Source organism: Hemiscyllium ocellatum, chromosome 24 (assembly GCF_020745735.1).
Source record: "Hemiscyllium ocellatum isolate sHemOce1 chromosome 24, sHemOce1.pat.X.cur, whole genome shotgun sequence".
In the NCBI taxonomy this organism is placed as follows: Eukaryota; Metazoa; Chordata; class Chondrichthyes; order Orectolobiformes; family Hemiscylliidae; genus Hemiscyllium; species Hemiscyllium ocellatum.
This window is the reverse complement of record NC_083424.1, coordinates 56,917,506-56,970,479: the sequence shown is the minus strand read 5'-3', so window position 1 is coordinate 56,970,479 and position 52,974 is coordinate 56,917,506. Positions and strand designations below refer to the sequence as shown.

The 52,974-nt window shown below is 41.9% G+C and overlaps 5 non-coding genes across 5 annotated transcripts; all 5 read right to left on the bottom strand.

The window, feature by feature from the left end:
- Nucleotides 1–28,134: 28,134 nt before the first annotated feature.
- Nucleotides 28,135–28,254, bottom strand: trnal-caa (transfer RNA leucine (anticodon CAA)). Its single transcript has 2 exons — nt 28,217–28,254; nt 28,135–28,169 (listed from the first exon to the last, which is right to left on the bottom strand). It is a non-coding gene; the product is annotated as a tRNA-Leu (tRNA).
- Nucleotides 28,255–30,109: 1,855 nt separating this feature from the next.
- On the bottom strand, nt 30,110–30,229 carry trnal-uaa (transfer RNA leucine (anticodon UAA)). Its single transcript has 2 exons — nt 30,192–30,229; nt 30,110–30,155 (listed from the first exon to the last, which is right to left on the bottom strand). It is a non-coding gene; the product is annotated as a tRNA-Leu (tRNA).
- A 1,847-nt stretch (nt 30,230–32,076) lies between these two features.
- Nucleotides 32,077–32,196, bottom strand: trnal-caa (transfer RNA leucine (anticodon CAA)). Its single transcript has 2 exons — nt 32,159–32,196; nt 32,077–32,122 (listed from the first exon to the last, which is right to left on the bottom strand). It is a non-coding gene; the product is annotated as a tRNA-Leu (tRNA).
- Nucleotides 32,197–33,704: 1,508 nt separating this feature from the next.
- trnal-uaa (transfer RNA leucine (anticodon UAA)) lies at nt 33,705–33,824 on the bottom strand. Its single transcript has 2 exons — nt 33,787–33,824; nt 33,705–33,750 (listed from the first exon to the last, which is right to left on the bottom strand). It is a non-coding gene; the product is annotated as a tRNA-Leu (tRNA).
- Nucleotides 33,825–35,671: 1,847 nt separating this feature from the next.
- On the bottom strand, nt 35,672–35,791 carry trnal-uaa (transfer RNA leucine (anticodon UAA)). The gene is made up of 2 exons: nt 35,754–35,791; nt 35,672–35,717 (listed from the first exon to the last, which is right to left on the bottom strand). It is a non-coding gene; the product is annotated as a tRNA-Leu (tRNA).
- Nucleotides 35,792–52,974: the final 17,183 nt, after the last annotated feature.

The following is a 52,974-nucleotide window of genomic DNA, read 5'->3' as shown; positions in this document are numbered from 1 at the left end:
TGTTAAAGGTTTAGATGGATAGGAATTTCTTAAGTGCATACAAGACAATTTTCGGATTCAGTATGTGGATGTACCTACTAGAGAAGGTGCAAAACTTGATCTACTCTTGGGAAATAAGGCAGGGCAGGTGACCGAGGTGTCAGTGGGGGAGCACTTTGGGGCCAGTAACCATAATTCTATTTGTTTCAAAATAGTGATGGAAGAGGATACACCAGATCTAAAAGTTGAAGTTCTAAATTGGAGAAAGGCCAATTTTGATGGTATTAGGCAAAACTTTCAAAAGCTGATTGGAGGCAAATGTTCACAGGTAAAGGGACGGCTGGAAGATGGGAAGCCTTCAGAAATGAGATAACAAGAATCCAGAGAAGGTATATTCCTGTCAGGGTGAAAGGAAAGGCTGGTAGGTATAGGGAATGCTGGATAACTAAAGTAATTGAGGGTTTAGTTAAGAAAAAGAAGGAAGCATATGTCAGGTATAGACAGGATAGATTGAGTGAATCCTTAGAAGATTACAAAAGGAAATAGGAGTATACTTAAGAGGGAAATCAGGAGGGCAAAATGGGTACATGAGATAGGATTGGCAAATAGAATTAAGGAGAATCCAAAGGGTTTTTACAAATATATTAAGAACAAAAGGGTAACTAGGGAGAGAATAAGGCCCCTCAAAGATCAGCAAGGTGGCCTTTGTGTGGAGTCACAGAAAATGGGAGAGATACTAAATGAATATTTTGCATCAATATTTACTGTGGAAAAGGATATAGAAGATATAGACAGTAGGGAAATAGATGGTGACATCTTGCAAAATGTCCAGATTACAGAGGAGGAAGTGCTAGATGTCTTGAAATGGTTAGAGGTGGATAAATCCCCAGGACCTGATCAGGTGTACCTGTGGGACTCTGTGGGAAGCTAAAGAAATGATTGCTCGGCCTCTTGCTGAAATATTTGTATCATTGATAGTCACAGGTGAGGTGCCGGAAGACTGGAGGTTGGCTAACCCGGTGCCACTGTTTAAGAAGGGCGGTAAAGACAAGCCAGGAAACTATAGACAGGTGTTCCTGACCTCAGTGGTGGGCAAGTTGTTGGAGGGAATCCTGAGGGCCAGGATTTACATGTATTTAGAAAGGCAAGGACTGATTAGGGATAGGCTTTGTGCATGGGAAATCATGTCTCACAAACTTGACTGAGTTTTTTGAAGAAGTAACAAAGAAGATTGATGAGAGCAGAGCAGTAGATGTGATGTATATGGACTTCAGTAAGGTGTTCGACAAGGTTCCCCATGGGAGATTGATTAGCAAGGTTAGGTCTCTTGGAATACAGGGAGAACTAGCCATTTGGATACAGAACTGGCTCAAAGGTAGAAGACAGAGGGTGGTGGTGGAGGGTTGTTTTTCAAACTGGTGACCTGTGACTAGTGGAGTGCCACAAGGATCGGTGCTGGGTCCTCTACTTTTTGTCATTTACATAAATGATTTGGACGCGAGCATAAGAGGTCCAGTTAGTAAGTTTGCAGACAGCACCAAAATTGGTGCTGTAGTGGACAACGAAGAGGATTACCTCAGATTGCAACAGGATCTTGATCAGATGGGCCAATGGGCTGCAAAGTGACAGATGAAGTTTAATTCAGATAAACGTGAGCTGCTACATTTTGAGAAAGCAAATCTTAGCAGGATGTATACACTTAATCATAAGGTCCTAGAGAGCGTTGCTGAACAAAGAGATCTTGGAGTGCAGGTTCATAGCTCCTTGAAAGTGGAGTCACAGGTAGATAGGATAGTGAAGAAGGCATTTGGTATGAGTATTGAGTACAGGAGTTGGGAGGTCATGTTGCAGCTGTACAGGACATTGGTTAGGCCACTGTTGGAATATTACATGTAATTCTGGTCTTCTTCCTATCGGAAAGATGTTGTAAAACCTGAAAGGGTTCAGAAACGATTTACAAGGATGTTGCCAGGGTTGGAGGATTTAAGTTATAGGGAGAGGCTGAACAGGCTGAGGCTGTTTTCCCTGGAGCATCAGAAGCTGAGAGGTGAACTTATAGAGGTTTACAAAATTATGAGGGGCATGGATAGGATAAATAGACAAAGTCTTTTCCCTGGGGTCGGGGAGTCCAGAACTAGACGGCATAGGTTTAGGGTGAGAGGGGAAAGATATAAAAGAAACCTAAGGGGCAACCTTCTCACGCAGAGGGTGGTACATGTATGGAATGACCAGAGAGGGCTGGAGACGTGGAGCAGCTGAGAGTCAGAGCACAACGGGCTGATGGTGTGGAGCAGCTGAGTGCAGGAGTGGTTGACAGCTGGAGTGCTGCAAGCTGGAGGCCAGGATTAGTGTGAAGTAGCTGAGCATTAGAGTGGATTAGATGGAGGCCTGGAGTGTGTAGAGTGGCTGAGAGCAAAAGCAGACCAGCTGGAGACTTGGAGCAGCATGGAGAAACTGAGAGCTGGAGCTGAGCATGTTGGAGTCTGGAGTGGCTTAGAGCTGGAGAGGAGTGGTGTGGAATGGTTGAAAATGGAGCAACTAGAGACCTGGAGTGGCATGAAGCAGCTGAGAGCTAGAGCAGAGAGGGCTGGGAGCCTAGACTGTGTGGAGCAGCTAAGGGCTGTAACAGACTGGGCTGGAATAATTGGGCAGCTGAGATCTGGAGCAGAATGGGACAGTTATTAGATAGAGGGTGGCGAGGCCAGTCAGACCACATGTGTAAACCCCTGCACTGAGCTACTGGCGTGTAGCTCAGATTGATCTGTAATTTGTTTATTTGACTGTAGTGTTTATCTTTTTAACTCTGCTTTATTCCTAATTTATATTGTGAACCACTGTAAAGTAATGCAACTTCTTTTCATTTTACAAAACACCCTCAGTTATCCAAACATCGATTATCTGAATTTCAGATTATCCAAAGAAGATCTCAAGGTCCTGATGCTTGGGTAAACTGTGTTATCCGAGCATTCAATGATCCAAACATTTGACTATCCAAACAAAATACTCCCTGGCCATGTTGTTCGGATAGGGTAAAAAATGAGGTCTGCAAATGCTGGAGATCACAGTTGAAAATGTGTTGCTGGTTAAAGCACAGCAGGTTAGGCAGCATCCAAGGAATAGGAAATTCGACGTTTCGGGCATTATCCCTTCATCAGGAATCCTGATGAAAGGCTTATGCCTGAAACATCGAATTTCCTATTCCTTGGATGCTGCCTAACCTGCTGTGCTTTAACCAGCAACACATTTTCAACCATGTTGTTCGGATAACTGAGGTTGCTCTCTATTTCTCTTTTTGTTTCTTAGATTTGTATCTAGGTACTTAGTACCTTAGTTGGTTCCATGAGAGATTAATTCATAGATTTTTCACCCTACTGGTGTAGTTCTGTACTTGAGAATATGTAAGAATAAAGGATACTCTATTTTATTCTATGCATTTGCCTTGAATGGAGCACAACATAAATTTATAAGAATTTATAAGACCTGGATAGATCATACAAATTAGGTCTGTTTTCTGTTTTCTCTAGAATTTAGAAGTTTAAGTGGTGATCTGACTAAAGTCCTCAAGTTATTAAGAGGAAAACAACGGAAGATAAAGATGAATCATTTCCACTGGATGGAAATTCTTAAACAAAAGTTTTTACTGAGAATTAGTCAAGGCAGTTCAGAAGAGATATTAGGAATCACTTTTATACATCAAGCATTTTAGATATTTAGAACTTGTTTTTACAAGTGGCACCAGATACAAGATCAGTTGTCAACTTTAAATCTGAGATTTTTAAAAAAGCAATGGTGTTATGAGGGATATGGTGCAAAGGGGGTAAATGTAGTTTAGTCATAGATCTCATGGAATGGTGGAACAGCTTTAATGGGTTGAATAGCCGATTCCTGTTCCTTTCCTCCTAACTCATTCTTTGAAAGTAATTTCATGTCCTTCTCCTTATATGAAATTTGAAAGTGACTGGTTGTGAAACTAGTTGAAATGTGAATTGTGATTTTTCTCATAAAATGACCAACCCCCAACTCGCCAGTTATAAGTGTGTAAAGCATTCCACATGTGCTTAAATATAAATGCAAAGAATGCTATTCCCCAATTTATGGTCTCTTTTACTTTTCTATCTTACAGTTAATTTAGTGGCAGTTGCGATCCTATCCCGAGGAAAGTGTGGCCTCTCCACATGCACCTCTCGATATCTGGTGGCCATGGCAACAGCAGATCTACTAGTCATTATTACTGATGTCATACTGTATCAGATTCACTATTATTACTTCCCACGCTCCTTTCTGGATGTCACACCTGTATGTAGTGCCGTATTTGTCCTGATTAGTGCATCAACAGATTGTTCTGTTTGGTTCACTGTTATTTTCTCACTTGATCGATTTGTTGCCATCTGTTGTCAGAAGTTAAAATTTAAATATTGCACAGAGAAAACTGCACTTCTTATCATATTAACAACTTGCATTCTGTTCTCTTTAAGAAACATTCCCTTCTACTTTGTATATGAACCTGGAGAGATAATTGACAATGTACCCTGGTTCTGTTATGACATACCAAACTATTTCACTAATCCTGCATGGGTGGGATTTGACTGGTTTCATAAGGTTTTCAACCCATTGTTCCCATTCATTTTAATCATTATGTTTAATAGCTTGACAGTCAGATATATTTTAGTTACCAGTCAGACCCGTAAGAGATTGAAAGGTCAGAACAAGGTAGATATTTGCAAAGACCCAGAAATAGAAAGCCGAAGGAAGTCAATGATTTTATTATTCTCTGTCTCTGGCAGCTTCATACTCCTTTGGTTGACAAACGTGTTAGACTTCTTATATTATAACATCACAGATACAGATCCCAATAATTACAATGATTCGTTATACATATTTCGGCAAATAGGATTCATACTGCGAGATTTAAGTTGCTGCACAAATGCATTTATTTATGGAGTGACACAGTCAAAGTTCAGAAGGCAATTCAAGAGCGCTGTGAAATATGCAGTTATGTCTTTTCTTCCAATAATTGATAAAACCAACAGGGCAGTGTTTTCAATACATAGGACTTAAAGTTTCAGTTCAGGTAGAATTTAATTTCTGTGAACTTAAGACTACTTTACAATCTTAAAATTAAGTAATGATGCAGGAATCATGCCACTTATGAAACAATATTTGCTTTGATTGAAACATCGGATAAGCTATTAGACAGATTTCAGTGCATGTGTCTCAAATTTGTGACACACATTTTACAGACTCTACCAAAAATTCATACACTTGCTTACCCCTCCAAGACATTCTGTTTTTCTTGAAACCAGCATCACTAGATGTAATTATCTTTTTAGCTGACATTATTCCTCTTAGGCTGTCTCCTGGATTGGTCTATTTGTGTAGTTTTGGTGGATGTTGGAGTTGTGGGTTTGTATTGCCATATACCATAAAGAAGACAGAGACCTCAAGGAAGAGAAGGCAAGATGAACAAATTGAAGGTGATAGATTGATGGAAATTTGAAGCAAAATGATTTCATTTTTTAATAATTTGAGTTGCTTGCAGAAAGGGACAATTCTCCAGCCACCATTATAATAAAATCTGGTGGGAATGGGCTCAAGGGCTAGAGTTGTGTTCAATTTAACACATAGAAATCGAAAATGAGCCTGCCAAGAACTGATGAAAATGGAGCAACATGCATGAATGGAGAAGAGGATAAACAAATGAGATGGAAGAAATACAATGAAGTAATAGATCATATGATACGACTGGGAATATGGATGTGGCTTCAAAGGGAGGTGATGTGTGAGTAGAAGACAAGAAAAGAAGGGCCAGAATGTGATGAGAAAAGAGGATAACAGAGAAAGTGAGTAGGGATGATGTCCACTCCCTCCCCTCACTCCTTTTTCCTGTTCTGGAGCAGAATGCCCCAGTTACACAAGTGGATTTCTATCCCAACCTCTGTTTGCTGTTACAAACGAAGTTTGTGTCCAACTTGTCAAGTTCCAAGGGCTCCCATGAGGTTTTACTTTTTTTGCAAAAATCTCCTAGGGAACCATTTAAACTACACAAACTGCCCTATCCTCATCCAAATACTTGGTCACCTCCTAGAATAATTCAATCAATTCATTGGTGGCATGGTGATGCAGTGGTTAGCACTGCTGCCACACAGTGCCAGGGTCCTGGGTTCGATTCCAGCCTGGGGCAAATATCTGTATGGTGTTTGCACATTCTTCCCATGTCTACATGGGTTTCATCCCACCATCCAAAGTTAGGTGATTTGACCATGCTAAATTGTTCATGGATGTGTAAGTTAGGAGCATTAGTTAGGGAAATGGGTCAGATGGAGAGTCTTTAGAGAGTCGGTGTAGATTTCTTGGGCCAAAAAGCCTCTTTCCACATTTTAGGGATTCTATGATTAAGTGTGACCCCCTTTGCCAATGTTTTGTTGCTGATTGTATTCTAATCTTGACTCTCAAATGGACCTCTTTCTCCAATAGAATTCTACCAGATGTAAGCTCACTAGTTTATAGTTCCCTGGTCTACTTCTGTCAGCTTTCTTGTAAAGTGGAACCTCATTAACTGTTCTTCAATCCTCTGGCATCTCCTCTGTGGCCACAGACAACATGAAAATTTGAACCAGGTGGAGTAACTTCCACCCTGCCGCGCCCCCTCCCCCCCCCCCCCAAACCCCTCATCTCTCAGCATTTCCTGGGATATACATTGTCTGGTTCTGGGGAATTGGCTGCTTCTGGATTCACCAGTCTCTCTTCCTCCATCAATCTGCTTATGAACTTCAAAGTCGATCTCCTAGAATTTAATACTTGCATCTTCCTTCTCCTGAGTGAAGTCAGATGTTAAGTACTTATTTAAAACTCTACCCATGTCCTCTGGCTTCATCTCACAGGTTTCCAAATAAGCCCATTTTTAAACCTGGTTACTCTTTTTTCCTTAAGAAAGAATCATAGAACCATGCAGCATACAAACAGGTCCTTCAGCCTACTCTGTCCACACCGACCAGTAAACACCAAACTATCAAAATACTATAATTCTATTCTCTGACCTTGATTCACATGTGACTGTGCCCAGACATTTTAAGTGCTCAGGTAGATACTTCTTAAATGTTGTGAGAATACATACCTGCAGCACGTTACATATTTCTGTGATCCTCTGGGTGAAAGAAAAAACTGCTGAAATCACCTCTGTCAGAATTTTTAGTGAGAGTCTGAGTCCGGTGGTAGGTTCAGGCAACCCCATTATTTTAGTTCACAGCTTCAGATCTTCACAGAAAAAGAGTGGACAAAATGTTTCTAAGGAGGTTATTTTATGCAGCTCAACCGCAAAAAGCACTCCCATGTATGAAGAGCTGAGTTGTCCCTTCGGATCTTTGGTACAGCATTTTGTAGCTGGAAGGAAGTACTGCTGTATTCAGCATTTTCAATGTATACATCGTATTCAAGTAGATTCCTTCCCAGGCATTTTCCAGCTTTACCATATTAATTGTCATTGAATTGGATACTTGCCAATCACTTAAGGATCTTTTAAATTCATTATTTAACCTCATTGCAGAAAAACAGTGCAATATTGATTTTTATTAGTTGTTATATTATCAGTTCCAACAAAGCCATGTGGTTACACTTAATGTTAAAATTCTTTAGTTAACAAATTGTGAACAGATTGATTAAATAATTTGTGTGAAATGTTCTTATTTGTGTCTTGTACGTCAATAACTACAGCTGATTTTGAGTCTATAGAGCTGCTATTAGTCTACTTGTGAAGACAATATTAAGCAAATATCCTCTGAAGCTGACTAACTACTATCAACCATGTTCTGCAGCATTAGCCATCAGCTGTCATCAGCTATTTTGTGCTGTTCACTCATAAGTAGCCCTAACAGCCTCTAAATTGCATTCTCCTTAGATTACTCTTACACCTCTGGCCTTTCTCTCTGTCATGGGGGGAAAAATTCTTATGGCTTACCTCTCAAACTTTTGTGTACTTCAATCAGATCCCCCCCTCATCCTCATCTTTTCCAAGGAAAGCAAACTCAGTCAATCCAGGTTCTCCTCATAACATAGAACATAAAACATATAACAATACAGCGCAGAACAGGCCTTTCGGCCCTCAATGTTGCGCCGACCTGTGGACTATTCTCAGCTCATCCCCCTACACTATCCCAAAATCATCCATGAGCTTATGTAAGGATTGTTTAAATCTTCCAAATGTGGCGGAGTTGACTACCTTAGCAGGTAGGTTATTCCACTTCCTTACCACTCCCTGCGTAAAGAACTTGCCTCTGACATCAGTCTTAAATCTATCACCCCTCAATTTATAGTTATGCCCTCTCATACAAACTGACGTCATCATCCTAGGAAAAAGTCTTTCTCTGTCTACCCAATCTAATCCTCTGATCATCTTGTATGTTTCTATCAAACTCCCCCCTTAGCCTTCTTCTTTCCAATGAGAAAAGACCCAAGTCTCTCAGCCTTACCTCATAAGACCTTCCCTCCAGACCAGGCAACATCATGCTAAATCTCCTCTGCATCTTTTCCAATGCTTCCACATCCTTCCTGTAATGGGGCGATCAAATGTGGCCGCACCAGCATTTTGTATAGTTGCAGCATGGTATTGCGGTTCCAGAACTCAATCCCTCAACCAATGAAACCTAACACACCGTATGCCTTCTTAACAGCACTATCCACTGTGTCCTTTCATCACAGATGACATCCTGGTGAATTTCCACTGCATCCTTTCAAGCGTAATGGGTGCCTTTCCAATAGTCTGGCACCCAGAATTGCACTGGACTTACTAGTAGTTTAAAGTTGTAACAAGACTTCCTTGCTTCTATATTCTACATGCTGACTAATAAGAGCAAGCATCTCATACGCCTTCTTCATCAGCTTGTCAACTTGTGCTCACATCTTATGTACACTAAGGTCCCTTTATTCCTCATTACTCCCGAGCGATATGCCAATCGATTTGTAAATCCTTCCAACATGCACCATCTTGCACTTACAGGATTAAATTCCATCTGCCATTGCTATGACCAATTTACCAGCAGATCAACATCAGACTGCAAGCTCCTCACTATCAACAAGGCCACTAATTTTCATGTCATCCACATTCTGACTGGAGTAAATTAGACAAGTCAAGTCTTCAACCTGAGTGGGCATAAACAAGGTGAACTTTATTCAAGCTTGTACCATCACACCGTAGGAGAATTCTCAGAGTCAAGCTCCAAGACGCTGCCATTTGTAGCTCCAAACAACATGTGTCATTTTGCAATATTGGCATAAAATAAACTACATGTCAACCCTTTACGACAGAAACAGGATGCAGCTAATTTTCTTGTGAGGTGCTGTGTCCTTTAAATCCAACAGAGTTTTCACATCTTTAATACAAATTCATAGAACTAAGATGTTCCCTTAGCTTAATACTTGTGTGACTCTCTTAAGGTATACTACAGTCTCTCGACTTTAAATCACTGCTGATTGTATACTGCGATGCTAATGCTCTGTGATCTAGGATCATAGAATGCCTACAGTGTGGAAGTAGGTCATTTAGCCCACTGAGTCTGCACCAGCGCGCTGAAGAACATCCCACCAAGGTCTACCCGACTACCCTACCCATGTATTTCCCATTGCTAATCCACACGACTAGACACAGTGGGCAATTTAGCATGGCTAATCCACCTTGCTTGCTCATCTTTAGGCTGTGTGGGGAAAACCAGGCCACCTGGAGGAAACTCATGTAGACACAGGGAGAATGTGTAAACTTCACACGGATTGTTATCTGAGGCTGGAATTGAAGCCAGGTCCCTGGCAATGGGACAATGCGCTAACCACTGACAGTCACTGTGCCACCCACTAGGAGCCATATAGGGACCTTCTTTGACACAAATAACCGCTTCAGTTAATTGTTTATTATTCCTTCTTATAGACATGCAATTAACCAATTGATCTATACTAACTATTTTGATTAACAATCTGCTTGCCTAAACTGCTTGCTGACTCCCAAGCACCATGCTCCAGAATATTCTCTCATTTTCTACCCATCCACCCTTCTTCACCTCTACATTTGCATCCAAATTGTTAAAACACATAATAAATGTCAAGGGGCTCAGCATCGATCTCTATGGTACTGTTTGGTTACAGGCTTCCAATCATGGAAAAAAAATCCCTCCATCTTCACCTTTTGACCCCTGTTTGCATTGAAATTTTGTATCCAGCTTGTCAACTTGCCTTGGATCCTTTGGCAGCTTATCTTTTGGGACAAGCCTTCTAAATGTGACCCCGTCCTAAGCCTTCCTGATCTCAATGTAAACTACATCAACTGCACTACCTTCATAAATATATTTTGTCATGTCTGAAAAAGAAATTCAATAAAACTAATAAGACAGGATGTCACTTTAATACATCCATGCTGACAAGCCCTGATTAATCCCTATGTTATCCCTCAGATTATTTTCCAATTCTTTCCCTACCACTGATGTGAGATTAACTGGTTAGAATTTACTAGCCTATCCCTGCCTCCCTTCTTAGAACAAAGAACAAAGAACAAGGAACAATACAGTACAGGAACAGGTTATTTTTGCCTTCTAAATCTGTGGTGCCACATTTTGCCTTTGCAGACTAAAAATGTCTCCACTTTCAGGATTTATATTCCTTTATTCCTTTCCTATTCCTGTATTTGTCCAGGTACTTCTTTAATGCTGATGTTGTGTATGCTTCTACTACCTTCTCTGGCTACATGTTCCTAGCCCCATCATCCTTTCTGTGAAAAATTTCCTTCACATGTCTCTTTTAAACATCCCTCCTTGCACCATGAACCTGTGTCCCCCAGTAATTAACTCCTCCACCCTGGGAATAAAATCTCATACTTTCTATTCTATCCATGTCATTCAAAATCTTGGAAATTTCTATTAGGTCACCCTCTCAACTTACTGCATTCAAGTGAAAACTAACCCAGTCTTCTTCATCGCTAGAATCACCCACACCAGGCAACATCCTGTTAAACCTTTTTTGAACCCTCTCCAAAGCATCCATATCCTTCTGACAGTGTGGTGACCAGGACTGTATGCAATATTCCAAGTTTGGCCTAACTAAAGTTCTATGAAACTGCGGCATAACCTGTCTATCCTTCTTCTCAATGCCTCTTCCGATGAAGGTAAGCATGCCATAGGCCTTTTTTACTCCCTTAGCTACCTGCGCTACTATTTTCAGTGATCTGTGGACCTGCATACCTAGGACCCTCTGCACATCAGTACTCCTAAAGTTTCTGACATTAACTGTGGAATATCCACCTGTACTTGACCTTCCAAAAATCACCTCACATTCTTGAACAAAGGAAACGCATTATGTATCCCCCAGCCATCTGGCACAACACTGGCAGCCAGCGAAGTATTAATTATCTATCATAGAGCACCAACAACCTCCTACCTTGTCTCACATAACAGCTTGGGATACATCATGTCAGACCCTGGTGACTTATGCACCTTAATGCATGCCAAAACATCTAGTACCTCCTAATTAATCTAAAATCTTGACTTTCTAGCTGAAATCCCAAGTACAATGTGCTTCTCCTCTGAGTACAGATGAGAGGCATTCATTTAGATCCTCACCCATGTCTATGCACAGGTTGTCCCTCCACCTGTAATTAGTTCTATTCTTTCCCTGATAATCCTCTTAATCTTCATATACTTTTAAAATACATGCTTCAGGAATATCAGGGCTTTCCATCTACTCTTGCTCCCATAGTTTTCTCAGACTTTCCAGAATTCTTCCCCTATACTTTCTATAGTCCTCTAAGGTCTCCATTGTTTTATTCTTTTTATACATATCTTGTACCTGTTACATCTTATGCCATATTGGAATTTGATTAATATATGGTGCTTCTCACTGTATAAATATTCGATGATTTCTGAGCTGAGCACATCGATGGTGAAATGTTCTCATGCAGCACAAAATGTTTATTAGATCATTACAGTATGGAATGTATTTCCTGACAAGAATTTGGATCAAATTCAATTATTTCACTCACTTCCTCATACAAGGAAGTAACCAAAGCTACGGGTTATCATATAATCATCGCTCGTGCATCCTGAATCAGAGAAACTGTGTAATCTTCTGTAATGACACAACTGAAATGTGGACCTAAATCAGTATAGGTAGTGAGATGCTGAATGTCCAATGGAGTATTGCAATCAGCCAGTGTTTGCTATCAATGTAAGGGTTTGTGAAATGCTGAATTTAAGCCCTATCTAGCACAACAGCAACAGGCTTTCAAGAAAATGATTTTTGATGAAATGAAATTAAATTGAAAAGAGAAAATTCTATTTTGCCAGTATTCAAAAGGTGAAAGGCAATGTTCAGGGAGAGAAATAAAAGTGGTGTTTTAATGTGATCACGCTTCCCACATGCCTGATACTACACTGAACTATATATAGGGCTTGCCTCTTTAGCTCTTTGTTGTTATTCAATTTACTACAACCTTGCACAGGTCATTCCAAAAATCTAAATTCCTATGATACTTAACAGTAATAAAAGTTGTCAATTGTTTAGTGTGAAATTTCAAGTACCAAGGTTAAAACCATGGGGGTGCTCGACAATTTAAAAGTTAAACTGGGATAACGTGACAACTTATTGATTGTCTATGAGATACGTAAATAAAGTAAAACGATAACCTAACACTATATTTCAGTGCATGAGCAATGTGTGTGTGGGTTGATTATTGATGGGGATATGGGAAGTTGGACTCAGGCAGATTCCATAACAGTGGTTTCCAAACTTATTCCATTGTCCTGTGTATTTTGATGCAGAGGTATTGAGCAGTCTACCAGAGACACCAGAGTAAACAGCTTGTGAGGCCTTGAGGTATTTTTTAAGTTGAAAAAATAGAAAAAGCATAAATGGTGTGATCCATCTCCAACAGAACCAGGATTTTTAAAAAAAAATTATCTTTAAGCAATTACTATTTTGGTATTGAAGAAGTGGACTTTTTTACTGTCTCTCAGTTACAGCCAAAAGCTCAGGATTCTCTTCCTGCTATAGGAGTTGCATGTGATGCAATCTGCTTTCTGAATTTGCCTTTCTATCAAGGGGTGCTAATGGGGTGTTAATATATGAAACAAGGAATTAAGAGAGCTAGAAGGTGTCATGAAGTATCGTTAGCAAACCAGGTTAAGGAAAATCCTAAAACCTTTTATTCGTATATAAGGAGCAAGAGGGTAACGAGAGAAAGGGTTGGCCAATTTAAAGACAAAAGAAGAAAGTTATGCGTGGAAACAGAGGAAATGCGTGACATTTTTAATGAGTACTTTGCCTCAGTATTGACTGAGGAGAGGGACATGATGGATGTTGATGTTAGGGATGGATGTTTGATTACTGAATGTCAAGTTGGCATAAAGAGGGAGGAAATGTTGGGTATTCTAAAAAACATTAAGATGGACAAGTCCCTAGGTCTGGATGTGATCTATCCCAAGTTGTTGAGGGAAGCAAAGGAGGAAATAGCTAGGGCCTTAACAGATATCTTTGCAGCATCCTTGAACATGGGTTGCATCCCAATGGACTCGAGAATTGCTAATGTTATCCCCTTGTTTAAGTAGGGTAGCAGGGATAATTCAGGTAATTATAAACTGGTGAGCCTGATGTCAATGGTAGGGAAGCTGCTAGAAAAGATATTGAGGAATAAGACCTATTTACATTTACAGTGATGGGCAACATGGTTTTGTGCAGGGAAGTCATGTCTTACCAACTTAACAGAATTATTTGAATAAGTGACAAAGTTGATTGATGAGGGAAGGACTGTACATGTCATATACATGGAGAAAGTGAAGTTGCATGGGGTCCAGGGTGTACCACCTAGTTGTTTAGAGAACTGGCTGGGCAGCAGGAAACAGAGAGCATTAGTAGAAGGAAGCTTCCCAACATGGAGGATTGTGACCAGTGGTATCCTGCAGGGATCCATGTTGGGACCACTGTTGTTTGCGATATACATAAATGATCTGGAGGAAGGTAAAGGTGGTCTGATTAGAAAATTTGCAGATGACACAAAGACTGTAGAGTAGCAGATAGTGAAGGAAACTGTCAGAGAAAACACCAGAATATAGATAGATTGGAGAGTTGGGCAGAGAAATGGCAGATGGAGTTCAATCCGGGCAAATGCAAGGCGATGCATTTTGCAAGATTCAATTTAAGTGCAAACCATATGGTAAATGGAAAAAGCCCTGGAGAAAGTTGATATACAGAGGGGTCTGGGCATTCAAGCCCTGAAGGTGGCACCATAGGTAAATAGAGTGTCAAGAAAGCACACCGTATGCTTTCCTTCATCAAACAAGGTATTGAGTAGAAAAATTGGCAGGTTATGCTACAGTTGTATAAGATTTGATTTGGTTCCTTTTGGAATACTGCATACTCCAAAGCATCCTCATCCTTTTGGTAGTGAGGGAAGCAAAGGAGGAGGCAGCTAGCGCCTTAACAGATATCTATGCAGCATCCTTGAACATGGGTTACATCCCTGAGGACTGGAGAAGTGCTAATGTTGTCCCCTTGTTTAAAAAGGGTATCAGGAATAATCCAGATAATTGTCAATGGTCACCAATTACCAATAGGATGCAGATGCTTTGGAGAGGGTGCACAGCAGGTTCATCAGGATGTTGCCTGATGCTATGAAGAGAGGTTGAGTAGATTAAGATAATTTTCATTAGAAAGTCAGAGGTTGAGGGGGTCCTGATTGAAGTCTACAAAATTATGAGAGATAGCAAGAAGCTTTTTTCCCAGAGTGAGGAACACAATTACTTGGGGTCATGAGTTCATGGTGAGAGGGGAAATGTTTAAGGGAGGTATGCATGGGAAGTTCTTTATGCAAGGGTGGTGGGTGCCTGGAAAGTGTTGCCAATGGAGGTGGTGGAGATGGGCATGATAGCATAATTTAAGATGCATCTAAACAGATACATGAATGGGCAAACAGAAAGGGATACAGATCCTTAGAAAATAGGTGACATGTTTAGATAGAGGATCTGAATCAGCGCAGGCTTGGAGGGCCGAAGGGCCTGTTCCTGTGCAGTAATTTTCTTTGTTCTTGTTCTATGCTGGAACAATTAATAAGTTATAGTTATTGTATCTATTATTCTGTAAGTTTATCATTCCAATTCTTTCTTTCTTTAGTTGCATTTTAATAAGAGTGGACAAATAAAGTATGTTTTGCTTTAAAACAGGTAGCTTGACCAATTGAATTGCATGTGGAATGCAACATCTTACATATTCCTTTAAAATAGGGTATCTTCTGAATATTTTGGGTGGTTTCAACTTTCCCAATATCGACTGGAACCTCCTAAGTGCAGGTGGTTTTAATGGAGCCGTTTTTGTCAGGTGTGTTCAGGAAGGTTTCCGTATGTAGACAGACCGACGAGGAGAGAGGCCATTTTGAATTTGGTGCTTGGCAACAAGCCAGAATAGGTTTCAGATCTCGTGGTGGGAGAGCACTTTGGTGAAAGTGATCACAACTGACTTACATTTAGCATAGCCTTGGAGAGTGAAAGGAGCAGTTACTGAGGGAAGATATTGAATTGTGGAATAGGAAATTATGACACTATCAGACAGGAGTTGGAAAGTACAGGCTGGGAGCAATTGTTCCATAGAAAGGGTACAACAGACATGTGGAGACTACTTAAGGAGTAGTTGTTGCGAGTGATGCACAAATGTGTTCCTCTGAGACAGGGGTAAGATTAAGGAACCTTGGATGACAAGAACAGAGGAATTTCTCATCAAAAGGAAGCAGGCAACTTATGTAAGGTGGAGGAAGCAAAGATCCAGCACAGCTTTAGAAGATTGCAGGCTTGCTAGAAAGGAGCTCAGAAATGGACTGAGGAGACCCAGCAGGGGGCACAAAAAAGGCTTGGCAAGAAGAATTAGGGAGAACCCAAAGGCATTTTACTCATACGTGAAGAACAAGAAAATGATCAAGGAGAAGGTAGTGTCGATCAGGGATAGCGGAGGGAACTTGTGCATGGAGTCTGAGCAGATAGGGGAAGCCCTAAATGGGTCTTTTGCTTCGGTTTTCACCAAGGAAAGGGAACTTGTTGTAAATGAAAACTTAGAGGAGCTGGGATACAGTCTTGATCAGATCATGATTGATGAAGTTGATGTGTTAGAACTTTTGGAAAACATTAAAATTGATTAGTACCCAGGGCCAGACCAGATTTATCCTAGGCTGCTCCAGGAAGTGAGAAAGGAGGTTGCTAAGCCGCTGGCGAGGACCTTTGCCTCCTCACTCTCCACAGGAATGATTAAAGGCAGTCAGCATGGCTTTGTGAGGGGCATGTCATGCCTCACAAATCTTATTGAGTTCTTCGAGGAGGTGTCAAGACAGGTCGACGATGGTCGAGCAGTGGATGTGGTGTATCTGGACTTCAGCAAGGCATTTGATGAGATTCCCCATGATAGGCTCATTCATAAAGTCAGGAAGTATGAGATACAGGGAGATTTGGCTATCTGGATTCAGAATTGGCTGGCTGACAGAAGGCAGAGAGTGGTTGTAGATGGAAAGTATTCTGCCTGGAGGACAGTGTTGAGTCTGCAGGGCTCTGTTCTTGGGTCTCTGCTCTTTGAAGTTTTTATAAATGACTTGGATGAGGAGGCTGAGGGGTGTGTTAGTAAATTTGCAGATGACAAAAAGGTTGAAGGTGTCGTCAGTAGTATAGAGGGCTACTGCAGGCTGCAGCGCGACATAGACAGGATGCAGAGCCAGGCTGAGAAATGGCAGATGGAGTTCAACCTGGATAAATGCGAAGTGATGCATTTTGGAAGGTTGAACTCGAATACTGAATATAGGATTAAAGATAGGGTTCTTGGCAGTGTGGAAGAACAGTCAGATCTGGGTGTGCAAGTACATAGATCCCTCAAAGTTGCCACCCAAGTGCATAGGGTTGTTAAGAAAGCATATGGTGTTTTGGCTTTCACTAACAGGGGGATCGGATTTAAGAGCTGCGAGGTTTTGCTGCAACTCTACAAGTCCCTGCTGAGACTACACTTGGAATTTTGTGTCCAGTTCTGGTCACCCTACTATAGAGAAAATATAGAGGCTTTAGAGAGGGTGCAAAGAAGGTTTACCAGGATGCTGCCTGGATTGGAGGGCTTGCCTTATGAAGAAAGATTGAATAAGCTTGGACTTTTCTCTCTGGAGAGAAGGGGGAAGAGAGGAGACCTGATCGAGGTGTAAAAGATAATGAAAGGAATAGATAGAGTCAATAGCCAGAGACTTTTCCCCAGGGCAGGATTGACTGGTACGAGAAATCATAGTTTGAAGATATTAGGAGGAAGTATAAAGGAGACATCAGAGGTAGGTTCTTTACGCAGAGAGTTGTGAATGCATTGAATGCGTTGCCGGCGGTGGTGGTGAAAGCGACTGCTGGACATGCACATGGATAGCAGTGAGTTGAGGGGTGCGTAGGTTAAGTTATTATATTTTATATTAGGATTAAACCTCGGCACAATATCGTGGGCCAAAAGGCCTGTTCTGTGCTGTACTCTTTTATGTTCTATGTTCTATTTTGAGGGGATTTGATCTAGCCCATAATAAACTGGGGGCTCCTCTCAGAACAAAAAAAAACTAATTCCAAATGTTAAACGTTAAAAACTAATGTTAAGTGTCAATGTCTTTTTTTCTGGTATTGGATTCAGGTGTAATAATGGCTCTTTCAGACAGGTCACTTCGGGAGTTTTACAAAAAATGAGATCCAAAAAAGCTTTTGGAATTGGCAAAAAACGTTGGAGTTGGGGTTGCCTGTGCCGCTGAGAAATGGGGAAATAATTGTGGCAATCACACAGCACTTCTAATTGCCATAGGAATCCTTGGCAATGACTAGCTTCATTTGTAAATGAAGCAGATTGAATTAGAGACAATGAAAAAGGGAAAAGAAAAAGAAAGAATAACCCAGGCTAAACTAAAAGAAAGAGAAAAGGAAATAAAATTGTTGAATTACTGTTGAAACAGAGGAAAAAAAGAAGGAACAGAAATCCTTCACAGAGTAAAAGCAGAAAGCGACAGAGTTTGATCTTCAGAAGTTGGCAATTAGTGAAGAAAAGCAACTTAAGAAGGCAAAAGTCAAAGGTAGGCTTTGTGAGGAGGAAAGTGATGATGAGAAAACTGATCATGGCCAAAGGCACGGTGAGGATTTATTTACATAAGTCTAAGCATTGCCTGTGTTCAACAAGAAATATGTAGAAACGTATTTCCATTCCATTTTAGAAAGTGGCTCAGTAAATAAATTGGCTGGCGACCTGGTGGGTATTGTTGGTAGGTAAAGTACTTTTATACTGTCAGAGGAAGTATCTGAGTTATATAATGAAGTGAAAACAATGCTACCTTAAATGCTTATGAACTAGTACCAGAAGTCTACAGAGCTGAAAATGTGTTGCTGGAAAAGCACAACAGGTCAGGCAGCATCCAAGGAACAGGAGATTCGACATTTCGGACATAAGCCCTTCTTCAGGAAAGGCTGACCTGCTGCGCTTTTCCAGCAACACATTTACAGCTCTGATCTCCAGCATCTGCAGACCTCACTTTCTCCTCCAGAAATCTACAGACAATGTTTCAGGAATCTAAGGCAGGAATCTGGTCAAACGTACATTGAGTTTGAAAAGATCAAACAAAGTAATTTTGATAGGTTGCTAAGGGCATTGAAACTAAATCAAACATATGATATTCTTAGAGATGATCACTTTGGAGGAGTTCAAAAAATGATTTCCTGAAGTAGTGAGAAACATATGGAAGAGCAGAGAGTTAAAACTGCAAAATTAGTAGCAGAAGTGACAGATTTTTATTACTTGATTCATAAATCAAAGTGTGTCTTCCAACATCAATTTCAATCTGTGAGGATACAAACTGGGGAAAAAAGAAATCCTCAAGTGATAATGGAAAAGGAGTAGAGATAGTTTACCTCAGTGTAAGAAGGAAACCACGGTGGGGGGGTGGGGGAAGAAAATTAAAAAAGCTCAAGTGTTTTCACTGTAATATAGTAGGCCACGTGAAGTCACTGTGTTGGTGGTTTAGAAAAACACTGGGAAGATGGGTGTGGAAAAACAGGAAAAGCCAGTAAGTTTTGTTGAAGTAGTAAGTTTTGTTGAAAGAACAGTGCAAGTTAAAAAGCTACACCAAAATGTACAACCTATCAGGGATTTGTTGAGAAGACAGTGTCAGATCTTGTATGTCAGGAAGAGCTGGTAAAGAAAGTAAAATTTGAGAGATACAGGAGCAAGCCAATCTTTGATGGTGAGAGATGAAATATGTAATTCAGAAGGAGAATTGTCAGAAAGAAATTCATGGTGAGAAGAGAGGTAATCTATTATATAAAGTAATTTTGTGGAGGCTAGTGAAAAGTGGTGAGATGGTGGTAGGAAAAATAGAGAAAATCTAGACTCCAGGAATACAATTTATCCTTGGTAATAATATAGCTGGGTGGCAAGTGAGAGTAATGCCTGTTGTGGTTGAAAAGCCAGGTGAAAATTGGGCAACTGAGGTGTTACAGGAAGTTTTCTTGACTGTGTGGTAACAAGGTCACAAATCCACATGTTGAAGTGAGAGGAGAAATCAAAGAATAAAGAAAGAGAACTTATAATTCATTTGTCAGAGACTCTGTTTAATAAAATGGTTGAGAGAAAAAAGAACAAATGGAGGACAAAGTGGATATTTTTAACTCAGAGAAATTAACCGAATTTCAACAGAACCATGAATAACTAAAGCAGTTGCATTAAAAAGCATATACAGAATAAGTATCTGAATGTATCCCAGAATATTACTCTCTTAAAGATTAAGTCTGGACGAGGAAATGCAGACCATCACATATTCAGGTGGATGAAAGTTGTATTATTTGATGAGATACCAAAAGGAAGTGTTGCAGGTAGCATATGAATTGCCACTAAAAGGTAATTTGTGCGTAAGGAAAACTCAATCCAAAATACAAAAGCATTCTGTTTTTGCCTGGACAGCATAGGGATGTGAATGAATTTTGCTGGAACTGTCATGTGCATTAGGTGATTGGAAAATCTCAGGCAGTGATAAAACCAGCATCTCTAAGATTCCCACATTTGAAGAATTTTTTACGAGGGCCTAAACCAAATGTGTGAATCAGTATTAGTTGACAATAATGGATGTATCTACTAGATTTCCAGAGGCTATTCTCTTATACAGTGTCACGGTTAAAACAATTATAGAGAGTTAGTCAAATTTTTTACTTGGCGCAGAATGCAGTCAGATCAAGGGTCAAATTTTACATTGAAATTATTCAAAGAACTTATGGAATAAAACAACTCAAATCCATTGTGTACCACCCAGAATCAAAGGAATCATTTGAATGGTGGCATAAAATGATAAAAACTACATTGAGGTCTTTTAATCAGATTATCCGGAGGATTGGGATAAAGGAATTCCACTTGTACTTTTTGCAATTCAGAGTGCACTTAATGAATCAAATAATTACTGTTAATTTGAAATAGCTTTTGAGCAAGAGCTGAGAAGACCATTGGAATTCATTAAGGAAAGAGTCAGAGTTCAGAGACTATATATTTGGACCACATGTCAAATTTCAATAGAGTGGTGAATTGGCTAGACAGCATTTGAAAATGGTACAACATGTGATTAAACAAGGAATCAAAATAGTCGTAATTTTATTAGTGTTAATAAAGTGTTAATATTACTTCCAAGGGTAATGAACTTTGTTTATTGGGCCTTATCAAATTGGGATGAATTATTTCAGATAGAAAATAATATTATGGAGTGTGTCATGTGAATATGTTCTAAGGTTCTTTGATAGAGAAAGAAAGTAAAAGAAAAATGTGTTACTGGTCACAACAGAAGGGAAGAACCAAGTTCAAAGGTTTCTGAGTTGGACATTCCTCAAATTAAATTGGACAATGGGAAAGTTCACAAAATTGGGAAAAAATATTGAGTTATCTTCCAGAGGAAATTCTAAATTACCTGAAAGAGTTATTGCAATCTCTTTGAGAGATATGTGGGAATAAGCTAAGAAGTACTAAGTTAAATACACTTGATGTAGATATAGGAAATTAAACAACTTCCTTATTGATTTAAGCCTCTTAAGTTTAAAAAGAGATTGTACGTATGCTCAAGGCAATATAAATGAAGTCAGTTTCAGCAAATGGAGCACACTCATAGTAATGGTATTTGGATTACTCAATTGTGTGGTGTACATTGTCAACCTGGTGAATTTTGGTCACACATGGAAGAAATATTTGCAGCACATTTGGGAATTGTTCATTCCACTTTGGAAGATGCGCTTGGTGATAAACCTGTCTAAGAGTCAGTTCACAAAAGCCCAAGTCATGTTCCTGAACCATGTCATTGAACATGGACACATGGCCCCACAGGATGTGAAAACAAAGATTATTGGGGGGTTTAACATATATCAATGAAGAGGGAAATACTATGATTTCTGGGGTTGAATGGTTTTTATCAGAAGTTGTACCGACTTTTAGCAGCATGGCTGCTCCACTGGCCAACTTTTGAAGGAATGCAGAAAATTTCAGTAGATGAGGGATGTCAGAAGGACATCGTTTGACAACCTGAAAGCTGTGTTAACTACTGCCCCAGTGTTAACCATGCCAAATTACACAAAGCCATTCAAAGTGACTATCAATGCACGTGACATTGGTGTCAATGTTTACTCTTGAAAGAAGATGATGAGATGATGGAAAGACTTTTGGGTATTTTCCAAAAAATTGAATAATCATCAATAGAAATACTTCACAATTGTGAAGGACACCTTGAATTTGCAGTTGCAATTTTTAAACACTGAATTGCCAATAATATATCTTAGCTGATAATACATACTCATCATAACCCTTAAAAATTTTGGAAAAGGTTAACGGCAAAAATTTCAGTCTGGAGCAGTCATTCAATTTGGAAATTATACATTTGGTGTGATGAGAGAACATAATTGCTGAAGCATTTTCATGACTTGAAGGAAGACATTAGTTGGTGGTAAAAAAAACAGAGTGAAATGTTTGCATGCTTAGAGCCAATGTATTGTATATGTTTGAAATATTGCCTAACGGAAGGCAGATGAACCCAGGGCATGGTTTGGAACATGGGACTGGGATATCATAGCAATTATGGAAACATGGCTCAGGATGGGCAGGAATAGCAGCTTAATGTTTCAGGATACAAATGTTACAGGAAGGATAGAAAGAGGAGGGGGAGTGGCATTTTTGATAAGGGATAGCATTATAGCTGTGTTGAGGGAGGATATTCCCAGAAGTACATCCAGGGAGGTTATTTGGGTGGAACTGAGAAATATGGAAGGGGTGATCACGTTATTGGGATTGTATTATAGACCCCCCAATAGTCAGAGGGAAATTGAGAAACAAACTTGTAAGGAGATCTCAGCTATCTGTAAGAATAATAGGGTAGTTATGGTAGGGGATTTTAACTTTCCAGACATCGACTGGGACTGCCATAGTTTAAAGGTTTAGCTGGAGAGGAATCTCTTATGTGTTACAAGACAATTTTCTGATTCAGTATGTGGATGTACCTACTAGAGAAGGTGCAAAACTTGATCTACTCTTGGGAAATAAGGTGACTGAAGTGTCAGTGGGGGAGCACTTTGGGGCCAGCGACCATAATTCTATTATATTTTAAAATAGTGATGGAAAAGGATAGACCAGATCTAAAAGTTGAAGTTCTAAATTGGAGAAAGGCCAATTTTGACAGTATTAGGCAAGAACTTTCGAAAGCTGATTGGAGGAAGATGTTCGCAGGTAAAGGGACGGCTGGAAGATGGGAAGCCTTCAGAAATGAGATAACAAGAATCCAGAGAAAGTATATTCCTGTCAGGGTGAAAAGGAAGGCTGGTAGGTATAAAGAAATTAAAGGTTTGGTTAAGAAAAGCATATGAAAAAGAAGGAAGCATATGTCAGGTATAGACAGGATAGATCGAGTGAATACTTAGAAGAGTATAAAGAAAGTAGGAGTATACTTAAGAGGGAAATCAGGAGGGCAAAACAAGGGCAGAGATAGCTTTTGTAAATAGAATTAAGGAGAATCCAAAGGGTTTTTACATATATTAAGGACAAAAGGGTAAGTAGGGAGAGAATAGAGCCCCTCAAAGATCAGTAAGGTGCTTTTGTGTGGAGCCACAGAAAATGGGGAGATACTAAATGAATATTTTGCATCAGTGTTTACTGTGGAAAAGGATATGGAAGATATAGACTGTTGGGAAATAGATGGTGACATCTTGCAAAATGTCCAGATTCCAGAGGAGGAAGTGCTGGATGTCTTGAAATGGTTAAAGGTGGATAAATCCCCAGATAAATCTGATCAGGTGTACCTGAGAACTCTGTGGGAAGCTAGAGAAGTGATTGCTGGGCTTCTTGCTGAGATATTTGTATCATCGATAGTCACAGATGAGGTGCCGGATGACTGGAGGTTGGCAAACATGGTGCCACTGTTTAAGAAGGGCGGTAAAGACAAGCCAGGGAACTATAGACTGGTGAGCCTGACCTCGGTGGTGGGTAAGTTGTTGGAGGGAATCCTGAGGGACAGGATGTACATGTATTTGGAAAGAAAATGACTGATTACAGATAGTCAACATGGCTTCGTGCATGGGAAATCATGTCTCACAAACTTGATTGAGTTTTTTGCAGAAGTAACAAAGAAGATTGATGAGAGCAGAGCAGTAGATGTGATGTATATGGAATTCAGTAAGGCATTCGACAAGGTTCCCCATGGGAGATTGATTAGCAAGGTTAGATCTCATAGAATACAGGGAGAACTAGCCATTTGGATACAGAACTGGCTCAAAGGTAGAAGACAGAAGGTGGTGGTGGAGGGTTGTTTTTCAGACTGGAGGCCTGTGACCAATGAAGTGCCACAAGGATTGGTGCTGGGGCCTCTACTTTTTTGTAATTTATAGAAATGATTTGGATGCGAGCATAAGAGGTACAGTTAATAAGTTTGCAGATGACACCAAAATTGGAGGTATAGTGGACTGTGAAGAGGGTTACCTCAGATTACAACAGGATCTGGACCAGATGGATCAACGGGCTGAGAAGTGGCTGATGGAGTTTAATTCAGATAAATGCGAGGTGCTGCATTTTGGGAAAGCAAATCTTAGCAGGACTTATACACTTAATGGTAAGGTCCTAGGGAGTGTTGCTGAACAAAGAGATCTTGGAGTGCAGGTTCATAGCTCCTTGAAAGTGGAGTCACAGGTAGATAGTATGGTGAAGAAGGCATTTGGTATGCTTTCCTTTATTGGTCAGAGTATTGAGTACAGGAGTTGGGAGGTCATGTTGCGGCTGTACAGGACATTGGTTAGGCCACTGTTGGAATATTGTGTGCAATTCTGGTTTCCTTCCTATCGGAAAGAGGTTGTGAAACGTGAAAGGTTTCAGAAAAGATTTACAAGGATGTTGCCAGAGTTGGAGGATTTGAGCTATAGGGAGAGGCTGAACAGGCAGGGGCTATTTTCCCTGGAGCATCAGAGGCTGAGGGGTGACCTTATGGAGTCTTATACAATTATGAGGGGCATGGATAGGATAAAATAGGCAAAGTCTTTTTCCTGGGGTGGAGGAGTCCAGAACGAGAGGGCATAAGTTTAGGGTGAGAGGGGAAAGATATAAAAGAGACTTAGGGGCAACTTTTTCACGCAGAGGGTGGTACGCATATTTAATGAGCTGCCAGAGGATGTGGTGGAGGCTGATACAATTGCAAAATTTAAGAGGCATTTGGATGGGTATATGAATAGGAAGGGTTTGGAGGAATATGGGCCGGGTGCTGGCAAGTGGGACTAGATTGAGTTGGGATATCTAGTCAACATGGACGGGTTGGACCAAAGGGTCTGTTTCCATGCTGTACATCTCTATGGCTCTATATCAATAGCATAAGATTAAAGATTGTTTTTAAAAAAATAAAGCCATTTTTATGCTTTAATGGTTCATTTCTTTTCAGGAGGGAGATGTAACAATTCGATAGCTTTAAGAGGTGTATTTTGTCCTTTTTCTTAATGAAGACAGTTTGAGACAAGTGTCAAGTGGTCTGTTCTAAGCCAATAATGCTCGCAGGCCTTGATTTATTTTAGACGTTGGAACATTAGTAGCAGTCTGAATTGGGGGGGGGTGGTGGTCAAACTCCCACAGAACCACAACGTTAGTTTAATTTTCAGTAGCTGTCAAGGTTTGCAAATTACTATGTTTCTCTCGCTGCCACAACAAAATGTTTGAGCTCTTTTTCTCTCTGTCTCAGAGTTTCTCTTGATGTTCTCTCCTACTGGACTGGAAAATTGCATGCGAGAGAATCAATTTTACTGAATTTATCCTGGCCCAGTGTATGTTTCTACTGTACTGGAACAGTTGCTGTTTAGTAGTTAAATAATGTATTATTCTGTTAAGTTTTTTAATAGCATTAAGTTATTCCAATTCTTCTTTCTCCTTTGTATTTTGAGAATAATGTATAAATAAAGTCTTTTTTGTTTCAAGAGTGGTAGTTTGACCAATTGAATTGCATCTAGAACACAATGCCATATACTTGCCTTCCAAAATGATAAAAGGTTGTAGTCTTGGTTATCTTTTTTGTATATTTTGAAAAGGTTTCTTCTGGTCAATAACAGTATGCAAACCAAATGTATTTCCTTCTTTTCAAAACATTTCAGTTGTTGGAAATTGTTGGAGGAAATTATAAAATATAGGATGATGGACAATTAGAGAGGCAAAAATATATTAAGGATAGTGAAAAGGGTTTTGTGCAAGGAAAATCTTGTCTGACAAGCTTGATTGAGTTTTTTGAAGAAGTTATCAAAAGTTGATGATGGCAAGGCAGTAGACGCTATTTATTTGGAACTCAGTAAAGCCTTTGACAAAGTTCTGCATGATAGACTAATTAGTAGTGCTAGGTCTAATGGAATTCAGGGTAAACATGTCAATTGGATACATAAGGGACCCAATAGATTAATGTATCTGAATTCCCAAAAGGCTACTGCATTACATAAAGATGTATGGTCCCACAGGCAATGTATTAGCATGGATAGAGATAGACAGGAAAAAAAGAGGGGGAAAAATAAGTGCTTTTCTGGTCAGCATCAGTGGTGTGCCTCAGGGCTCAGTGTTTGGGCCACAATTGTTTACAATTTACAAAGAGGATTTGGAGTTGGAGTGTGTCAAAATTTGCTGATGACACTAAGATGAGGTGGTAGAGTAAAGTGTGCAGTGGATTCTGAAGGTTTGCAGAGGAGTAGAGATAATTTCAGTGAGTGGGCAATGGTCTGGCGGATGGAGTACAACGTTGATATTTGTAACATCATCCATTTTGGTAGGAACAAGGGTTAAGAAGGGCTATTATTTGAATGGTAAAATATTGCAGCATGTTGCTCTGCAGAGGGACCTGGGTATCCTGTGCACAAATTGCAGAAGGTTGGTTTGCAAGTGCAACAGGTAATTTAGAAGGCAAATGAAATTTTGTCCTTCATTGCTAGGGGGATTGAATTTTAAAGCAGGGAGGTTATGTTGTCACTTTATAGTGTGCTGGTGAGGCCACCTGGAGTACTGCATGCAGTTTTGTTCTCCTAATTTGAGAAGGGGTGTACTGGCACAGGGAGGTTGTTTCCACTGGTGGGTGCATATAAAAGTAGGGGGCATAGTCTTAAAATAAGGGAGGGCAGATTTAGGACTGAGCTGAGAAGGAACTTCTTCACCCAGAGGGTTGTGAATTGGTGGAATTCATTGCCCAGTGAAGTAGTTGAGGCTTCCTCATTGAATGTTTTTAAAGCTAACATGGATAATTTTTTGAACAGTAAAGGAATTAAAAATTACAGCAAGAGGGTGTGTAAGTGGAGCTGAGGCCACGAAAAGATCAGCTGTGAACTTATTGAATGGCAGGGCAGGATGTGAACAGCCAGATGGCCTACTCTTGCTCCTGGTTCTTATTTTCTTATATTCTGATGTTAACATTAGGAGACAGAGAGTAATGGTGGAGGGCTGCTTTTTGGACTAGAGACCTGTGATTGGATTACTTACTGTGGAAACAGGCCCTTCAGCCCAACAAGTCTATACCAACCCTCCAAAAAGTACCCCACCCAGACTAATGCACCTAACACTATGGGCAATTTAGCATGGCCAATTCACCTGACCTGAACTATAGGATTACAGCGCCCCCCGATGTCCTAAGAAGTAACTACATCTCTATCCTCCCATGGGCTTACTCTATAATATTCTGACACCTGCAATCTTTGGACTGTAGGAGGAAACTAGAACACAGACAGAGGGAGAATATGCAAGCTCCACACAGTCACTCAAGGGTGGAAGTGAACTCAGGTCCGTGCTGCTGTGAGGCAGCAGTGCTAACCATTGAACTATCATGCAGTTACTGGTCACCCAGTTATAGGAAGTATACTATCAAGCTTAGTGAGGGTTCAGAACAGATTTAGATTAGATTAGATTACTTACAGTGTGGAAACAGGCCCTTTGGCCCAAAAAGTCCACACCGACCCTCTGAAGAGCAACCCACCCAGACCAATCCCCCTACACATAATTCTACGGGAAATTTAGAATGGCCAATTCACCTATCCTGCACATTTTTGGACTGTGGGAGGAAACCGGAGCACCCGGAGGAAACCCACGCAGACACGGGGAGAATGTGCAAACTCCACACAGACAGTCGCCTGAGGTTAGCCCTTCCATCACTTTTCCGAGGATTGGGAGAAGATAGACGGGAGTGGAATTGGCTGAGTTGGAATGGTCCTGCTTTTTATGTGCAGGACATACCTGGATAATTTCGCAGATGGCCAGGTAGATCCCAGTGTTGTCACTGTCCTGGGAGAACTTGGCTCGAGGAACGGCATGTTGTGGAGCAGCAGCGTTCAGGACCAGTGCCAGAATCTTGGCAGGGCCCATAGCCTTTGCAGTGTCCAGTGTCTCTTGATGTGAGACGGAGTGAATGTAATTGTTTGAAGAATAGTGTGTGTGATGGTGGGGAGCACAGGAGGAGACTGAGGAAGATGATCCAGTGGGCACTTGCGTCTGAAGATTGTTGTAAATGCCTCAGCCTTATCTTTGAAACCGAGGGGTTGGACTCTTCCATGTTTGGGAAGGGGGAGTGACTCCTCTCCAAGAAGACGTGAAATGTGGGGGTAGTGTGTGGGTGTGGGAAGGTTGGTTTGGGGAAAAAGGGAGACATGTCAGGAGTGGGATTTGAACCCACGCCCCGAGAAAGGGACCAGAATTCACAAGCCCCGATGCAGAGCAAGGATAAACGCTCCTTGAATTTAGCGCCTTAGACCACTCAGCCATCCTGACGAGCTGATGGCACAGACCTTCCCGATCTCTTGCTCACTCTGTATAATTAGTCACCTTGCCCTTATGCAGACAAAAAATGCAATTCCGCATTTTTGCAGCTCACTTGCATTCACACTCCGCAACAATTCCTCATACACAGTCTCTCTCTCTCACACACACACACTCTCCCACACACATATACTCTCTCTCACACACACACACTCTCACACACACATACACTCTCTCTCACACACACACACACACAAACTCTCTCTCACACACGCAATCGCTCTCAAATGCATATACATACACTCTCTCTCTCTCACACACACTCACACTCTCGATCTCACAAGCACGCACACACATTCGTTCACACACACTCACAATCCCTTTCTGTCTCTCATACCCCACACAAGCACAAATTCTCTCTCTCTCTCCCACACACACACACTCTCTCTCACACACACAAACACACACTCTCACACACGCACACTCTCTCTCACACACTCATACATAAGCACTCCCTCTCACACACACAAACACATGCACTCTTACTCTCTCTCACATACACTCTCTCTCACACACACACTCTCTCTCACATACACACACACTCACACACACACACACTCACATGCACACACAATCTCTCTCTCTCACACACACACACGCACTCTCTGTCTGTCTCTCACACCCACACACAAACACACCCTCTCTCACACACACCCACATACGCACTCTCTCCCTCACACACAAACACACACACACACACACACTCTCCCTCTCACACACACACTCTCTCTCTCACATACATTTTCTCTCACACAGACACTCTCTCTCACACAGACACACATTCACTCTTTCACACACTCACACACACACACACACACATGCACTCACTCTCACACTCACAGACATGCACAAACATAAACACTCTCTCTGTCTCACACACACATACACTCAAATGGACTCACAATCTCTCACACACACATACAAACACACACACAAACTCATATACTCACAGGCACACACTCTCTCTCACACACACACACAATCTCTCTCACATGCACAAACACTCTCTCTCTCACTCACACAGATACACAAACTTACAAACAGACACACACGAATATTCACACTCTCATTCACTCTCACACACACACACACTCTCTCTCACACCCACACACAGACACACACAACCTACCTCTCTATCACACACACACGCACACACTCACCAACACACACAATCTCTCTCTCTCTCACACACAGACACAAACAAAATGAGGTCAGGAGCTGAGTGACCCTGGGGGAACCCAAACTGGGTGTCACTGAGCAGGTTATTGCTGAGCAGGTGCTGCTCGATAGCCCTGTTGGTGAGCCCTTCCATCACTTTTCCGAGGATTGGGAAGAAATCGACGGGAGTGGAATTGGCTGAGTTGGATTTGTCCTGCTTTTTATGTGCAGGACATACCTGGATAATTTCGCAGATGGCCAGGTAGATCCCAGTGTTGTCACTGTCCTGGGAGAACTTGGATCGAGGAACGGCATGTTATGGAGCAGCAGCGTTCAGGAGCAGTGCCAGAATCTTGGCAGGGCCCATAGCCTTTGCAGTGTCCAGTGGATCTTGATGTGAGACGGAGTGAATGTAATTGTTTGAAGAATGGTGTGTGCGATGGTGGGGAGCACAGGAGGAGACTGAGGAAGATGATCCAGTGGGCACTTGCGTCTGAAGATTGTTGTAAATGCCTCAGCCTTATCTTTGAAACAGAGGGGTTGGATTCTTCCATGTTTGGGAAGGGGGAGTGACTCCTCTCCAAGAAGATGTGAAATTTGGGGGCAGTGTGTGGGTGTGGGAAGGTTTGTTTGGGGAAAAAGGGAAACATGTCAGGAGTGGGATTTGAACCCACGCCCCTAAAAAGGGACCAGAATTCACAAGGCCAGATGCAGAGCAAGGACTAACACTCCTTAAGTCTGGCACCTTAGACCACTCAGCCATCCTGACAAGCTGACAAGATAGTGATTCCTGATCTCTTTCTCACTCTGCACAGTTAGTCACCTTACCCTTGTGCAGACACAAAATACAATTCCGCATTTCTGCAGCTCCCTTGCATTCACACTCAACAACAATTCCTCATATAGAGTCTGTCTTTCTCTCTCTCTCTCTCTCTCTCTCTCTCACACACACACACACACACACACACACACACACAATCTCTCTCACACACATACACAAATTGTCTCTCTCTTTCACACACACACCAACACACACACTCACACTCTCCATCTCTCTCACACACACAAATTCTCACTCCCTCTCTATCTCTCACGCACATACACACATTCTCTCTCACAAGAACAGACAAACACACACTCTATCATACACACTCTCACTCTCACACACACACTCTCACACACACACACACACACACCCTTTCTCTCTCTCACACACACACTCTCTATCACACACACTCTCACCCTTTCTGTCTCACTCACACACAAACACACTCTCTCACAAAAATAAGACTCTCTCTCACGCACACACAAATTCTCTCTCTCTCTTTCACACACACACCGACATACACTCACTCTCTCTCTCACACAGACGAACACATTCTCTCACACACACAAAATCTCCTTCTCTCTCTCACACACACACACACACACACACACATTCTCTCTCTCACATGCACACACACTCTCTCTCACACACACACTCAAACATACTCTCTCACACACATACAAATTCTCCCTCTCTCTGTCACACACATGCATGCTCACACACTCACACTCTCTCCCACACACACACACTCCCTCACACACACACACTCACACACTCTCCCTCATACATACACACTCTTTCTCTCTCTCTCTCACACACACATTCTCTCCCTCACACACACACACACTCTCTCTCTCACACAAATTCTCTCTCACACACAAACACACTCTCACACACATACAAATTCTCCCTCTCTCTCTGTCACACACATACATGCTCACACACTCATACACACACACACTCTCTGTCTCTCGCAGACACAAATGCCCACACACTCACTTTCTCAGACACACACACTCCACCCACACACACACACGCAAACACACACAGACACACAGACATATACAACTCTCACACACACACATAAAGGCTTCCTCTCTCACGCGCTTACACACACTGTCTCTCACTCTCACATTCACACACTCACACAGACTCTCTCTCTCTCTCTCACACACAGACACAAACAAAATGAGGTCAGGATCTGAGTGACCCTGGGGGATCCCAAACTGGGTATCACTGAGCAGATTATTGCTTAGCAGGTGCTGCTCGATAGCCCTGTTGGTGAGCCCTTCCATCACTTTTCCGAGGATTGGGAGAAGATAGATGGGAGTGGAATTGGCTGGGTTGGAATGGTCCTGCTTTTTATGTGCAGGACATACCTGGATAATTTCGCAGATGGCCAGGTAGATCCCAGTGTTGTCACTGTCCTGGGAGAACTTGGATCGAGGAACGGCATGTTGTGGAGCAGCAGCGTTCAGGACCAGTGCAAGAATCCTGGCAGGGCCCATAGCCTTTGCAGTGTCCAGTGGATCTTGATGTGAGACGGAGTGAATGTAATTGTTTGAAGAATGGTGTGTGTGATGATGGGGAGCACAGGAGGAGACTGAGGAAGATGATCCAGTGGGCACTTGTGTCTGAAGATTGTTGTAAATGCCTCAGCCTTATCTTTGAAACTGAGGGGTTGGATTCTTCCATGTTTGGGAAGGGGGCGTGACTCCTCTCCAAGAAGATGTGAAATTTGGGGGTAGTGTGTGGTTGTGGGAAGGTTTGTTTGGGGAAAAAGGGAGACATGTCAGGAGTGGGATTTGAACCCACACCCCGAGAAAGGGACCAGAATTCACCAAGCCAGATGTAGAGCAAGGATTAACACTCCTTGAGTCTGGTGCCTTAGACCACTCGGCCATCCTGACAAGCCATGGACATAGGCCTTCCCGATCTCTTTCTCACACTGTACAATTAGTCACCTTGCCCTTGTGTAGACAAAAAATGCAATTCCGCATTTTTGCAGCTCACTTGCATTCACACTCAGCAACAATTCCTCATACACAGTCTCTCTCTCTCACACACACACACTCTCTCACACACACACTCTCACACACTCTCTCCCACACACATACACTCTCTCTCACACACACACACACTCTCACACACACACACACGCACACACGCACACACTAACATGCACACACAATCTCTCTCTCACATACACACACACACGCACTCTCTGTCTGTCTCTCAAATCCACACACAAACACACCCTCTCTCACACACACCCACATACGCACTCTCTCCCTCACACACAAACACACACACACACACACACTCTCACACACACACTCTCTCTCTCACACACACTCTCTCTCACACAGACACTCTCTCTCACACAGACACACATTCGCTCTCTCACACACTCACACACACACACACATGCACTCACTCTCACACTCACAGACATGCACAAACATAAACACTCTCTCTGTCTCACACACACATACACTCAAATGGACTCACAATCTCTCTCACACACACATACAAACACACACACAAACTCATATACTCACAGGCACACACTCTCTCTCACACACACACACAATCTCTCTCACATGCACAAACACTCTCTCTCTCACTCACACAGATACACAAACTTACAAACAGACACACACGAATATTCACACTCTCATTCACTCTCACACACACACACACTCTCTCTCACACCCACACACAGACACACACAACCTACCTCTCTATCACACACACACGCACACACTCACCAACACACACAATCTCTCTCTCTCTCACACACAGACACAAACAAAATGAGGTCAGGAGCTGAGTGACCCTGGGGGAATCCAAACTGGGTGTCACTGAGCAGGTTATTGCTGAGCCGGTGCTGTTCGATAGCCCTGTTGGTGAGCCCTTCCATCACTTTTCCGAGGATTGGGAAGAGATCGACGGGAGTGGAATTGGCTGAGTTGGATTTGTCCTGCTTTTTATGTGCAGGACATACCTGGATAATTTCGCAGATGGCCAGGTAGATCCCAGTGTTGTCACTGTCCTGGGAGAACTTGGATCGAGGAACGGCATGTTATGGAGCAGCAGCATTCAGGAGCAGTGCCAGAATCTTGGCAGGGCCCATAGCCTTTGCAGTGTCCAGTGGATCTTGATGTGAGACGGAGTGAATGTAATTGTTTGAAGAATGGTGTGTGCGATGGTGGGGAGCACAGGAGGAGACTGAGGAAGATGATCCAGTGGGCACTTGCGTCTGAAGATTGTTGTAAATGCCTCAGCCTTATCTTTGAAACAGAGGGGTTGGATTCTTCCATGTTTGGGAAGGGGGAGTGACTCTTCTCCAAGAAGGTGTGAAATGTGGGGGCAGTGTGTGGGTGTGGGAAGGTTTGTTTGGGGAAAAAGGGAGACATGTCGGGAGTGGGATTTGAACCCACGCCCCTAGAAAGGGACCAGAATTCACAAGGCCAGATGCAGCGCAAGGACTAACACTCCTTAAGTCTGGCACCTTAGACCACTCGGCCATCCTGACAAGCTGACACGATAGTGATTCCTGATCTCTTTCTCACTCTGCACAGTTAGTCACCTTACCCTTGTGCAGACACAAAATACAATTCCGCATTTCTGCAGCTCCCTTGCATTCACACTCAACAACAATCCCTCATATAGAGTCTGTCTCTCTCTCTCACACACACGCATACACACACACACACACACACAATCTCTCTCACACACATACACAAATTGTCTCTCTCTTTCACACACACACCAACACACACACTCTCACTCTCCGTCTCTCTCACACACACAAATTCTCACTCCCTCTCTCTCTCTCACGCACATACACACATTCTCTCTCACATGAACAGACAAACACACACTCTATCATACACACTCTCACTCTCTCACACACACACTCTCACACACACACACACCCTTTCTCTCTCTCACACACACTCTCTCACATGCACACACACACACTCTCTATCACACACACTCTCACTCTTTCTGTCTCACTCACACACAAACACACTCTCTCACAAAAATAAGACTCTCACGCACACACAAATTCTCTCTCTCTCTTTCACACACACACCGACATACACTCACACTCACTCTCTCTCTCACACAGACAAACACATTCTCTCACACACACAAAGTCTCCTTCTCTCTCACACACACACACACACACACACTCACTCTCTCACATGCACACACACACTCTCTCTCACACACACACACTCAAACATACTCTCTCACACACATACAATTTCTCCCTCTCTCTGTCACACACATGCATGCTCACACACTCACACTCTCTCCCACACACACACACTCCCTCACACACACACACTCACACACTCTCCCTCATACATACACACTCTTTCTCTCTCTCTCTCACACACACATTCTCTCCCTCACACACACACACTCTCTCTCTCACACAAATTCTCTCTCACACACAAACACACTCTCACACACATACAAATTCTCCCTCTCTCTCTGTCACACACATACATGCTCACACACTCATACACACACACACACTCTCTGTCTCTCGCAGACACAAACGCCCACACACTCACTTTCTCAGACACACACACTCCACCCACACACACACACGCAAACACACACGCACACACACAGACATATACAACTCTCACACACACACATAAAGGCTTCCTCTCTCATGCGCTTACACACACTGTCTCTCACTCTCACATTCACACACTCACACAGACTCTCTCTCTCTCTCTCACACACAGACACAAACAAAATGAGGTCAGGAGCTGAGTGACCCTGGGGGATTCCAAACTGGGTGTCACTGAGCAGATTATTGCTGAGCAGGTGCTGCTCGATAGCCCTGATGGTGAGCCCTTCCATCACTTTTCTGAGGATTGGGAGAAGATAGATGGGAGTGGAATTGGCTGAGTTGGAATGGTCCTGCTTTTTATGTGCAGGACATACCTGGATAATTTCGCAGATGGCCAGGTAGATCCCAGTGTTGTCACTGTCCTGGGAGAACTTGGATCGAGGAACGGCATGTTGTGGAGCAGCAGCGTTCAGGACCAGTGCAAGAATCCTGGCAGGGCCCATAGCCTTTGCAGTGTCCAGTGGATCTTGATGTGAGACGGAGTGAATGTAATTGTTTGAAGAATGGTGTGTGTGATGGTGGGGGGCACAGGAGGAGACTGAGGAAGATGATCCAGTGGGCACTTGCGTCTGAAGATTGTTGTAAATGCCTCAGCCTTATCTTTGAAACTGAGGGGTTGGATTCTTCCATGTTTGGGAAGGGGGCGTGACTCCTCTCCAAGAAGATGTGAAATTTGAGGGCAGTGTGTGGGTGTGGGAAGGTTTGTTTGGGGAAAAAGAGAGACATGTCAGGAGTGGGATTTGAACCCACACCCCTAGAAAGGGACCAGAATTCACAAGGCCAGATGCAGAGCAAGGACTAACACTCCTTAAGTCTGGCACCTTAGACCACGCGGCCATCCTGACCAGCTGACAAGATAGTGATTCCTGATCTCTTTCTCACTCTGCACAGTTAGTCACCTTACCCTTGTGCAGACACAAAATACAATTCCGCATTTCTGCAGCTCCCTTGCATTCACGCTCAACAACAATTCCTCATATAGAGTCTGTCTGTCTCTCTCTCTCACACACACACACACACACACACACACACACACACTCTCTCTCACACACATACACAAATTGTCTCTCTCTTTCACACACACACTCACACTCTCAGTCTCTCTCACACACACAAATTCTCACTCCCTCTCTATCTCTCACGCACATACACACATTCTCTCTCACATGAACAGACAAACACACACTCTCTATCTCACACACACACACACACACACACACACCCTTTCTCTCTCTCACACACACACTCTCTCACATGCACACACACGCACTCTCTACCTCACTCACACACAAACACACTCTCTCACAAAAATAAGACTCTCTCTCACACACACACAAATTCTCTCTCTCTCTTTCACACACACACCGACATACACTCACACTCACTCTCTCTCACACAGACAAACACACTCTCTCACACACACAAAATCTCCCTCTCTCTCTCTCTCACACACACACACACACACATTCTCTCTCTCACACACACACACTCACTCTCTCACATGCACACACACACTCTCTCTCTCACACACACACACTCAAACATATTCTCTCACACACATACAAATTCTCCCTCTCTCTGTCACACACATGCATGCTCACACACTCACACTCTCTCTCACACACACACACACACACTCTCCCTCATACCACACACTCTTTCTCTCTCTCTCTCACACACACATTCTCTCCCTCACACACACACACTCTCTCTCTCACACACATTCTCTCTCACACACAAACACACTCTCACACACATACAAATTCTCCCTCTCTCTCTGTCACACACATACATGCTCACACACTCATACACACACACAATCTCTGTCTCTCGCAGACACAAGCACCCACACACTCACTTTCTCAGACACACACACTCCACCCACACACACACACACACATATACAACTCTCACACGCACACATAAAGGCTTCCTCTCTCACGCGCTTATTCACTCTCACACACACACATAAAGTTATAAAGTAAAGCTGGACAGGCTGGGACATTTTTCATGGGAGCGTAAGGAGTTGAAAGGGAATCTGATAGAAGTTTAGAAAATAATGAAAGGTATAGGTGGAATTAATGATAGACGTCTTTTCCCTAGCTTGGGGAAGATTTCAAGATTAAGGGTCACATTTTTAAGGGGAGAGGAGACAGATTGGAAAAAAGACATAAAGCCATTTTTTTTATTACAGGGGGTGGGTTCACATGTGAAATGAAATTCCTGAGGACATGGAAGATGTGGGCACAATTACAATGTTTAAAAGACATTCGGATAGAAACATGAATAGCAAAGGTTTACAGGGGTATGGCCCAGAAGCAGGCAGGTGCGGGACTAGTTTAGTTTGGGATTATATTTGACCTAGGGGTCAAGATTAGAGTGGTGCTAGAAATGCGCAGCAGGTCAGGCAGCATCCGAGGAGCAGGAAAATCAATGTTTCGGGCAGGAGCCCTTCATCATGTTTCCTGACGAAGGGCTCCTGCTCGAAGCGTCAATTTTCCTGCTCCTTGGATGCTGCCTGACATGCTGTGCTTTTCCAGCACCACTCTAATTTTGACTCTAATCTCTAACATCTGCAGTCCTCATTTTCACCTGATATTTGGCATGGACTGGTTGGACCAAAGGATATGTTTCCGTGCTGTATGATTCTATGATTCAATGACTTAACAATACTCTGTCTCATTCATGGTACACTTCAAGAGCAGGACAGAGTGAAGGATGTGTAATTCAATGTCTAAGACAACATTACCACAGCAAATAGGGAGAGAAGTAGGCTCTAAGGCCCTTTGAGCCTGTTCCTCCATTCAATAGGATCATGCTGAGCAGACATTTGTAATGACACAGCTCCTTTAACACAGTTATGGTTCCTTGGCTTTTTAAAATACACAGACTCCAAAATGTCTAAGCTTGAAGGGTTTTAAGGCCAATTTGATTGTAGATAACATATCCTAAGAAAAACAAAGAACATCGAAAATTTACAGCCCAGGAACAGGCCCTTTGGCCCTCCAAGCCTGAGCCGATCCAAATTCACTGTCTAAACCTATCACCCAACTCCTAGCATCTGTATCCCTCTGCTCCCCATCTACTCATGCATCTATCCAGATGCACCTTAAATGGATCCACTGTGCCTGCCTCTACTACCTCTGCTGGCATTCCAGGCACCTACCACCCTCTGTGTAAAGTACTTGCCGCTTATACCCTCTTTAAACTTTTCACCTCTCATCTTGAATGTGTGATCTCTCGTTATTGAACCCCTCACCCTCTATCTGCCCTGTTTATAGCCTCCATGATTTAGTATCGTGCCTCAGGCAAAAGGCTTTCAAATAAAAAAAACACTTGTACAATGAAAGGGTCATGGTCATTTTGTCCCAGCTCAGCTTTTCTATGGTTGGTTTGGTTTGGCTGTTTGCAGAAAGCAATCAGGCAGTTGTAAAAGCTGCTGGTCCCAAAAAAGCAGGTCCATGCTTATCCTCCTCTCTTTCTGAAATCTCTCCTGTCAGACCCTATATTTGATTTTAGCTTTTGTACCAAGGGATATTTATGGAGATTGTTGCAAGCATTTGGAACAGCATCATTAAATTGGGATAATCTTTTGGGTTTTTGGTATTCTGTTCTCTTTTGTTTGTGTTTCATTCAGTAATCTTGTAAATAAATTCCGTTTTGCTTAAAACTATGTGGTTTGACCACCAGCATCTTTCCTAGAATATCCATTTACACCTGCTTAAAACAACTAGCAAAGTTGGAGTCTGGGCCACTTTCTTGAAATATTTTAGCCTGATCCATAACACGCTCATTACATTACCCTTCCTGCCCTTTCTCCAGGATTCTTGCTTTTCCCCACTTATCAAGAATCTATCCTGCTTGAGAAATATATAGATAAATAAATATCAAGCATCATAGATAAGTCAATGTAAAATTGTGTCTCATCGCTGTGATCTAACTGTTGGATGATGAATCTGTGCTCCCACAACTCTCTATGTTAAGAGTTACAAAGATCTACTCCTCTTCATTCTTAAATTGGCATCCCTTTATTCTGAGAGTATGCTCTCTGATATTAGACTTTCTGTGAGGGGAAACATCCTCTCAGCATTTATCCTGTCATTCCCCTGAGGAAACTAATATGTCACAATGAGATCTTCTAATGTCCAATAAGTAAATGCCCAATCTGTTTAGCTTTTGTTCAAAGGACAACTCTCTATATGAGAGATCATGTAAGTAAACCTTCTCTGAACTGCCTGCAATGAAATGACAGTTTTCCTTTAATAGTACTTAAGTGAGGTTTCATCAGCATCTTGCATAGTTGCAGTAATACTTCCCTATCCTTACATATCAACCCACTTGAAAAAGTGCCTTTAGTTTTCCTAATTAGATGCTACACATGTGCATTAGCTTTTTATGTTCAGGCACAAATTCCACCAAGTATATTTGTGTTGCAGCTTTATGTAGTTTTTTTTACTCAAATTGAATATTTATTCTCTTATTTTGTTCGCCTTCCAAAATGAAAAGCTTCTTATATTCACGTACTATACTCCATTTTGCCAATTTGTTGCCTATTTATTTAACCAATTAATATCTCTCTGCAACCTGTTTATATCCATCTTGCCACCTATCTCTCCCCCTAAGTTTTGTGATGGTTACAAAATTTAGCTGAATGTATTTACTTCATTCTTCCAACTTATTCATATATATTGCAAATCGTTGGCTAAATGTCACCAACCTACAATGTGGAAACAGGCCCTTCAGCCCAACAAGTCCACAACAACCCTTGGAAGAGTAACCCATCCATACCCATTCCCCTATTTGCCCCTATAATACATCTAATCTACCCATCCCTATGGGCAATTTAGCATGATTGGACTGTGGGAGGAAACCCACACAGACACAGGGAGAAATGAAAACTCCACGTAAACAGTCACCCAAGGCTGGAATTGAACCCAGGCTCTTGGCACTGTGAGGCAGCAGTGCTAACCACTGAGCCACCATGCCACCCTGCAGACTTCACCATTTCTCTTTACTCTCTGTCCTTAGACAATATCATATGAAAATTATGACACTTTCATTTGGACACGAATTTATTTTCCAGCACGGTGGCACAGTGGTTAGCACTGCTGCCTCACAGCACCTGTAGACCCAGGTTCAGTTCCTGACTCAGGCGACTGACTGTGTGGAGTTTGCACGTTCTCCCCGTGTCTGCGTGGGTTTCCTCCCACAGTCCAAAGCTGTGCGGGTCAGGTGAATTGGCCAAGCTAAATTGCCTGTAGTGTTAGGTAAGGGGTAAATGTAGGGGTATGGATGGGTTGCGCTTCGGCAGGTCGGTGTGGACTTGTTGGGCCGAAGGGCCTGTTTCCACACTGTAAGTCTAGTCTAATCTAATCTAATCATTAGGCTTCTTTGAATTATTTGATTTCATTTCCTTTGGGGACTTGGTTTACCTCAGTTGGCTGTATTGTTGATTTGCAGTGCAATGTGACACCGACAGTGTGGGTTCAGTTTCCATCACTGGTTTGAGGTTACCATGAATGATTTGCCTTCTCAGCCTCTTCCTTCGCTTGAGGTCTGGTGGCCCTCAGGTTAAATCACCACCAGTCACTTCTCTCTTTAATGAGAGAGCAGTCCCTATGGTTGGGTAAGACTATGGTTACATAACACAAAACCTCCGTTGAAAACATATGTAATTGACAGCATGTTACCCAAAATCTACTTTGCTCTGCTGAATTTCTATTTGATAATTGCCTTATAATTATTCATCTATGTATTTTTCAAACAACAGGAATTGTTGTTCTTCTTATGTTCTCTGAAATGTTGTCATCATTGATGTCAGGTCACTTTGTGGTGTAAGTATTAATCTCACTTCCAGCTATTTTTTAAACAGAGTGAATGTGCAATCCTCCAATCTATGCAATTACACCGTATAAGTATTTTTAAAAACTGTACACTTACTGTCTAAACTCTTTCTCTCTGTGTTCACTCAATCTCTCTGATGTTCCTCTTTCTCTCTCATTACACTTACACTGTCTATTGTTGATTTCCTTGGTCTCAACATTGACACTCTCTACTAATGTTCTTCTTGGTCTCTCACAATGCGTTCACTCACTTGGCTGGTTTTTCATCCTAGTCTTCCACTCTACAGTCACTCACTTCCTGCTGAATTCCCTCCTGATCGTTCATTTCATTATCTGTTTCACTGCTCTTGTCTCTCTCACTTTCCCTCGACCTTCATTTTGTACAATTGTATGCCACTCGCTATTCATTCAATCTCTCTGCTGATGTTCCTCTTCATCTGCTAGTTTGCACTCACTGTCTTTGCTCATGATCGATCACATTTTACAGTCACTCAAACTGCAATGGCTATTCTTATTACCTCAATGTATTTTCCATGCCCCTTCTGATTTTTCTCTTGATCATCCATTCATTACTCACGACCTGATTTTTTTTCCATTCATCTCTCACAACTGACCCATTCTTTCAGTGAATGTAATTTTTGGTTGCTAACTGTTTGTTAGTGACTCTCTCTGCTGATGTTCTGTTTTGTCTCTCAGTCAATACTGTGTTTCTCTGCCATTGATTCCTCTTGGTCTCACACTCTATATTTACTCTTTTTTTTATGGTCTCTATTATTTCTCCATCAACACTCAAACTCTCTTGGTTTTTCAGTCCATACTAACATTCTGCTGATATTCTTCTTGGTCTCAATTTGAACTAATGTGCTTTATGAAAGTTTCTTTTTGCCTCTCAAACACAACATCTCTGCTGATTTGCCTTGTCTACCATTGTGCACTTACTCTTTCCACTGGTGTTCCTCATAATCTTTTGCCCTGCACTAAATTGTTCAGCTAATTTATCTCTTGATTCTCATTTTGCACGGAAGATCTCTAATGATGGTCCTTTAGAGCTTTCACTGACTCCTCACACTCTCTATTTATGCTCAAATTTGCCCCTTCTTGATGTCTCTCTATATCTGCTGAATTTCTATTTGATATCCATCTCACTGTCAATCTCATGTGCTGATGTATCTACTGGTCTCCTGTTATACATGCAATCTTTCCACTGACGCTCTAGTGGCATCTCAATACACTCCTTTTCTCTGCTAGTGTTCGTTTGGCCTCACTATGCTGTCACTTTCTATACTGACATTTTGCTTTACCTTATGTTTTATGCTGATGTTATACCTGGTGTCTCACTCTATGTTCACTCTCACTTTCTCTCTTGTTGGTTCCTCACTCGACATTCAGTGTCTTTGTCAATGTTCCTCTTGTCAATCTCCTGCAGTCACCCTATCTGCTGATGTTCCCCCGATCTGTCAATCAACACTCACCCTCTATATTAATGTGCCCTCAGGTTTTCTGATCACTGAATTTTCTTGACTGATTGTAACATTGCTGAGTGTTCTGTGCCTTGTCACTTCTTTCTAGCTATCAGAAAATTGCAATCGCTTTTATTTTTCTCTGTTGTCCTCAGGCCAGGTCGGGCACTTTAATGAATTATTTCTGGCTTTCCTCTTCTATGACACCTGGTTTCTGAAGGAAAAAATAAATCCTAAAATATATGCTAGTGTCCTGAATCTCTTCCTTTCACTGCTGGGTTTGAAACGATTCAGAATCTTATGGTTTTTTCCTCTGCTCTGATGTAAGCTGTGGTATGTACACCTGCTCTGTATGTTTCATGTGCACTACACACTTGTTTTTCTCTAGTTCTTCTCACAGATTTTGGACTTGTTTTGTGTCCCCATTCATCTTCCTTCCAGCCTCTCTCAAGACTCACATCACTTCTCAGATTTTCTTTTCAATAAATTTCAGGTATGTTACTGCACCATTGCTTACCCACATCTACATTAGATTAGATTTCCTACAGTGTGTAAACAGGCCATTCGGCCCAACAAGTCCACACCGACCCTCCGGACAGCAACCCACCCAGACCCATTCCTCTACATTTACCTCTGACTAATGCACCTAACATTACGGGCATCTGTCGTCCACTGCTCCATCACCATCTACACTGGACTCAACCAATGTTGAAGTCACCACTGTCCAGGCATTATCTTTCGCTGCTGGGTCAATTCTCCTCTGCCACTGCCTTGCTGCATGCACCAGACCCATGAATGTCAGAGTTGCATCTCTTGCTGTTGTGTCCACTGTATCCACATGGCCATGATACCCTTCTGCCATTGCTTCATTTTTCACTGAAAAAGTGGTGAAGTATCTTATCCTCAATCACAAAATTGCAAAATTTGATTTCTTGTCCGCTTCCTGTTTCATTACATGCTGCAATATGTTTAAATGCTATTCAACCAACTCCCCAGCTCGATTTAATCATTCACTAAAATTTGACACATAGTCCAAATGTGCAGTCTCTGAATTCTGACTTACTAATTTCTTCTTAACCTCCTCTCACTTCATGCCAAAACTAAATTCAAATGGATAAAATTTGGTCATTTCATTTGCTGCATTTCTGATCCCAAAAGTACAAACTGAATTCCATTATCCTAATCATCTGGATAGTCCTGACTATAAGACTTCAATATGGTATTTAATGCTTGACACCACCTTTCTAATGCTCCCTGCAATTCTGGATGGTACGTAGTAGATTCGATTTTTTTTTATGCCTCAGCTGTCCATAACCTCCTTGAATAGTTTGGATGTGAAATTTGACCTTTAATCTGATGGTATGTCTATTTGTAGTCCATTTCTAGTAAAATATTTCTACAATCCTTTTAACTGTGATATTGCATAATGGAATGGCCTCTGGAAAATCTTGTCAATGCATCCATTATTGTTAACAAATACTGATATCCACTTTTTTTGTTTGAGGGACGGGTACACAATCAATTAAGACTCTTGTAAAAGGTTCTGCAAATGTTAGAATAGGTATTAAAGGTGCGGGTTTTATTACCGCTTTTGGTTTTCCAATTATCTGACACATATTACACATCTGGCAAAATTCAATTACATCCTTGTGAAGTCCAGGCCAGTAAAAATGTCTTTGTATTGTAGCCTATGTTTTCCCTGTTCCCAAATGACCTCCACGTGGTAGTTCATGTGCCACTTGCAACACCTCCTTTCTATAACCAACAGGCAATACGATTTGATGAATTTCTGCCCATTTCTCACCTGCTTGAATATGTGATGGTCTCCATTTCTGCATTAAGATATCATTTTTCAAGTAATAACACACATTGGATGAACATATGGATGAAAATAAAATAGTGTAGGATAGATATGCTTCAGATTGATTCCACATGTCGGTGCAATATTTGAGGGCCAAAGGGCCTGTACTGCACTGTAAAGTTCTATGTCCTATAGGGATACATTCAGACCCTTTCCCTGTCTATGCCTTTTGATAAAATTGCTTCAAATTTTCATATTTCTGCTGCAACTCAATGAGTTTTGCAGAGGTAAAGATATTTGAATGATCATTTGTTTTAGCGAAGTGTATAGTGGATATTCCCAGAGTGTATCAACTGGTCTGTTCACCAAGTTTTAAACAAACAGAATTTACTTACAAAATTATGGAATGAAACACTGTTGCAAGCATTTTTGGAACAGCATCATTAAGTCAGGATGTCTGCTAACTGAACCTCAACTCCTTCATCTTTCTCTTTAGTTTTTGCTTCTTGCTGTGACTTATGATATTGGAATCTGGTTACTAGACAGTCTGGAAAATTTCCAGGATATTTTTATCTTTTAAATCCTCAGTTCCCTCGACTTCCTTTGGCTTCTCCACATTAAGGTTTGTCACTCCCACCTTGGATCCTGCAAAATCATTCCCAAGAACAACTTGTATTCCTGGAACTGTCACTCTGTCAATCATTCTCACTGTTACTTCCCTAATCTTAATTTGACACTCCAACCTGATCTTACACAGGGAACATTAAATTTCTGTCCATCTATCTCACAAATTACCACTGTCTCGGGTAACATGCCAGAAAGAATGCAATTGCATTCATCTCTTACTATTACAAACTAGATTCTGTATATCTCTAAATGATAACTTCTTTTCTTTCTTCCCCTGTTCTTCCTGAGTAAAACTTACCCAAGATGTGAAGTCTTCATAGGGCTGGGGCACTAACTCAATACCCAGCCCCTGCCTAGGCTGTGCACTCTCCTGCAGTCCCTTAATATTTCTTGGGGTTTCCTTTACTACTCTCACTAATGCCACTGACTTAGCCTCTTTTAACACATCTTTTCCCACAGCACCTTTCTTTAACGACCAGCACAGTGACTTTACGTGTCCCACCTTCTAGCAGTTCGAACACATTTTTCTGGTGCCTAAATCACCAACAGTGTAATTTTCTGTGTTCCACCCTATTACATTGAAAACACCTGAGGCTATTCACCTCCTTTCCACACTTTTGGGCTTCATTTTCCTCCTTTTGTAAACTATGACCAGTGTGCTCTAATCTTTCTTTTGTCGTGGATGATCTCCCCCTTCTCTCAATTTCTATTCCTCACTTGATGAAATTCTTGCCAGAAGTTGAACTTTGCCTCATGTACCACATATATTCATCTGCCATCTCTGCTGCTCTTCTCATTGTTGAACTTTCAGTTCATCCACATGAATTCTTACCATCTCTAGAACTGAGTTTTTAAAATCCTTCTGCGGAATAACCTTAGAGCCTCATAGGTCTTATCTATATTTATGGCCTGTACCTATCTACCAAATTTACAATGTTCAATTCTTTTGAACTCAACATAAGTCTGACTTGGTTCCTTCTTTATGTTTCTGAACCACTGTCTATACACTTCTGGTACCAATACATACACGCTCATAATGGCTTGTTTGACATCTGTATAATCTCTTGACATCTTGTCTCACAGTGCTGCAAATACCTCATTGGCTCTGCCTACTGGCTTAGTCTGAACTAGCATTCTCTGACCACTCCATCTGCCTATCCAATTTTTCAAATTAAGTAAAGAAGGCTTCAACATTAGCGAGTTTTGAGAAGATTTGTAGATCAGGTTAAGGTTTTGGATGTAGGTTTGCTCGCTGAGCTGGAAGGTTAATTTTCAGACTTTTCATCACCATTCTATGATGGCACAGCAGCTAGCACTACTGTCTCACAGCACCAGGGACCTGGTTCGATTCCAGCCTTGGGCAGCTGTCAGTGTGAAGTTTGCACATTCTCCCCATGTCTGCATGGGTTTCCTCTGTGTACTCCAGTTTCCTCCCAAAACCCAAAAGATGTGCACATCACGTGAATTGGCTATGCTAAATTGTCCATAGTGTTAGGTGCACAAGGCAGAGATAAATATAGTGTTAAGGTGGGTTGCTCTTCGGAGGGTCAGTTTAGACTTTTTGGACCAAAGGGTCTGTTTCCATACTGTAGGAAATCTAATCTAATCTAATACTGTAACATAATCAATGAGCCTCCAGATGAAGCACTGATGGCATGACCCACTTTCTATGGGTTTAGGTTTCTTTGGTTAGGTGATGTCATTTCCGGTGGTGACATCATTTCCTGTTCTTTCTCTCGGGGGTGGTAAATGGGATCCAAGTCAAAGTGTTTGTTGATAAAGTGCCAGTTGGAATGCCATGCTTCTAGGAATTATTGTGCATGTCTCTGTTTGGCATGTCCTAGGATGGATGTATTGCCCAGTTGAAGTGGTGTCATTCCTCATCTGTATATAAGGATACTAGTCAGAGTGGGTCATGTTCTTTTTGTGGCTAATTGATGCTCATGTATCCTGGTGGCTAGTTTTCTGCCTGATTGTTCAATACAGTATTTGTTACAGTCCTTGCATGGTATTTTGTAAATGTTATTAGATTTGTTTATTGAGTGTATAGTGTCTTTCAAGTTCATTAGTTGCTGTTTTAGTGTGTTCATGGGCTTGTGGGCTACCGTGATGTCAAGAGGTCTGAGCAGTTTGGCAGTCATTTGAGGTGTCTTTAACGTAGGGGAGAGTGGCTAAGGTTTCTGGATGTGTTTTGTCTGCTTGTTGGGGTTTGTTGCTGAGAAATCGGCAGACTGTGTTCATGCGTACCCATTCTTTTTGAATACACTGTTTAGGTGATTTTCCTCTGCTCTGCATATTTTCTCTGTGCTGCAGTGTGTGGTGGCTTGTTGAAATAATGTCTTAATGCAGCTTCGTTTGTGGGTGTGGGATGACTGCCTCTGTTGTTCAGTATTTGGTCTGTATGTGTTGTTTTCCTGTAGACACTGGTTTGAAGTTCCCCATTGGCTGTTCGCTCTACAGCAACATCTCAGAACGGCAGTTTGTTGTTGCTTTCCTCCTCTTTAGTGAATTTTATGCCAGTAAGGGTATTATTGATGGTCTTGAAGGTTTCCTCTAATTTGTTTTGTTTAGTGATGTCATCCACATAGTGGACCCAAAGTTTGGTTTGGATGGTTAGCAGAGCTGTTTGTTCAAGTCTCTGCATTACAGCCTCTACTAAGAACCCTGATATCAGAGATCCCATGGGTGTTCCATTGTTTTGTCTGTGGGGTTTGTTGATGAATGTGACGTGGATGCTAAGGCATAGACACCAAGATAGTAGAGGATGAAATAATGGTCTCCTTTGACATAACAGCCCTGTTCACATCCATCAACATTAACCTGGCCAAGGAAACACCGGCTACACTATTTGGTTCTTCTAAGTGTAAATCTAGATCCCCAGGAGGGTCCTCCCGGCTCTGCGAACAGTCAAATAAACACCAGCAGCTCAGTCTGATTTCAGTAAGATTTAATACTTTATTATGATGCTGGGCATAGGTTATCCAGCAACACAGGGGTTAAGCACCTCTATGTATTCTGGAAAAATTGATGTAATTAGCTTAAAACACAGACAACTTTTATAGGTCTCTTCATAAACAGAAGAGCCTTAATTTCAAAGTTAATCCAATAAAATAAAATGACAAATAGACATTAAATTAAGCCAATGATATTTCCTGAGAACTGGCTTGTTTTGCATATCCCTATCTCTCACCACCTGTCTTCCAAGGCCAGTCTAGGATACTTTCATAATACCATATCTTACTTAGGTTAAATTAACCTATGAACAGGGCATTGTTTGCCAATTTCTTTCAATTAGTACAGGAATGCAGTGACCAACAAAGTTAGATGCCATTGCTCCTAGAAGCTATTTTGTTATGTTATTTTATGTTACTTGCATTAAGAAGCCATTTTGTAGTGAGTAAAAGCATGCATTAAATGATTAGTCCTGACAACAGCCTAAATCCAGATTTTAGATCCTCATCTCCCATGATGTGGAGATGTGGAATGAACACATCATATGTGGTGAGGGCATAAAGTAGATCAATCCAATCAAATGGACACCAGAGACTGCCATACTTCCTCTGGGGAGGAAGTAGGGGTATATGGCGCCTCCTCACCTTCATCTGATTGGCAAAGAAGCATTTTCTGGGTGGAATTGATGCGGTCAATAGAAGTTAATATAAGTTAATATACTTAACAATAGCAATGCCAACAAAAAGACCAACTAAAGCAATAACAGCATACAAATCCATATTGATCAGCCAGTTGTACCATGAGCCAAAATCCCAATCTCCCCATCCCACGCCCTCAGTCATTTGGCTGATGAAGGTTCGGATGTTATCTACATGCTTGATGATATTCTTGATAAGGTCAGTGAATCCCATGATGCATTTGCCTTTGACTTTGGTGCAAACTCCACCTTCTTTGGCAAGTTTGTAGTCAAAGGCATAACGGTTTGTTGGGAAAATAGGTGTAAATCTGAAAGCATGTCCTTAATTCCTGTTAAGGCAGCAGTTGTCTCATTACCCAAGCGGGTGAGACTGCAAATTAGATAGTTTTGGTTTGATGGCTACTAATTCCTGCAGACCCTCCTCCAGAAAAAAAAACCTAAGAAATGCATACCCCAGAGAGTGAGCCTTAGTGGTGCTCAAAGTCTTTGGATTCTTCCAATTTGCACAGAACTTGGGTGAGACTGAATGTTTGACAGGGAAGTCCCAATCCCATTGCCAAATAATTGGACAGGGAACGGTGGTTGGAAAAAAAAAGTGTTCCTACAGCTACAGCACAGGGAGTGCCTATTTCATTAAAGACCAGGAAATTGGTTGATTTGCCTTAGCTAAAAAAATCAACCAGGTTTAGCATAGATAGGATAGATAATTGAGGGAGCTTGGCAATAAGAAGTGGGCCTGTCTTTGTGACTTCCTGGCTGTCCTAAGCGTTTGGGGTGAAAGCTGTTCAATAGAAAGAGATGGGTCTTTGGGAAAGAGTTATGGCTATTGTCTTAGACTGGTTCCTTCCGGGTGCCATGAGTGGTCTCATAATGAAGGTGGGTGCTATTACCCAATCCACAAAGGGCCTGAATACCAGCGATAACAGAGACATACTCTTCCCTAAGGCATATGCATGAAATGCGAGGTCCTACAGGGGAGCAGTGGTGACTGGCACATTTAATCATCACACAGGTCACATTAATGTAAGTACACCTCCATTCTTTACCACTAACAATTTGGATAGACTACTCCAGACTTATCAGAAGTAGTCCATAAGCAGCTAGCAGGTATGGATAAGTAATAATCAAAAGAAATGTTATGTGCAGTAAAGGCTTTAGTAGTGTTCCATACTAAGGAGTCGGAAAGGGAAAAAGGGGTTTTGCTGAAGTCAGGGCGTAACAGACCACTTCATCCCTGCCAAATATTCTATTGTGTCTTTGGAGAAACAAATCGTTAGTGAAAGATCCTTCGGCCTTCCAAGCCTGAGCCAATCCAAATCTAAACCTGTCGCCCAATTCCAAAGCATCTATATCCCTCTGTTACCCACCTACTCATGCATCTGTCCAGACACATCTTAAATGAATCTGCCTTGCCTGCCTCTACCACCTCTGCTGGCAACGCATTCCAAACGCCCACCACCCTCTGTGTGAAGTACTTGCTGTGTGTATCCCCCTTTAACTTTCCACCTATCGCCTTGAAAGCATGGCCTCTCATTACTGAATTCTTCACCCTGGGAAAAAGCTAGCCTCTATCCACCCTGTCTATACCCTTCATAATTTTGTAAACCTCAGTCAGGTCCCCCCCCCAATCTCCTTTTCTCTAAGGAAAATAAACCTAATCTACTCAACCTCTCTTCATAGCTAGCACCTTCCGTACCAGGCAACATCCTCGTACACATTCTCTGCACCGTCTCCAAAGTGTCCACATCCTTTTGGTAATGTGGCAACCAGAACTGTACACAGTATTCTAAATGCGGCTGAACCAATGTCTTGTACAGTTTTAACATGACTTGCCAGCTCTTATGCTCAATACCCCATCCAATGAAGGCAAGCATACTATATGCCTTCTATCCACCTGTGCAGCACCCTTCAAGGTACAACAGACGTGCACTCCCAGATCTCTCTGCCCATCAATTTTTTCCCAAGGCTCTTCCGTTCATTGTATAATTCGCTCTAGAGTTAGATTGCCTATATGCATCACCTCACATTTGTCTGGATTGAAAACCATCTGCCACTTTTCCACCCAATTCTCCTCCTGTATTCTCTGACAGTCTCCCATGCTTTCTGCTACTCCACCAATCTTTGTGTCATCTGCAAACTTGCTGATCATACCGACAGTGCCCTCTTCCAGATCATTTTTGTATATTACAAACAACAATGGCCCCAACACTGACCCCTGTGGAACACCACTGGTCACCTTTCTCCATTTCAAGAAACTCCCTCAACTACTACTCTCTGTCTCCTGTTGCTCAACCACTTCTTTATCCACCTAGCTAGAACACCCTGCACACCATGTGACTTCACTTTCTCCATTAGTCTACCATGGGGAACTTTATCAAACGCCTTACTGAAGTCCATGTCTATGACATCAACAGCCCTTCTTTCATCTATCAACTTGGTCACTTCCTCAAAGAACTCTATTAAGTTGGTAAGGCACTATCTCCCCTACACAAAACCATGTTGCCTATCACTGATAAGCCCATTATTTTCTAAATATAAATAAATCCTATCACTCAGTACCTTCTCCAGCAACTTTCCCACCACCGAAATCAGGCTCACTGGTCTGTAGTTACCCGGAATATCCCTACTACCCTTCTTGTACGGGGGACAATATGAGCAACCCTCCAGTCCTCTGGCACCTCACCTGTATTTAAGGATGCAACAAAGATATCTGTCAGGTCCCCAGCTATTTCCTCTCTTGCCTCCCTCAGCAACCTGGGATAGATCCCAGCCGGTCCTGGGGATTTGTCCACCTTAATAACCTCTAGCCTACCCAACACATCTTCCCTACTTATGCAAACGTATTCCAGACTAATCAAACTTCTATCTCTAATCTCAACATTCATCATGTTCCTCTCCTCAGTGAACACTGATGCAAAGTAATCATTCAGAATCTCACCCATTCTCTCAGGTTCAACACACAGCCTTCCTTCGTTATCCTTTAGTGGATCAAATCTTTCTCTAGTTACCTGCTTGCTTCTTATATAAGAATAAAATGCTTTGGGATTCTCCTTAATTCTGCTCGCTAAGGCCACTTCATGACACCTTTTAGCTGCTTGATTCCTTGTTTAAGACGTCCTACTCTTCCGATATTCCTCCAGGGCCCGTTCTGTTCTTAGCAGCCTAGACCTTATGAACACTTCCCTTTTCCTCTTGGCTAGTTGTACAATTTCTCCTGTCATCCACGGTTCATGAATCTTGCCCTTACTATCCTTTGCATTCATCAGGACATGCCTATCCTGCACTATCTCTAACCTATCTTTGAAAGCTTCCCACATCTCAAGTGTCGACTTCCCTTCAAATATCTGTGCCCAATCCACATTTCTGAGCTCCTGACTAATTTTGATATAATTGGCCTTGGACCAGTTTAGTAGTCTTCCCTTAGGACCACTCTCTTCTTTGTCTACGAGTATTCTAAAACTTACAGAATTGTGGTCACTGTTCCCAAAGAAATCACCCACCGCAGCTTCTACCACCTGAACTGGCTCATTCCCCAATACCACGTCCAATATGGCCTCTTCCCTCATTGGACTATTGACATACTGCTCTAGAAAACTCTCCTGGATGCTTCTTATAAATTCTACCCCATCCAGACCTCTGACGCTAAGTGTATCTCAGTCAATGTTGGGAAAATTAAAATCTCCCATCACTGCAGTGGCACTGCTACCTCACGGCACCAGAGACCCGGGCAAATTCCCACCTCAGGCAACTGTCTGTGTGGAGTTTGTACATTCTCCCCGTGTCTGCTTGGCTTTCCTCTGAGTGCTCTGGTTTTCTCCCACAGTCCAAAATGTACAGGTTAATTGAATTGGCCATGCTTAATTGCCCATAGTGTTAGGTGAAGGTCTGGGTGGGTTGCTGTTTGGAAGGTCGGTGTAGAGTTGTTGGGCTGAAGGGCCTGTAAATAATCTAATCTATCTAACTACCCTATTGCCTCTACATCTTTCCATAATCTGTTTACCGATTTGTTCTTCTACCTCACGCTCACTTTTGGGAGGCCTGTAATACTGCCCCAACAATGTAACTGCACCCTTCTTATTTCTCAGCTCCACCCATAATGCCTCACTACCCAAGATCTCCATAATATGCTCCTTTAGCACAGCCGTGATACCGTCCCTGACCAGCAATGCAACTCCATCTCCCCTTTTACTTCCCTCCCTGTCCTGCCTGAAGTGTCTGTGCCCTGGAACATTTAGTTGCCAATTATCATGCCCTTCCTTCAACCAAGTCATCCTGAGGTTGAGAAGCTTCAGGCACAATTTAAGATTAAGAACATAGTATTGGTTATTGTTATGGACTAGGCCAGACCATTCAAACCATTGTTAAGCAGGCAGCCTAGACCGTAACTTTGTGATTTGTTTCGATAAGTGTACAGTGAAAATTACTCAGAGAAAGATTCTCTGGGTAATCTAGGTTGACTACTAGATTTTAAAGCAGACAAAAATGTATTCACAAAATTGCACAATGAAAAACAAAGACAGAATAAAGAAGCCCACTCAATCTGTCCAAATGAGACTTAATTATGCTTTTCTGAATGTACACAACAGTCCCAATAGCAAACTCCCTTTTAAAAAAAACAGTATAAATGGAACACATGCTTACAGGTTGA